Source organism: Bombina bombina, chromosome 1 (genome assembly GCF_027579735.1).
Source record: "Bombina bombina isolate aBomBom1 chromosome 1, aBomBom1.pri, whole genome shotgun sequence".
Taxonomy (NCBI): Eukaryota; Metazoa; Chordata; class Amphibia; order Anura; family Bombinatoridae; genus Bombina; species Bombina bombina.
This window is the reverse complement of record NC_069499.1, coordinates 1,546,622,709-1,546,694,797: the sequence shown is the minus strand read 5'-3', so window position 1 is coordinate 1,546,694,797 and position 72,089 is coordinate 1,546,622,709. Positions and strand designations below refer to the sequence as shown.

General features: G+C 38.9%; 1 protein-coding gene across 1 annotated transcript; it reads right to left on the bottom strand.

Moving 5' to 3' along the window:
• Nucleotides 1–27,786: 27,786 nt before the first annotated feature.
• LOC128643823 (proton channel OTOP2) lies at nt 27,787–58,794 on the bottom strand. The gene is made up of 7 exons (XM_053696641.1): nt 58,013–58,794; nt 55,788–56,157; nt 53,410–53,546; nt 48,678–48,736; nt 37,272–37,399; nt 35,939–36,783; nt 27,787–28,592 (listed from the first exon to the last, which is right to left on the bottom strand). Exons 1-7 carry the CDS (start codon nt 58,103–58,105, stop codon nt 28,422–28,424), a joined length of 1,803 nt encoding a protein of 600 aa, XP_053552616.1. The 5' UTR covers nt 58,106–58,794; the 3' UTR covers nt 27,787–28,421.
• Nucleotides 58,795–72,089: the final 13,295 nt, after the last annotated feature.

The window sequence follows — 72,089 nt, the reverse complement described above, 5'->3', positions numbered from 1 at the left end:
ATTATTGTATCTGTCACAGAAAACCAAAATTAATTAATTAACTAAATGGCCTTTGGTTTTTTTTAAAAAAAGTACAGCTATGCTAATGCCAGTGATTTATAGCGATCACTGGCAAGCTAGGGGTTAAATACTCTTTAAATTAAATTAGCTAAATGGCTCTGAAAGGAGCCTTTGGGTTTTTAAAAAATTACAACAACAAAAATTAACCCCTAAAAAAATGCACAGACAGCAAAAAAGTACAGCTATGCTAATGCCAGTGATTTATAGCGATCACTGGCAAGCTAGGGGTTAAATACTCTTTAAATTAAATTAAATTAACTAAATGGCCTTTGGGTTTTTTTAAAAAAAAGTACAGCTATGCTAATGCCAGTGATTTATAGCGATCACTGGCAAGCTAGGGGTTAAATACTCTTTAAATTAAATTAAATTAGCTAAATGGCTCTGAAAGGAGCCTTTGGGTTTTTAAAAAATTACAACAACAAAAATTAACCCCTAAAAAAATGCACAGACAGCAAAAAAGTATGCTAATGCCAGTGATTTATAGCGATCACTGGCAAGCTAGGGGTTAAATACTCTTTAAATTAAATTAGCTAAATGGCTCTGAAAGGAGCCTTTGGGTTTTTAAAAAATTACAACAACAAAAATTAACCCCTAAAAAAATGCACAGACAGCAAAAAAGTACAGCTATGCTAATGCCAGTGATTTATAGCGATCACTGGCAAGCTAGGGGTTAAATACTATTTAAATTAAATTAAATTAGCTAAATGGCTCTGAAAGGAGCGTTTGGGTTTTTAAAAAATTACAACAACAAAAATTAACCCCTAAAAAATGCACAGACAGCAAAAAAGTACAGCTATGCTAATGCCAGTGATGTATAGCGATCACTGGCAAGCTAGGGGTTAAATAGTCTTTAAATTAAATTAAATTAGCTAAATGGCTCTGAAAGGAGCCTTTGGGTTTTTAAAAAAAAAATACAACAACAAAAATTAACCCCTAAAAAAATGCACAGACAGCAAAAAAAAGTGCAGCTGTGCTACTGCCAGTGATTTATAGTGATCACTGGCAAGCTAGGGGTTAATGGCTCTGAAAAGAGCCTTTGGATTTTAAATTTTTTAACAAATAAAAGAAATAAATCTCTCTCTGCTAAAATACAGGTCTCTCTCTCTCTCCAACAAAATAGCAAGTGAGGAGAGGGAGGGAGATCCACACTGATCAGAGTCAATATTTACAAATATTGACCTGATCAGACAAATGGGAGATTTTATTATTATTTTTTTTTTTTTTGTAAGAAGGCTCAGATTGGGTGACCCTAGCTTGCCCCTATGGTGAGACAGGCTAGGGACACCCCCAGAGGCCCCATGATTCACTGGGCATCGCCATTTTGGAAGCCTCATGGGGGAGGGGGGGGGCTATATGTGGGGGCTATTTTATTTTATATTTTATTTTTTTCCCCCATTTTTTATTTTATTTATACACTAACTAAGTGCCTCGACCCACCGAGGCACTTAGCACACTAGCAGAGCATCGGAAGCGTGTCCGATCGCTTCCGATGCTCTGCTGCACTGCCGGGCTCCACGTGGAGCAAAACCGGAAGTGATCACTCAAGGGGGAGTGATCAATCCGGTCCCGGCACTCCGTAACAGCACTGCAGGGATGCCTAGACATCGAGGCATCCCTGCAGTACTGTAATAGTGCCTGGAAGCGATCTTGATCGCTTCCAGCACTCACTTTAGCCGAGGACGTGCAGGGTACGTCGTCAGGCGTTAACTGCCTTTTTTTTTCAGACGTACCCTGCACGTCCTCGGTCACTAAGGGGTTAACATATCAGAATCTGAATGTTGTTAGAAAATATTAAGACCTTGCTTGCTGCTATTGTTTTAAGTTGTGAAACTCTCCCCATAAATGTTGTGTTTTTTTGTTTTTGTTTATTTTAATATTTTTATTGAGATTCAAAATAGGTAAACACAGCATACATATCTATACAGATTATACAGAGACATTATTTCCATAAACACTACCAAAAAAAACAAGTCAGTATAGACATAGTATGAGTATAAAACATTTTGTGATCTCACATAGTGAATTACAATTTTCTGGTTTTGTAGGGTATCAAACATACTCATTCTTTACATTGCTTTACAAAGATCCGCAAATACATAACTGAGATAAGTGAATGCACACATAATGTTCAATATTGAGGGGTAAGGGGGCAATATTGAAAAGAAAGAAGCATACTATGGTATATATGTAAGGGTAGCAAGTAATGTAGAAGTGAATTCAAGAGTATGTAGTATGAACCTTGTGAATTGCACTTATTAATGACATATAATGAACAAAAAGATTGTCTTGTGGGTTTGTTGAGGGGTAGATGCTATAATGTCTGAGTAAACTGGAGTGAGAATACAAGTACTACTGAGTGATATAACACCTCAACATCCAGGCTGCAGCAACTGTTCAAGGCGTTACTCTGCATATCCGTCTTATAACATCATATCCCCTGATAAAATTAATGTTAGCGTTTGCTTCTAAAGTAGAATATATAGTTTAATAATTTAGGAGGTAGGACATAGGATATATTTTCCTTTGTTTACAAAGTGAACAATATCTTGGCAAGGGGGGCACTAATGGTAAGGGGAGGGAATCTTAATAGGAGAGGAGCAATGAGACAAAATAGAATCTATTACTAAGAGGAATTTCTCTGGCACAAATAAAGATAAAGATATAGCATACCACCTAGCTCCCGTATCTTGAAATAAGTAGTAAGGGAATCAACTATTAAATATATAACTTAGTAGCGCTCATAAGAGGTGTGTAGCTTTTCACCTCAGCATTTAGATGCCTCATCTAGATCGCAGTGGGTCTATGGAGGTTAAGTGGGAGCTGGAGTTTTTATCCAACTATCATAGGAAATGTGCTAAGAGTTTTAGATCCTATGAGAACTGAAGATAAATGAGAGACATAGTCTATGGCCAAGGGTCTCAGGTACAATTATGTATTATGACTGATATACTGAAAAATGATTAGTTTTAAATGTCATTATTTTGAGGAGCCAATCCCAACTTGAGTCTGGAAATGACTGTGCTAGCCACGTCGCTTCGGCAGAAATGATAATATAGCGACCTTCAGCTTATGGAGTGATATGTGGAGGGCTAGTCAGTCATGTGCCCATTCAGTTTTTTAGTATATTATAAAGTTTTTTTTTACTAAATATAATTAAGCATTTTATATCAATCCCAAAGTATTCACTATCTTTTAAATATATTTTGGGCAGGCGTATTATTTTTAATTGTCTATCATATCTGGATCTTATTTGTTTTACTATAGGATAATATAGTGTAATATTATAGTTTGGGATGGAATTATCACTTAGGTTGGTTATTTTATTTGGTAGTAATAATAACTGCATATTAATAAGATTATTCAGTATCAGAATATTCTACCATTTGATCAACTCAGTTGTTTCCATGTGTATTAAAAAGTTACAATAATAGTTGAAATCATATTTTTTTAAACTATGAAACTTGTTCCGGATGAAAATATAGGCATGCTTATTTATGATAGCAAATAAGTATTTAAATGTTTAAAGTGATCTTATAGCATTACTGAACCTTCAGGTCTATGGTCGAGATTACATATGTGGCGTATTTTTCAGCGCAACTGCTGAAACCCACATTGCCCGTAAATTCACCTTGCACATCGGGTAAATCACATAACACGCGCCACCAGATGCTATACTGCCGTAAGTCGGACAAACTTGCGAGGTTCAGAAATGTGCGCAACTACATATTTCTGGCGTCGCCAGTAAATTAAAACTTTAAAACAATAAAAAAATGTTGAATTTCCACGTAAAAATCTAAACCGGACCAAAAAAATTAAACCGACACGACAAAATGCTATTCAAAACCCTAAACCATCATTCCCACACATCGCAATCACTAATAAAAGTTAACCCCTAAACCTCCACATCACAATTACTAATAAAAGTTAACCCCTAAACCACCATTCCCCCACATCACAATCATTAATAAAAGTTAACCCCTAAACCACCATCTCCCCCACATCACAATCACTAATAAAAGTTAACTTCCAAACCGCCACCCTTCACATCGCAAACTACTATATAAACCTATTAACCCCTAAATCGCCACCCCCCACAAAGCAAACACCTCATTAACCTATTAACACCTCAACCGCCAACACCCCACAATGCAAACACCTAATTAACCTATTAACCCCTAAACCACCACCCCCACAACGCAAAGTATCTAATTAAACTATTAACTGCTAAACTGCCACCCCCCACAACGCAAAGTATTAAACTAAAAACTAAGCCCCCTAACCTAACACCCACTAACTTAACCCTAATTAAAATACACTGAAATAAAATTAAAACGACACATACATAAAAAATATTACAGAAAATAACAAAACCCTACCCTTACAAAAAAAAACTAGCATTACAGAAAATAATTAAAAAACTACCATTACAGAAAATAACAAATTAAATTATCCAAAATAAAAAAGTTGCATTCCTATTCTAATACCCCTATTTAAAAACAAAACAAAAAAACACCCAAAATAAAAAAACACCCTAATCTATAAATAAACTACCAATAGCCTTTTGATTCTTCAAAGTCAAATCAGCCAATAGGATGTAAGCAGCTTTCATCCTATTGGCTGATTTGATTTTGTCAGCCAATAGGAATGCAAGGTACCCCTATATAAAAGGGGTACCTTGCATTCAATCTTCAGTGTGCGGTGGAAGATTGCATGAAGAGAACCTCCGTGTCGGATGGACGTTGCCGATGACCGCTCCGTCTCCATGCCACCGGGATTGAAGATTGTGCCGCGATGGATGAAGATGAAGCCGCCTAGATGAACTTCTTTTGCCGCTGGGATGAAAGTGTTTTGCTGGACTAAATCAATGGTTATTACTGATTTTGGGGTTAGTGTTAGGTTTTTTTGTAGTGTTTTTTTTTAAAGATTAGGGCTTTTTTTTTAATGGGCTGAAAAAGAGCTGAATGCCCTTTTAAGGGCAATGCCCATACAAATGCCCTTTTCAGGGCAATGGGTAGATTTTTTATTTTCTTTTATTATGTGGTACTTTGTTTATTTTTTTTTTGCCAAAGAGCTGTTAACTTTAGGGCAATGCCCTACAAAAGACCCTATTATTGGTAGTTTATTTATAGATTATTATTTTTTTTTAATTTTGTGGGTTGTTAGAAATAACTTTTTTATTTTGGATAATTCTGTTTGTTATTTTTTTATTTTGGATAATTCTGTTTGTTATTTTCTGTAACGTTAGTTTTTTTTCTGTAATGTTAGTTTTTTTTTAATGTAAATTAGCGGCTAGATTGTGAGTTTTGCGTTATGAGCTGTGCGGTGCTAACGAGCAGTTTATGCTCACCGCTCACTTACAGACAGCGCTGGTATTACAGGTTTTTACAAACCCGGCGTTAAAAGACAAGAAGTGAGCATTGAGCAAAATTTTGCTCCATATCTCACTTCAATACCAGCGTTGCTTAAGTGAGCGGTGAGCTGGTGTAACATGCTTGTGCATGATTTCCCCATAGGAATCAACGGGGAGAGCCGGCTGAAAAAAAGTCTAACACCTGCAAAAAAGCAGTGTTTAGCTCCTAAAGCAGCCCCATTGATTCCTATGGGGAAATAAAACTTATGTTTTCACCTAACACCCTAACATGAACCCCAAGTCTAAACACCCTAATCTTACACTTATTAACCCCTAATCTGCCACCCCCGACATCGGCGACACCCACATTATATTATTAACCCCTAATCTGCTGCTCCGGACACCACCATCACCTACATTATATTTATTAACCCCTAATCTGCTGCCACCAACATTGCCGCCACCTACATAATATTATTAACCCCTAATCTGCCATCCCTAACATCGCTGACACCTACCTACATTTATTAACACCTAATCTGCCGCCCCCAACGTTGCCGCCACTATACTAAATTTATTAACCCCTAAACCTAAGTCTAACCCTAACACCCCCTAATAACTTAAATATAATTTAAATAAATCTAAATAAATATAACTATCATTAACTAAATTATTCCTATTTAAAAATAAATACCTATAAAATAAACCCTAAGCTAGCTACAATGTAACTAATAGTTACATTGTATCTAGCTTAGGGTTTATTTTTATTTTACAGGCAAGTTTGTATTTATTTTAACTAGGTAGAATAGTTAGTAAATAGTTATTAACTATTTAATAACTTCCTAGTTAAAATAAATACAAAAGTACCTGTAAAATAAATCCTAACCTAAGTTACAAATACACCTAACACTACACTATCAATAAATTAATTAAATAAATTAAATACAATTTTCTACAATAAAATACAATTAAATAAACTAAACTATATTACAAAAAAAACAAAACACTAAATTACAAAAAATAAAAAAATATTACAAGAATTTTAATCTAATTACACCTAATCTAAGCCTACACTACACTACACTATAATTAAATTAATTCCCTAAATTAAATACAATTAAAAACAATTAAATTAAAATTATCTAAAGTACAAAAAAAAACAAACACTAAATTACAGAAAATAATAAACAAATTACAAGATTATTAAACTAATTGCACAAATTTTTTTCCCCCCAAAATAAAAAAAAGCCCTACCCTACAACAAATTACAAGATTTTTAAACTAATTACACAAATTTTTTGCCCCCCCAAAATAAAAAAAAGCCCTACCCTACACTAAATTACAAATAGCCCTTAAAAGGGCCTTTTGCGGGGCATTGCCCCAAAGTAATCAGCTCTTTCACCTGTAAAAAAAAGTACAAATCCCCCCCCAACATTAAAACCCACCGCCCACACAACCAACCCTACTCTAAAACCCACCCAATACCCCCTTAAAAAAACCTAACACTAACCCCTTGAAGATCACCTTACCGGGAGAAGTCTTCATCCAACCGGGCCGAAGTCCTCAATGAATCCGGCAGAAGTGGTCCTCCAGATGGGCAGAAATGGTCCTCCAGATGGGCAGAAGTCTTCATCCAGACGGCATCTTCTATCTTCATCCATCCGGCGCGGAGCGGGTCCATCTTCAAGACATCCTACGCCAAGCATCCTCTTCATCCGACGGCTAAGACTGAATGAATGAATCCAAGAAGCAGTTTCAGGTAAGATGCAGAAAAGGATTTTATTCTTCAGGTACAGACAAAGCTTTAAAATAAAAAAATGGGCATGCAGAAAAGATGCACCAAACGGAGCTGGTCCGGATGGTTACTGAACAGCAAAAGACATACGCGTTTCGTGAGGGACTGCCTCACTTGCTCACTGCTTAAAACAAATGCTGTTCTGTAAGCCTATATAGAGGGGTAATCAGGTTAATTAACCATCTGTGTAGCATTGACTGCTTAATACAATTTTTAACCCTACGACTATATAGGCTGCAAAACAGACAGTGTTAGTACAGGAATACAATACTTTTTAAATACATTACAGTGAAAATGCACAATTTAAATTTTCAGTTTTTAGTAACATATAAATACTATACCCTCAAAGACACACAATAAATATATGAAAAAGGGGGAATACCCCTACCATAAATACAATATATTAGAATAGTAGAAAACATTTTTTTTGTTGGCAATTGGCATAAAGATTTATCAAATATAGAGGCAAGATGTATATTACACAAACAAATTGACATCTGACTCAATATTTAAGCCAAATGGAATCCTAGAATTTACATTAAAAATCCACCTGACCTCTTTTTTGCTGAGCTGATATTCCCTATCCCCCCCCCCCCCTTTTAGAGAAGGGTACATGGTCAACTGCTTGAAAAAAAGCTAGGGAGGAATCTCCCTGATGTTCAAACTTGAAATGTGATGCCACTGAGGTGAATACATCTGGATCATTTATATCTCTTATATGCTCCAATACCCTATCCCTCAACCTTCTTTTCGTTTTTCCTAGGTATTGGATTTGGCAGCCCTTACATGTCATGAGGTACACTATATGTGTTGAATTACAATTAAGATTATACCTAATCATATATTGTTTTCCTGTGCTGTGTGATTGAAAGATGTTCCCTTCTGTAATATGATCACAGGTAATGCACCTAGTGCCTCTGCATTTAAAACAACCGAATCTGGTTGGTAACCAAGTATCTTTTTTGATTTCTGGTAAAAAAGAAGTGGATACATAGTTTTGGATACTCTTTGCCTTTCTAGACACATATTTTACTCCACTAGAGATCACTTTCTCCAGAACAGGGTCAGTTTGCAAAATTGGAAGGCTTTCTCGCACAATATCACAGATCTTTTTATACTCCAAACTATATGGGGTACTAAACACCACTTTATTGGACATACTGCGTTTGTGTAGGGATCTATTACTTCCCTTTTTATATTGCAATAAAGACTCATGTGGCATACAATCCACAGCCTGTTTAGTTTTCGATAATAACTGGTTACTGTAACCCCTATCATGAAGTCTATTACACAAATCCTCACTCTGTTTTTTATATAGTGTTTCACTAGAGCAAATTCTCCTTGCTCTAATGAATTGACCCTTTGGAATGGCTTTGAGTACATGCCGAGGGTGACAGGATCTATAATTAAGAATAGTGTTGCCGCTTATGGGTTTTCTGTATAGATCTGTCACAATTGTGTCACTCTCAACAGATACTACAATATCCAAAAATTCAATCCTCGTTGGGTTCTGACATCCAACAAAGCTCAAATTATAATCATTGCAGTTCAAGTATTCAATAAAGTTAGATGCCGACACCTCATCTCCATCCCACACCAGAAGCATGTCATCAATATAGCGACCAAAATAAATTATATGTTCCTTGAAGGGGTTACCATCTGCATAGACGTGGAGCAGCTCCCACCATCCCATATAGAGATTGGCATAGGAGGGGGCGAACTTCGCCCCCATAGCTGTTCCACGCCTCTGCAGATAGTAAGACCCCTCAATCAAAAAATAATTATGAGTTAATAAAAACTCCAAACTCAAAATTATGAAATTTTTAAGGTCCTCAGAAAAACCAGACATTCTGTCTAAGATATTAGAAATTGACCTTAGGCCTGCCTGGTGTGGGATGGAGGTATATAGTGAGGCCACATCCACTGTGATGAATCTGTATGTAGACTTCCATTTGATAGTTTGTAGAGTACTAAGGACCTGAGTAGAGTCCCTAATATAACTTGTCAATTGTGCCACTAAAGGTTGTAAAAAGGTATCTATCAGTTCTGAAGTGGGCTCCAAAAGGGAGCCCACTCCAGAAATGATAGGCCTACCTGGGGGATGTGTTGCATTCTTATGCAGTTTGGGCAGAAAATAAAAAATGGGCACATTAAGATTCAAAATAAAAAATTGTTCAATTTTTCTTTCTGCTATTACTCCTATCAATTGGCCCTGATGCAAAATTTTCTCAAGCTTAAGTCTAAACTTTGCTGTTGGGTTAGAGTCTAATTTACCATATACCTCTGTGTCCCTCAACTGTCGTTTTGCCTCAAATAGATAATACTCCCTATCCATGACGACAACGTTGCCGCCTTTATCTGATAATTTTATGACAATGTTGTCATTAGTCTGGAGGGATTTTAAAGCTTTATATTGATTGCCATTCAAGTTATTTTTGTGTTTGATAGAGGGATCATTTTTTAGATCATTTTCTATCCTTTGTGCAAGGGATTTCAATTTGTTTTCAATTGTTCTCTGAAACACATCAATATTTTTACCCCTTGCATACACAGGATAGAAAGAGCTTCTGCTGGTTCCAGTCAGTTGGGGACATCTTATTTTATGTGAATCACTCTCACTTTCACCTTCTTGTATAAGACCAACTAATTCATTAATGGCACAATGGTCTTTAAAATCTAAAGAGATGCTCGATATGGCCTCCTCATTGGTTGCCACTTCGAGTCTATCACCTTTATTCTCAAACTCACTTTCCATAAAAAAATGCTTCTTTAATACCAACTTTCTGACAAAGCTATTTATATCCAAAATGGTATCAAACAAATTAAAATGTGTAGTGGGGCAGAAATTTAAAGCTTGTCTACCCCAGGTGCTTGTGTGCATCTCTTCTGTTGTTTGTACCATCGGATTTTAACTTTTTTGAAATAAAAGACTTTATTTAATATTTATCCTGCCGTTCGCTCTCACAGTTATTTATGATGATGAAGGAGAAATTTAAACCCATACTCAAAACCTCCAGCTCGGAGTTACTAAGCTTATGTTGTGAGAGATTTATCACATTTTTTAAACATATTTTCTGACTTGGGTCCGATTGGCCCTCATATGGTATCTCTTTGTTTCCCTGCCTTTTTCTGCCCCTACTGCCTCTCCTTGTTTTTTTCTTTTTTGCTTGGTTCCCTGAACCTGTTTGTTTTTTGAAAGCTCTATGGGATCTGTTCATGGTATATCAAGGGCTGAGGCTGTATCTATCTGATGTATCCCTTCTTCATTAGAATCATTATCAGTTGTGTCTACCTCATACTCTGTTTCTTGGAATCTCACATGTTTTGTGGCCTTGCCCTCATTATTTCTTCTAAAAAAGGGGATCTTTTTATCGCCAGAATTCCTAAATGGTGAGTCCATCTGTACACTCTATTTGCTTCATAGTCCCTTTTGTCACGGGATAACTTAGTTTTTTTAAAGTCCCAAAGTTCTTTTGAGAATTTTATCATATTGGCCTCAAACTTCATATCATACTCCTTAAAGAGTGGGTCTGCCTGTAAAAGTTGTAAGTCAGTCTGTGTGGCCTTAATCAGGTTAATTATTTCCAATCTTTCCTGCTTCTTAAATTCAACAAGTAGCTCAATAAGGGCAAAGAAACAGTCATTGAGAATTTTATTCCATTTAGAAATAAAGACCGGATCATTCACTGTAAAAGATGGAAATTTTCTGATCCTTAAACCTCTTGGAATTCGTTGGTATTTTTTGTACAACAGAAAAGTCTTTATATCCAGGTTCAATTTTATATCTTTTCTACGCAACTCGTCAATGTGAAAAAATAAACTATAAATTGTATTTTCATTGTCACTAGTAATGCTTTCCACATCCTGGTCATATGAGTAAAGATACGCTTCTAAGTCTCGTAAAACAAAACTCTCCTGTACTTCTGTCATAATCTGCAGCCCACAGGAACAAACCAAATAAAGCCAAAATCAAAGCCCTGTACCTTGTAATAGATTCTTTTCAATGTCCCAATTCTGCAATATTTACCAATACAGTATTGATCCAATATTAATCCAATAAAGTGGAGTGTATCTTCAGCACCGCACAATAACCAACGCGGGGATCGCCCTATATGTATAAGCCCTGGCCTTAGAACTGGCCGATACACTGCCCGCTGAGCTACCGCAAAAAGGACACAATGCGTATAGAATATAAACAAGATGAGCGGTGCTTACCCTCAGGCTGTGAATCAATAGCTTTCTTCAACGACCCTCCAGCGCGTCTTCAGCGTGTGCACTAACAACACTCCTACGGATGCAGATAGGAGCCAGATCCAGGCATCTCGGTCCAATGACGTCAGAAAACTCTCCAGCTGTATAGAAAGGAAGCCGGCTAACCATCCGCAAATGAATCCAAGAAGCAGTTTCAGGTAAGATGCAGAAAAGGATTTTATTCTTCAGGTACAGACAAAGCTTTAAAATAAAAAAATGGGCATGCAGAAAAGATGCACCAAAAGGAGCTGGTCCGGATGGTTACTGAACAGCAAAAGACATACGCGTTTCGTGAGGGACTGCCTCACTTGCTCACTGCTTAAAACAAATGCTGTTCTGTAAGCCTATATAGAGGGGTAATCAGGTTAATTAACCATCTGTGTAGCATTGACTGCTTAATACAATTTTTAACCCTACGACTATATAGGCTGCAAAACAGACAGTGTTAGTACAGGAATACAATACTTTTTAAATACATTACAGTGAAAATGCACAATTTAAATTTTCAGTTTTTAGTAACATATCTTTTTCTGCATCTTACCTGAAACTGCTTCTTGGATTCATTTGCGGATGGTTATCCGGCTTCCTTTCTATACAGCTGGAGAGTTTTCTGACGTCATTGGACCGAGACGCCTGGATCTGGCTCCTATCTGCATCCGTAGGAGTGTTGTTAGTGCAGACGCTGAAGACGCACTGGAGGGTCGTTGAAGAAAGCCATTGTTTCACAGCCTGAGGGTAAGCACCGCTCATCTTGTTTATATTCTAAGACTGAATGAAGGTTCCTTTAAATGACGTCATCCAAGATGGCGTCCCTTCAATTCCAATTGGCTGATAGAATTCTATCAGCCAATCGGAATTAAGGTAGGAAAAATCCTATTAGATGATTCAATCAGCCAATAGGATTGATCTGGCATTCTATTGGCTCTTCCAATCAGCCAATAGAATGCCAGCTCAATCCTATTGGCCGATTGCATCAGCCAATAGGATTTTTTCTACCTTAATTCCGATTGGCTGATAGAACATCGGCGATGTTAGGGACGGCAGATTAGGGGTTAATAATATTTAACTAGTGTTTGCGATGCGGGAGTGCGGCGGTTTCGGGGTTAAAATGTTTATTATAGTTGCGGCGGTGTCCGGATCAGCATATTAGGGGTTACATTTTTTTTTTAGTGTTTGCGATGCGGCAGGGCCTCGGTTTAGGGGTTAATAGGTAGTTTATGGATGTTAGTGTACTTTTTAGCACTTTAGTTAAGAGTTTTATGCTACGGCGTTGTAGTGTAAAACTCTTAACTACTGACTTTAAAATGCGGTACTAGTCTTGACAGGAGAGGGTCAACTGCTCACTTTTTGTCAGACTCGTAATACCGGCACTATGCAAGTCCCATTGAAAAAAGAGGATACGCAATTTACGTAAGTGGATTTGCGGTATTTCCAAGTCTGGCCAAAAAGTTACCTCTACCTGTAATACCAGAGGGCGTTAAAAAGCAGCGTTAGGACCGGCTAACGCTGCTTTTTAAGCATAATGCACAACTCGTAATCTAGCCATAGGTTTTTTTATTTTTTGTAATTTATTTTTATTTTTAATGTAATTAGTATCTTTTTAATTTTATTTCAGTGTATTTTAATTGGGGTTAAGTTAGGGGGTGTTAGGATAGGGGGCTTAGTTTTTAGTTTAATACTTTGCGTTGTGGGGGATGGCGGATTAGGGGTTAATAGTTTAAAGGAATAGTCAAAATTAAAGTTTCATGATTCAGATAGAGCAGGCAATTTTAAGCAACTTTCTAATTTACTCCTATTATCAATTTCTCTTCATTCTCTTGATATCTTTATTTGAATGTAAGCTTAGAAGCCAGCCCATTTTTGGTTCAGAAACTGGGTAGCGCTTGCTGATTAGTGGCTACATTTAGATACCAATCTGAAAGTGCTACCCAGGTGCTGAACCAAAAATGGGCCGGCTTCTATGCTTACATTCTTGCCTTTTCAAATAAAGATAACAAGAGAATGAAGAAAAATTGATAATAGGAGTAAATTAGAAAGTTGCTATAAATTGCATGCGAATCATGAAAGTTTAATTTTGACAAGACTATTCTTTTAATAACATACTTTGCGTTGTGGGGGGTTGGCGGTTTAGGGGTTAATAGGTTAATTAGGTGTTTGCGTTCTGGGGGGGTGGCAATTGAGGTGTTAATAGGTTAATTACGTGTTTGCATTGTGGGGGGTTGGAGGTTGAGATGTTAATAGATTGATTAGGTGTTTGCGTTGTGGGGCTGGCAGTTTAGGGGTTAATAGGTTTATATTGTAGTTTGCGATGTGGGGGGATGGCGGTTTAGGGGTTAATTTTTATTAGTAATTGTGATATGGAGGGATGGCGGTTTAGGGGTTGATATTGCACATACGTTAGGTATTTTTAAGGCTTCCAGGGAGTTATGGTGCTTTTTTACTATGCGCAAAGGTTGCTGCGCCTGCCTATTTGTGGCGAGGTGAAAATGGAGTAAAATATCTCCAATCTTCATGCGTAAGTTCTTGCGCTGCATATGTGATACTGACTTGCAACTCCAAATCTTTGCTAATTTATGGGAGTAAAAAATGCGCCTGACGTATAAAATATATGCTTGTAACTTGTCTGCTGCGCCGGGGATGTGATCGCTCGAATAGACTAAAAATTGGCGAAGCTGGGTTTTGCGCACGTCGCCAAATATGTGATCGCGCCCCATGTGTTTCACTTCTTGTAGAGAAATTGAACACATAGTTAAAGTACACAAAATGAAATTGAATTATTAATTGGATGCAGGAATTGATAATATTGGTTTTGTTACAAAATCTGCATTATCAGTTATCAGCTGCTTTGTTTTATCTTTATATTGATCACATATGTTTTGATTCTTTGATGGAGGGCAGAAAAAAAAATCTTAAATTTTTATAATTCGGGTACCTTACATTGTAGTTAACTTTTTACTTTGTTTCAAAATGCATTTGAGTTGTCTTCCATAAGATGGTAAGATATCTCCCCAACATAACTGAGCTTTAATCCCTCCCACCCCTCAGAATAACTTACTAAGTGCTGATCTACAATTCGTTGAAAGAGGTTCTGTAACCCATCTGAAACACAATTTCCCCCTTAGAGTGCCTCCTGGACAGAGTGGATAGTAGGAGGTCAGCCATACTGTGAGGCATCTTCTCCTAGTGTGGAGATGTTACTGGCCTCCCAGATGAAATGTGGACTTGTCCACCAGTCCCCTGGTCTACAGTGTGCTGCTCCTTGATGGGCCTGTCTACCGAAAGCAGTCATTTGCAGCTGAGATGCTGACAGATAAGTTTATTACACCTACACAGCCCACCGGCAATTCGCTTGGACATATACACATAATTTACAGCCTGGGGACTAGTATACATGCTATATAAGCTTTATATGTAATTTTAAGCATTTTTTATTTTTACAACCTATTGTCAGCACTCTCCAGTAGCACCAAAGCCTTTAACGCAGCTGTTATCTCTTCTCCTGCACTAATATTTAGCCTTCATCTCCGGAAAATATCACCTACTGCCTCAACGGTTAAAGGTTAACTTTTTCTCATGTGCGCTAACCCAAAAGGAATATATGAATATTTCACATTCCAATATTCTTCACATAGCAGAATATGTTCTATTTATTCATTAATACTTATATACAGTATATATATATTAATACTTATTTCTACATATATTTTTTTTGCACAAATATATATGTATACCTATATATTTGTATGATTATATAAAGGTATAGATACAGATATATATATATATATATATAAAAATATATATTTAAAAAAACATACAGTAGAAGATAGTATGCTATGTGCAGAACATTGGAATGTGAAATATTTACAGTAAATACACAGTATAACACTTTATTAAAAATAAATAGTGCATAAATATATGTCTATAAATGAGTACATTGTATTTGTGTTTATATGTGTATATATCTGTAAATACATAAATACACATATAAATACATATGTACACACATACAGCCATATATATACATACATATACATGTTTAGAGATGTACAGTATATGTATGTTCCCTATGTTAAAGCCCTTTGCCTGACCCTAAAATAGAAGTGGCCATGTCTACCTTGACCATGCAGTCCCCCCATTCTTTAAGTGGATGGTACATGAACAGGACATTTGAAAGTGTCCATAAGAAGCCTTTTTAGCTGACAGGTTGCGTAGCAGCAGCTGCCTCATTTTGGTTTGGTAAGCTATTGGAAATGGCAAGATATGAAGTATCTTTGGAAGAAATTCAGGATTTTTTAAAGCTTCTCAAAACAGCAAACATATTTATATGTAATTCAGCAGTTGAGATGATTCAGACCAATGCAAAGAATGTTGCTATTGCTGTTTTAGCTAGACAAGCCTTATGGCTTAATTCATGGGGGCCAATTTATCAAGCCCCTTAGGGGCCCCAATGCCTCTGTTTCCGTGCGAGCCTTCAGGTTTGCCAGAAACAGGAGTTAAGAAGCAGTGGTTTTAAGACCGCTGCTCCTTAACTCATTTGCTACCTGTGATGTGACAGATAGCAATCCGCCCGATCGCATATGATAGTTAGATTGCCTGTGAATGTGCAGGGGGCGGCATTGCACAAGCATTTCTAGATGGGCGGTGGATCATGTCCGTCTGCACATAATTTGACCCCTTGGTCTTAAGATCTTTTAGGGTAAGATTCTGTTTCACCCAGGACTGGATGCAATCATTGCTACAGTCACTAGAGATAGTGATAGTTACCTCAGGACAAATGTCAAAGTCAAATTTGTTCCTTTCGTCATTCATACTCCCTAAAGACAAACTCCTTATCAGCTCAGCATTTAGGTCACCCAAGACCTTAGTGAAGCCTAATTGTGCACATTCCAAGCCTAATTAGGTCAAGAATTCCACTTCCACCTTCAAGTCCACATGAAGGTGCAGCCCCACCTCCTGAAGTGATTCTGGTAGGGGCAGATTTAAGCTGTTTCAGAAGGCTTGGGAGAGGTGTGTGGCAGATCCTTGGGTATTAGAGATTATTTCTCAGGGGTATTTAATTAGTTTTTCTTGACTTCCTCATGGGAGATTTTTCCTATCATTAGTTCCACCAGATCCAGTAAAGGCCAATGCCTTCTTGGTGTGCGTAGCATAGCTGGAAGCAAAGGAAGTAATTACGCCAGTTCTCACATGAGACAGACCCTGGCATTCTGCTTCAATCTCTTTATTGTACCAAAGAAAAATGGTGCATTTTGCCCCTTTCTGGATCTGAAGACCCTAAACATTCAAGATGGAGACTAAACACTCTATAATTCCTTTATTGCAAAATACTCCTATTCACACGGAACATGTAAAGTTCCTCAGATTTGTTTTTCTAAACAAGCATTATCAGTGTGTTGCTGTTCCGTTTGGCCTTGCCAGAACATCAAGGATATTTACCAAGATCTTGAGGGCCTTACTGACGGTAGGTACAAGTTCAAGGTATATTGGTAGCACCCTACATGACATTCTGGTAAAGGTGCATTTTCTTCAGCTATCTTTGAAACACACATAGTCATGGTTGGCACATCAATTTGCCAAAGTATTCATTGACACCTCACACTCAATTGTCTTTCCTAGTCTTTCAAAGACTCAGTGGCCTATCTATCAAGCTCTGTACGGAGCTTGACGCCCCGTGTTTCTGGCAAGCCGCTGCTCCATAACCCTGTCCACCTGCTCTGATGAGGCGGACAGGAATCGCCACAATTCAACCCGATCGAGTACGATCGGGTTGATTGACACTCCCTGCTGGCGGTCGATTGGCCGCGAGTCTGCAGGGGGCGGCGTTGCACCAGCAGCTCACAAGAGCTGCTGGTGCAATGCTGAATATGGAGAGCGTATTGCTCTCCGCATTCAGCGATGTCTGTCGAACCTGATCCGCACTGTCGGATCATGTCCGACAGACATATGATAAATAGGCCTCTCAGTGTCTTTGCACCTATGCATGTCTGACAAATACGTCAGTTGCTGAATACATGGAAGTTGTCGGTCTCATGGTGTCTGCTTCAGATGCAGTCCCTTTTTTATGGTTTCATCTCAGACCTCAGCAGTTATCTCTTCTTTGAAAATAAAACAGAGATTAAAAGGACCTGTGTCAAGATCCTATTGGATCAGGAAACAAAACAATCTTTGACATGGTGGCAGACCCACAAATATCTGGTTCAATGTGCCTCCTTCCTTTGAACAGTTTGGACTGTTATCAACACAGACTTCAACCTATGAGGTTAAGTGCAGTCTGTGGGACTCTGAGAGCACAAGGAGTTTGGTTTCCTCGGGAAGCGAGATTATGTCTGTGCAGTCTTCAGAGCTCTACAGAGTAAGCTTGGCCTAAGGAGTCTTACATTGATTCAATTCCAGTCAGACAATGTTACAACAATAGTTGACATAAATCATCAGGGGAGAAATCAGAGTGTTCAACCAGGAAGTGAGACTTTTGTGTTTGCCAGTAGTAGACCTTACAATTTCTCTCCTGAATTATAAGTTTTAACAGTACTGTACCATATTTGGTTTTACTCTGGTGGATAAGATAGATGCCATAATAGTTTCTTGGTCTAATATACATATTTGTTTCCATTTGTGTTGCTATCCAAAGTGATAGCAAGGATAAAGCAAGAATAAACTTTAGTGCTTATGATAGCTTGGGCTTGGCCTAGCAGGACTTGGTACACAGACTTGATTCAGAAGTCCTCTTGGTTGCCTTGGTGGTTCAGAATAGACCTTCTCTCTGAAGGTCCCTTTTATCATCAGGATTGCAAACATCTGTCTTTGACAGTTTGGCAATTGAACATCTAATTTTGTCTAACAGAGGATTATCTGTTAAAAAGAAAAAAAATTGCTCAATTTAGCTTAAAGGGACAGTCAACACTAGAATTTTTTTGTTTAAAAAGAAAGATAATCCCTTTATTACCCATTCCCCAGTTTTGCCTAACCAACACAGTTATAATAATACACGGTTTACTTCTGTAATTACCTTGTAATTAAGCTTCTGCTGATTGCCCCCTTATTTCAGTTCTTTTGACAGACTTGCGTTTTAGCCAATCAGTGCTCACTCCTAGGTCACTTCACGTGCATGAGCTCAATGTTATCTATATGAAACACATGAACTAATGCCCTCTATTAGTCAAAATGCATTCAGATTAGAGGTAGTCTTCAAGGTCTAAGAAATTTGCGTATGAACCTCCTAGTTTTATCTTTCAACTAAGAATACCAAGAAAACAAAAAACAATTGGTGATAAAAGTAAATTGGTTGTTTAAAAAGTTGTTTAAAATTACACGCCCTATTTAAATCATTAAAGTTTTTTTTGGACTTGACTGTCTCTTTAATATTGGCTCTGATTTTAAGTGGATGGTCAGTATAATCACCCAGGTAGTGTGCTTTTTAAAAAGGTCCTGAGGAGAACACTAGGATGTAATTAAATAAAATGTTCTCTTTTGCATCCAAAGTATTATTATCTGAACATCTGTTACATACGGATTTATCATTTCAAAGGCTAGAATTTTATTTGGATGAGATTGTTATTTGGTATGGCAGTATTATTTAGGATGGGGAATTTTAGCCTTTAATATAATAATTTAGGTTTTAGTTTATTTTGGATGGGACAAAGTTAGGACAGCTGTTTCTTTAATTAATTATACAGTTGCAGTATTTGAGCAGTAAATCTGTGTTTCGCTACAGAATGTGGCGGTGCTATACAAATAAATGTTAACAATAATAATGTTTGTAAATGGATTTGGTGTTTTACAAAGATTTATTTCCTTATTAATGATCTTTAAACAAGAAATGACAAAAGCCTCTGAGCTACCTGATATTTATATAATCAGTAATATTTGCAGTTCACACCCTTCCTGGGGCTGAGGTGAGAACAGGAAAGGAGCCAGTTTATAGTTTGCAATTTTGTTACAAAACCTGGAACACAAGATACAGTCACTTGCTCTGATGATGTTTTCGCTGGTATTTCCTGTGTCCACATTTGGCTCACTCCTAGTATCAGTGTTAAAGGGACATTAAACAACGGGACCATTGCAGGATGGTCTTTGGTTTTACTTTGTGAAACTGGGACTTGTAAAGGGAAGAGAGAACAGCAGGGACAGATCAGCAGAACAGAGATAACAAAAGCGGGCTCATCCAGTAGAATGCAGTACAGGACTCTGCTGTATTGATAATGATTGCCTAATATGACTGAATGCAGTTTTCTATCCAGGGCCGGACAGGGAAATCAGACCAGCCCTGCAAATTTGTATAGACCGGCCCAGCCCTGCCCTGCCCCCTCCAGCCCAGCCATGCCCCCTCCAGCCCAGCCCCTCTCCTTCCAGGCCAGCCCTGCCCCCTCCAGCCCAGCCCCGCTCCCTCCAGCCCAGCCCCGCTCCCTCCAGCCAAGCCTCGCCCCCTCCAGCCCAGCCATGCCCCCTCCAGCCCAGCCCCTCTCCCTCCAGGCCAGCCCCGCCCCCTCCAGCCCAGCCCAGCTCCCTCCAGCCCCGCTCCCTCCAGCCAAGCCTCGCCCCCTCCAGCCCAGTCCATACAAATTCTCAAACTTGCAAGAAATAATGCTTCATGGGAAATTAATAAGAATGTAGATCACATTAATATGCTGTACAGGATCATGTGCCATATGGGATCTATATATCATGATGCCATAAAGGGGCATTATGCATTCTATATCACATACAGTACCTACATGTCTGCCCATTATTAGTGTCCACACTGTCCGGTGATCTCATCTGATCTGTCTGTATATAAATAATGCATACAAACACAAACCTCCTTACTTTATTCTAAAGTCTGCCTGTTGTTGCCCTTCATTACATTAGATTCACTTATATATATATATATATCGTGGTTTTTTTTTTTTTATGAAATAAATGGCTAGTCAAACAGCAATAGTATCTAACCTAAGAAAGCCAAAACATTACAGTTAATAAACTATTTTAAAACAGCCCTTGAACAGGGTAATTATTAATTACATACCAAGTTATTGCTTATGCACGAGCTGGTGGTGCTACTGTTGTTCACATCAGACTTCTCTCCCTCTGCGTTGCTTGCCAGGTGGCCATGTCCTGTGACCGTCGTCTTCCGTCCCTCCCACACGTGGCCCCACGTGGCCTGCAACTCAACTAGGCTTGGCTCGCTGACACTCCCAGGCTCCCTCTACTATGTCACGTGGTGTATGAGACTATGAAACGAAAGACATCCAATTCAGTGTGATGTAAGCCGGGCTGGCCCGGCCCACCCCTGCATTGCTCCCTGGCTTCATCCAGTGACAGACTGAGCTGAGCCTGTGAGTGACAGACACAGACTCAGTCTGATTGGCTAAGTTGCGGTAGGTTAACTTCCGTTGCGGGCCCGGCCGGAGGGGGTTATTTATTATATTAGACAGTCACAGTCTAGTATGGTAGTAGCGTGCCTCTTAGCCTAAGAGTAACTATTAGTATTACCAGCCGCAATATATAATATCGGCGTCACATCAAAATATTTGCTAAATGCTAATTAATTGCTGCACTCTACTGCAGCAGCTGAGCCAGGGATTTTTTCCAGTATCCCGGCTGCCCAATCCGGCCCTGTTTCTATCATGGTGAACACCCAACATATTAAAGCTTTTAATCCCTCCCACTCCCGTGTACAACTCAGTAATTTATCTGCTTCCATCATGGAGTGAAGTAAATTTAGAAGTGCTGATCTACACGTCATTGAGAGGTATTATTAGGGTTGCAATCTTTTTTAACCCCTGGAATGATTTGGCCCTCATTGTAGTCTCTCTTTTATAGCCCTAAACACATCTCAGGAGGGGTTTCAGGATGTGATAAAGTTGTGACCTTCCTCCTCATGCTCTGAGGATGAATAAATAAATATTGACTGCCCAGAATCAGTGTACAGATGTTTTATTGTAGGAGAGATCTGCCACACTCTGCCTACTCTGGTAGGATTTACAGCAATTTCATTATGTTTGCATAAAACACTTAGGGCCAGATTACAAGTGGAGCGCAAAATATTGCTTTAATGAAAGCGATATTAGCGCTCCACTGTGTAATACCAGCACACGCTCATGAGTGTGCTTCCATAGGCACTTATAGGTACCTCGCTCTGATGCTGTCACAGACAGGGGTAAGTAGCACGGTGATGGCAGTATTTTTAAATATATGTATATGATTTTACACATATATATATATATTTATGTGTATATACACATATTAACACATTAATATATATGTATATAAGCATATACATATATATTTAAAAATACTGCCATAACTGCGCTACTTAACCCTATCTGTGACGACATCAGAGCGAGGTACCTATAAGTGCCTATGGAAGCACACTCATGAGAGTCTACAAGCCATCACATGGAATTAACTGAAAATATACATTTTGGTATGAGTTCAGGGTGCCTCTCTGCTCGCTATACTGGTTAAATAACTCCCAATTTAACCTTTCAGATATACAAACAATAAACATATTGACATGGGTGCCAACAGGCTAGGCAAAATACCTTATTGTATATGAAACTATACACATGTAGTTCTAAAATCAGACATTTATTGAAAACACAATAAAAGATTAAATCAATAATTGAAGCGATTCAGTATGAAAATGTCTCTACTCTAAAGAGGGTCCTCAGGATGATATTTATAAAAAGTTTAAGTTCAAAAACCATGGTTTTGCTAAGTGAAATAAACACAGAGGTTCCCAGTCTTTACAAGATTAAATATAGTGTGTGCAATTCAGTCTGAGGTGGATGTAAAATACCTGATGGTTCTTTGATCCAAATTGCTTTAAAGGGACAGTCAACTCCAAAAATTGTATTGTTTAACCCCTTAATGACCGGACCATTTTTCAATTTTCTTACCCTTAATGACAATGGCTATTTTTACATTTCTGCAGTGTTTGCGTTTAGCTGTAATTTTCCTCTTACCCGTTTACTGTACCCACACATATTATATACCGTTTTTCTCGTCATTAAATGGACTTTCTAAAGATACCATTATTTTCATCATATCTTATAATTTACTAAAAAAAAAAAGATAAAATATGAGGAAAAAATGGAAAAAAACACACTTTTTCTAACTTTTACCCCCAAAATCTGTTACACATCTACAACCACCAAAAAACACCCATGCTAAATAGTTTCTAAATTTTGTCCCAAGTTTAGAAATACCCAATGTTTACATGTTCTTTGCTTTTTTTGCAAGTTATAGGGCCATAAATACAAGTAGCACTTTGCTATTTCCAAACCACTTTTTTTCAAAATTAGCGTTAGTTACATTGGGACACTGATATCTTTCAGGAATCCCTGAATATCCCTTGACATGTATATATTTATATTTAGAAGACATCCCAAAGCATTGATCTAGACCCATTTTGGTATATTTCATGCCACCATTTCACCGCCAATTGCGATCAAATAAAAAAAATTGTTGACTTTTTCACAATTTTTTTCACTAACTTTAGGTTTCTCGCTGAATTTATTTACAAACAACTTGTGCAATTATGGCATAAATGCTTGTAAATACTTCTCTGGGATCCCATTTGTTCAGAAATAGTAGACCTATATGGATTTGGCGTTGCTTTTTGGTAATTAGAAGGCCGCTAAATGCCGCTGCACACCACACGTGTATTATGCCCAGCCGTGAAGGGGTTAATTAGGGAGCTTGTAGGAAGCTTTTAGGTTTAATTTTAGCTTTAGTGTAGTGTAGTAGACAACCCAAATTATTGATATAGGCCCATTTTGGTATATTTCATGCCACCATTTCACCGCCAAATACGATCAAATAAAAAAAAAAACTTAAATTTTTCAAAATTTTAGGTTTCTCACTGAAATTATTTACAAACAGCTTGTGCAATTATGGCACAAATGGTTGTAAATGCTTCTCTGGGATCCCCTTTGTTCAGAAATAGCAGACATATGGCTTTGGTGTTGCTTTTTGGTAATAATAAGGCCGTTAAATACTGCTGCGCACCACACTTGTAATATGCCCAGCAGTTAAGGGGTTAATTAGGTAGCTTGTTAATTAGGTAGCTTGTCACCGCCATCTTAAGTACTGGCAGAAAGTCTGCCAGTACTGAAATAAAAATATTTTTTTTATTTTTTTTATTTTTTGGCATAAAGTCTGCAGTGATAGATCCCCCCTTACCCCACAACCTCCCTGATCCCCCCTTACATCTTTCTAACCCTCCCCCTCTGTCTATATGCCACCATCTTGGGTACTGGCAGCTGTCTGCCAGTACCCAATTTGCCCCCCAAAATAGTTTTTTTTAAAGTTTTTTAATATAAAATATATGTTTGCTGTAGTGTAGCTGGCCCCCCTAAATAATATTCAACCCTCCCCCTCCCAGATCCCTTATTAAAGAACAAAGATGCCACTGCATTTAGATCGATCTTTTTTTTTTTTATTTTAGTGGGCTTCCAGCACTTCACACAACAGAGGACGTACCAGGTACGTCAACTGTCATTAAGGGAAGTTTTTTCTATGACGTACCTGGTACGTCCTCTGTCTTTAAGGGGTTAAAAGATAATCCCTTTCTTACTCATACATGATTGAACATATTTCTGTAAAAATGTATCTACATACCTTGAAAGGTTGGATGTCAGGGAATTTTTACCAGATATTGGTTCAGATGATTAGTGATTTGCGAATGTTATGCAACATTCCAAAAATGAAACAAATTTTAATACATTTGTTAATTTGTTTAGAATATTTGTACAACATTCTAACATTTGTTTAATGTAATACTGTAGTATTTCTAATGCTTTCTTTAAATGTAATATTTAAAATAGAAACATTGGAATTGATATATGTGTATCTATTATGTATCAATTTACTAAATTCGCTACCACGTGAACTATTGAACTTCTGAATAGTATTTGTTGAATCGAATGTTACTTTCAAAATTTTGAATGTGGATATTTGATCTAATTATGAACATTCAAAAACAAAAGCAACATTAGAAAACCGGAAAAAAAAATTGATTATCGAATTTTAATGGATTTTCTTTCTTATGAACATTCGAATGTCCAAAAGGAATGTTCATAGGACTATTCATTCTACCAAACGAATTACACTTTCAGCACATTTGCCCATCCCTACAGATAATATAGTCAAAGGCTCAGGTGATGCACTCCCTAATTGGCTCTAATAAACAATCTCTGCTTTTTAATTAAAGGCGTTACATAAAACAGTCCTCAAAAAAGATTACCTAACTGCTGGCCGGAAAAGATTGGAGTGTTTTAAGGCGAATAACTTATTGCCATCTTGTAAGTGCAATTTTGTAGGTCATATATATGTGTGTTAAATAAACGGATGCTTTGAGTCGCGGTTGCGCCTGTCCCCTCTTTTTTCTTTCAGTGTCCCTTTAATGCTATTTCCAGGTAAACATATTATAATACACTCATAGATTCGTATAAACGTGAAATACAATAATACATTTAGGTTTGTAATGTTTTTATTTATTTTATTTACACATACTGAGGTTGAATATTTGAACATTTTTAAGAGCTTGTTACAAAATATCTATTTGTATGTCCAAATACTATGTTAATTTCAATAATTTGTTACATTGTAATCAAAATCACAAATAAAATAAGCTGTTTACTTACATCCTTCAATTATTAGATACATTTCAGTATACAAGTGTTTTATTTCTTAAATTAAAATTTCTCAATAACCTAAATCAAAACCAGTCACGTAAACTGTTATCATATATTATAATGTATGTACAGCAAAAAGGGCTGTGCTCACAATTCTGGAATATCTATTGTTTTAGGAGTCATGTTGGAATTTATGTTTCACTCTTTATATTATTAAACAAAGTATGAAACAAAAAAATATTATTCTATGTAAACAAACATTAAATAAGATAAGTGCTAACAACCTACATACAAATCAGAAGTATATACATTTGATCTACACAGTACAGGAGAGAGTATATGGCAGAGCACTGTGTGTGTTGTAAATGAAAAGAGGTAGAGGTTGGTTTGGGGAGATGCAACTACAAAGTATTGTCGGGCTGCATTTTTTTGGCTCCTGAGGCTTAGGCTGAAGTGACGAACAACATTTTCATTTAGGATTAGGTTTTGTGTACCTGCATTTCAATCCTGGGGCTAAATCTGGTTGCTAGGTAGATGCTGAGTGATAAATCACAGGAAACTTAAAAAGTAATAGTTCCTTTAGGGCATGGATGGGGAATCTTGGCCCTGCAGATGTTTTAGAATTACAATTCCCATGATGCTCAACTGGACTTCAGAGTGTCTAAGCATCATGGGTAATGTAGTTCTGAAACATCAGGAGGGCCAAGGTTCCTCATCCCTGCGTTATGGCATAAAGGGACCTTGAGCAACTCCCACAACTTGAAATAAACAGTTTTTTTTAATAACATACATATAATAATGACAAAAACATGCAATAGCAATTAGTCTGAAATTCAAATAAATAGTAATTATTTCTGTTCCCCCTCCAGCTGTATCATATGACAGCCATCAGCCAATCTCAAATGCATATATGTATATGCTGCAAACTCTTGCACATGCTCAGTAGGAGCTGGTACCTCAGAATGTGTGCATATAAAAAAGACTGTGCACATTTTGATAATGGAAGTACATTACAAAGTTGTTTAAAATATCCTTCACTTTCTAAATTATGAAAGTTTCATTTTTACTTTAGTGTCCCTTTAAGAACTCTGGCATGTTATACAGGTGTACGTCACTTTATTGAACTTTCACTTTATTGTACTTCACAAATATTATGTTTTTGAAGGTTTGTTGCAACCCTGAGTCGAACAAGTCTATTGTCACTATTTTTCCAACATATATACACATAAACACATAAATACACAAGTATACACATATATACACATATACTGTATACCTGTATACACACACACACATATATACACATAAACACATAAATACACAAGTATACACATATATACACATATACTGTATACCTGTATACACACACACACATATATACACATAAACACATAAATACACAAGTATACACATATATACACATATACTGTATACCTGTATACACACACACACACACACACACACACACACACACACACATATACACATAAACACATACATACACAAGTATACACATATATACACATATACTGTATACCTGTATACACACACATATATACACATAAACACATAAATACGCAAGTATACACATATATACACATATACTGTATACCTGTATACACACACACACATATATACACATAAACACATACATACACAAGTATACACATATATACACATATACTGTATACCTGTATACACACACACACATATATACACATAAACACATAAATTGACAAGTATACACATATATACACATATACTGTATACCTGTACACACACACACACACACACACACACACACACACACACACACACATATACACATAAACACATAAATACACAAGTATACACATATATACACATATACTGTATACCTGTATACACACACACACACACATATACACATAAACACATACATACACAAGTATACACATATATACACATATACTGTATACCTGTATACACACACACACATATATACACATAAACACATAAATACACAAGTATACACATATATACACATATACTGTATACCTGTATACACACACACACATATATACACATAAACACATAAATACACAAGTATACACATATATACACATATACTGTATACCTGTATACACACACACACACACACACACATATATATATATATATATATATATATATATATATATATATATATATATATATATATATATATATATATATATACACACACACACACACATATCCACCAGCATAGAGCTTATGGGGCCGAAAACAGTAGTGGCTACATAACTTGTCCGCTGCCTCTGAGGCTGCTGTCTTCAATCCGCCCGATCCTATACAATCGGGCTGATTGACACCCCCTGCTAGCGGTCGATTGGCCGCGAATCTGCAGGGGGCGGCATTGCACAAGCAGTACAGAACTGCTAGCTTGTGCAATGATAAAAGCTGACAGCATATGCTGTCAGCATTTATCGATGTGCGGCGGACATGACTCACTGAAGGCTCAGATGATGGACAGCATTTTTTTTAGCAATAAAGTATTTTTAATTAAGGTATGTACATTTATGTTTTTTAGACATAATACTATTGCACACCTAATAGACTACAGTACAGTGTAAACATAACTTTTATATGCACTGGGAAACAAAAGAATAGTGTGACTCACTTTATTGTGATATTCTCTTTATTGCTGTGGTCTGGAACTGAATATCTGTATTTGCTAAACCCTCTCTTATAGATCAAACAGATAGCCTCCATGTTGCAACGCATGTTACAATATTGCACGGCAGTTATGTCATATGCGCATCATCAAATGCTTCAATTCATGCATCAAGCTCACCCACAGAGCTGCAAACACGCGGTGCGGCTTTAAGACTCAAGTAGTTTCGCACAGAGAAGGCAGAACATTGCAGGAAAATGTGAGAACTGAACATTGAATCACAATCATATTACAAATATAACAGATAAAAAAGTAATACAAATAATGCTTACTCTAATTCTTGTGTGTGTCATTTTTTATTGATCTTGAATGTGATAGATGTTTATGAATCCCACTATTAAACACATGATAAAGTGAGTTCTCGTCTTGCACAGGTGTTTATGGTGACACAGCATCCAAGATTATCTCCAGCCCCTTTATCTTTCTCAAGAATGAAATGTAAAATTTGAAAGCTGTGAAAATGAGGTACACTTTGCTTTTGGTCCATTTTGAATTGCTTTGTTCAACTTTTTCTTGAGATTAGTATTTAATGCCCTAAATGTATCTATACCCATTTTGTACAATGTCTCATTGATATAATCTCACCTTATACTTATGTTTTATTATTTATTTTGCTGCCATTATAATGTTACTGTGTTAGGACATAAGATAGACCTCCACAAGGCTGGCGACCGCGTGCATCCTGTAGAAGATCCCAAACGGGAGGCCTATGTTGACGATGGCTGTCCATATGGTTGGACCATAGAAATTTACCCCCAAGGGGTTATCGAACTCTGGACGGGCACCAAATGCTGGCATGATCCAGAACTGGAGACAGAAAAGCAGTGAAAAAAATGTTAAAGAGAAGAAGGTGTGGAGTACTGAAAATATTAAATAATAGATAAAAGGGAAAGAAGTTAAATTATATCATGCAAATTAAGGTTGAGGTTTTTTTTTTTTAATTTGTTTACTTGGATGAAAAAGGTTGTTATGCTGTTGGCCCCTTTAAGCTCAGAATTAGATCTACCAAAAAATATTTATAAACAATAATGAAAGAACAATGTTTTATACTTTATTTATTGTTCATGCTTTTCCCGTTATTTACTATTTATGATTTCAACTATCCAAGAGGCAGCATACTTAAATATGTCCCAGTGTACCCAACCCTTCTATATTGCATAAATTAGCACACCTAATTGATTGGTCACTCTAAGAAGAAAGGAAATGGTACAAAAAAATGAATGGTCCGATAAAGAGCATTATAGTGACAGTAAGCACCTTGAGATTTTTATATAAAATGTTGTGTAACGAAACAACTTTGCAATATATTTCCATGATTTGTTTTGCCCCCTTTTCATGTAATTTAGCTCTGAGAATCGAGGATTTGTCTAACTGCACTCTGCTGACTTATCATGGCTAACACTGCTTCATATCTGTCCCTAAATGGCTGTAAGTGATAACAATTGCAAAACAATGCAATTTATACTAACATAATGACTGTGGTTAGCCTTGTTGTCTGCAGAGTAAAGCCCAGATTGGTTCCTCCAAATAAGGCAAACAGTGGGTGGAGTTTGGCTATTAAAAACAATTGCATTAACAAGGGTTTTAAAAATATTTAAATCTGGCTGATGTGTTATTCTATAGCAGCACAACAGAAAACTGTCAAACCTTAACCCCTTAACGACCGAGGACGTGCAGGGTACGTCCTCAAAAAAAAGGCAGTTAACGCCTGAGGACGTACCCTGCACGTCCTCGGTGGGGAAAGCAGCTGGAAGCGATCCTGCTCGCTTCCAGCTGCTTTCCGGTTATTGCAGTGATGCCTCGATATTGAGGCATCCTGCAATAACCATTTTTAGCCATCCGATGTAGAGAGAGCCACTCTGTGGCCCTCTCTGCACCGGACATTAACGGCTAAGTTCGTTGGTGGGTGGGAGCGCCGGTGTGGGAGGCGTGTGGCGGCCATCGATGGCCCTGGATGATGCGGAGGTGGGCGGGATCGGGGGCGGGGATGCCCGGGGGCACGCACGGACGCGCGCACGTGCACGGGGAGGCGGTGGCGGGCGCGTGCACGGGGAGGGAGCGGGTGGGAACCGCTGCACTACAGAAATATTTGAATTTGAAGTGGGGAAAAAGGGGGATATTATCTTTAATTTAGCTAGATCGGTATGGCTGGTGGGATGTTAGTCTGTGGGGGGGAAGCTACACTACAGAAAAAAATAAAAATAAAATAATAAAACACTTTTTTTATGCAAACTGGGTACTGGCAGACAATTGTGGGGTGGGGGACGGAAGGGAGCTGTTTGGGAGGGATCAGGGGGTGTGATGTGTCAGATGGGAGGCTGATCTCTACACTAAAGCTAAAATTAACCCTGCAAACTCCCTACAAACTACCTAATTAACCCCTTCACTGCTGGGCATAATACACGTGTGGTGCGCAGCAGCATTTAGCGGCCTTCTAATTACCAAAAAGCAACGCCAAAGCCATACATGTCTGCTATTTCTAAAGAAAGGGGGTCCCAGAGAAGCATTTACAACCATTTGTGCCATAATTGCACAAGCTGTTTGTAAATAATTTCAGTGAGAAACCTAAAATTGTGAAAAATGTAACGTTTTTTTTTATTTGATCGCATTTGGCGGTGAAATGGTATCATGAAATATACCAAAATGATCAATACTTGGGGTGGTCTACTACACTATACTACAGCTAAAATTAACCCTAGAAGCTCCCTACATACTCCCTAATTAACCCATTCTCTGCTGGGCATAATACACATGTGGTGCGCAGTGGCATTTAGCAGCCTTCTAATTACCAAAAAGCAACGCCAAAGCCATACATGTCTGCTATTTCTAAAGAAAGGGGACCCCAGAGAAGCATTTAAAACCATTTGTGCAATAATTGCATAAGTTGTTTGTAAATAATTTCAGTGAGAAACCTAAAGTTTGTGAAAAAATTTGTGAAAAAGTGAACAATTTTTTTTATTTGATCGCATTTGGCGGTGAAATGGTGGCATGAAATATGCCAAAATGGGTCTAGATCAATACTTTGGGATGTCTTCTAAATAAATATATATACATGTCAATGGATATTCAGGGATTCCAGACAGATATCAGTGTCCCAATGTAACTAACACTAATTTTGAAAAAAAGTGGTTTGGAAAAGAACATAAAAACATTGGATATTTCTAAACTCAGGACAAAATTTAGAAACTATTTAGCATGGGTGTTTTTTGGTGGTTGTAGATGTGTAACATATTTTGGGGGTTAAAGTTAGAAAAAGTGTGTTTTTTTCCATTTTTTCATCATATTTTGTATTTTTTTTTATAGCAAATTATAAGATATGATGAAAACAATGGTAGATTTTGAAAGTCCATTTAATGGCGAGAAAAATGGTATATAATATGTGGGGGTACAGTAAATGAGTAAGAGGAAAATTACAGCTAAACACAAACACCACAAAAATGTAAAAATAGCCTTGGTCCCAAACAGACAGAAAATGGAAAAGTACTGTGGTCATTAAGGGGTTAAAGGGACACTGAACCCAATTTTTTTATTTCATGATTCAGATGGAGCATGCACTTTTAAGCAACTTTCTAATTTACTTCTATTATCAATTATTCTTCCTTCTCTTGCTATCTTTATTTGAAAAAGAAGGCATCTAAGCTAAGGAGCCAGCAAATGTTTGGGTTCAGAACCATGGACAGCACTGGTTTATTAGTGCTGTCCAATCAGCAAGGACAACCCAGGTTGTTCACCAAAAATGGGCTGGCATCTAAACTTACATTCTTGCTTTTCAAATAAACATACCAAGAGAATGAAGAAAAATTGATAAAAGGAGTAAATTAGAAAGTTGCTTAAAATTGCATGCTCTATCTGAATCACAAAAGAAAAAATTTGGGTACAGTGTCCCTTTAAACAAAGGAAAAGAGAAGACATGGGGCGGATTTATCAAGGGGTGAATGGCCCCTGATGACCCTGTTTCCGAAACAGCAGTTAAGAAGCAGCGGTTTTAAGACCGCGGCTCCTTAACTGGTCCACAGCCTCTGAGGCTGCGGACATCAATCTGCCCGATCGGGTTGATTGACACCCCCTGCTAGTGTCCGATTGGCCGCACATCTGCAGGGGGCGGCATTGCGCGAGCAGTTCACCAGAACTGCTTGTGCAATGTTAAATGCCAACAGTGTATGATAAATCAGCCCCATGGTTTGCTATATAACAGCAAAGTAAAGGAAACACAAGAAAATACACCACCTAAAAACAAAGCTTTCCCAAATTCAAGAGTCTATAATTCCTTCTGGAGATTGTTAAAAAAAAAAAAAAAGGACTTCAAAAGCCAGTTCTGATATCCCAATCCAGGACAGTAACTTGTGGACAGGGAATTTTCTGACGCTTGATACCTGATATTAGCAGCTAGCAGCAGAGTGAGAGCTGTAGAAATACATATGTGTGTGCTATTGGCTAGTTACTAGTTGAAAGTAAGCGCGTTCATGTGAGCGCAATTGAATTTAACGTGTGTCGTGATAGCGCAACTTCAGAGTTCTAGTTAACTGCTACATTTAAAACTACAGTTATATTCAAAATAACAGTAAATTATTTAAAAATTTTTTTGCATAAAACAATTATAAGGGCTCAAAGATATGAGGTCTCAGGTGTAAGGGAAAAAAGGCTGCAAAAGGCTTTAACATTAAAGGGACAGTGAAACCAAAAAAAAATTATTTTGTGATTCAGATAGAGCATGCAACAACGTAGATTTGCATAATCAACAAATGCAAGATAACAAGACAATGTAATAGCACTTAGTCTGAACTTCAAATGAGTAGTAGATTTTTTTTCTGACAATTTTAAGTTATGTCTTTTTCCACTACCACTGTACCATGTGACAGCCATCAGCCAATCACAAATGCATACACGTACCATGTGACAGCCATCAGCCATTCAAAAATGCATACACACTTATTCTTGCACATGCTCAGTAGGAGCTGGTGACTCAAAATGTTTAAATATAAAAAGACTGTGCACATTTTGTTAATGGAAGTAAATTGGAAAGTTGTTCAAAATGGCATGCTCTATCTGAATAATGAAAGTTTAATTTTATTGAGTGTCCCTTTAAGCAACTTTCTTCGTTCTCTTGCTATCTTTATTTGAAAAATAAGGCATCTAAGCTAAGGAGCCAGCACATTTTTGACTCACAGCACTTGTTTATTGGTGCTATCCAATCATCAAGGACAACCCAAATTGTTCACCAAAAATGGGCCGGCATCTAAACTTACATTCTTGCTTTTCAAATAAACATTCCAAGAGAATGAAGAAAATTTGATAATAGGAGTAAAGTAGAAAGTTGCTTAAAATTGCATGCTCTATCTGAATCACGAAAGAAAAAAAAATTGGGTGCAGTGACCCTTTAAGATATATGCATATACATGTCTAAATATGTATGTATGTATATATATATGTATATATGTGAACATATGTATATACATTTGTATATATGTATTTACAGACACATATATATATATATATATATATATATATATATATATATATAGACATTATATACATATAAGAGTATTGGAGCCCTTTGCAGTCAAGTTGCTGAAAACATGAAAAAGCATATTTACACAATATTCATATTTAATAAAGTGTTTAACTGTGTATTTACTGTAAATATTTCACATTCCAATGTTCTGCACAAAAGGGAATATGTTCTAAGTATTTTTAAATAGATATTCCTATATACAGTATATTTGTATAAACCTATATTATAAATAATCATATAGATATGTAGGTATATATATATATATATATATATATATATTTCACCGGTTTGCGCGCGAGTAAGGGTGTTAGGTTTCCCTCCCCACTTTTTGCACTTCATTGAAGTCTATGGAGGATTACATTAACACGGTCATGATATTCGAAGTTCAGGGTTTTGTGTGCGTCGAGTTAGCGCTCATGCAGAAACGTATTACTTTCAAGTTGTAATATGCTCACTACCCGATGCGCACAAAAAGCCATCTAGCAAGGTTAACGCAAAAAGGAGAGATAAATTGAGATCCACTTGTAATCTAGCCCCCCCCCCAAATATGTATACGATGCTGGTCGTTATGCCCTGTACGACGCTGGTCGTTATGCCCTTAAGAACCCTGTACGTCACTGCAGTCCTGGGCTTCTCTCTGCCACGAGTGGGGCACTGCAGAAATAGATTTGCAGAGTTACTGATGTGGCCCTCTCTGTGGCCCTTTCTGCATCGGATAGCGGTGGTGCCGATTGTTAGTGGGTAGGAGGGTAAGGAGGGAGGCGGGTGGGTGGTCCATTGCTGTAGGGGCGGGAGGAGGGCAGGAGTGGGTGGGACCGCTACGCCATGCTACAGGGAATGGAAAAAAAAATAAGTAAGTAATTGAGTGGGAAGGTGGGAGGAGGGGCAATGAGCGGGATCCTATGTGGGATCCATTAACGGTAAGGGATCTGGGAGGGGGGGTAGGGTATTGAGGGGGGGGGGGCTTTTTATTAGCATTTTAAATCTTGCAAAACAGGCAGACAGTGCTAGTTCATGTGTGCCATATAGACAATATTGTGCTCAATCATGTTGAAAATGATAATAGTTATACAAGAACCAGCACTGATTGGCTAAAATGCAAGATTGCATTTCAATTGCAAGATGCACTGAGATAAGGGGCAGTCTGTAGGGGCTTAGATACAGGACCACATCTTTACCCTGTGAGTCTTAGAACCACAGATCACATCTTTACCCTGTGAGTCTTCACTAGCTTAAGTGAGAAGATCTTCACAAAATGTATCTGCATGTTTTCTGGCCTCTACATAACATTGCTGCAGAATGGAATTGATGGGAAGACATAGGACATAAAAAAGACCATAGGGTGGGTCAGCACGAGCAGCAGAGCAAGCTAGAGCGTTGTAAGTCTTTGGCAAAAAGGTACAAACTAACTGTGTACCTCACTAATGTCACCAACCCAAAGCACAGACGTGTTTATTAAATAGAAATGAAACCCCCCAAAAATATTGTATGATTCAGACAGAGCAGCCATTTTAAACAACTTTCTAAAATACTTCTATTATCAATTTTTCTTTGTTCTCTTGGTTTCTTTTGTTGAAAAGCAGGGACATATACTTAGGAGCCGGCCCATTTATGGAGCTCTATATGGTAGCAGTTTTACAATAATGTTATCAATTTGCAAGAACACTAGACATGTAGTGCTCCAGATGTCTACCTAGGTATCTCTTCAACGGGGAGTTTCATTGGAATGAAGCAAATGTCATAATATAAGTACATTAGAAACTTTTTTAAATGCTAAGCTCATATCCCTTTGATATCAGATATCAGTCACAATGTGTGTGTAGTGTGTCACAGCAGAGACACAGAGAAGTGACTTGCACAAATGATAGATTTCCCACAGATGTCTAAACAAGAAAAACTATGTACCCTTCTTGGAAAAAAAAAAACAAAGCCACTATGATAGTGATACTGCCAAAATATGTAACAGACTGTCACAAGAATCCACAATAAGAAATAAGTGGCATTAGAAAAAGAGACACCTTCATCCCATCTATGGTCCTATCTAAATAGTTGTTATTGCTTTATCTTTTGTTGTAAAATATGGCTTAGTATTTTTGACTTGGTTTCAATGGATTTTGGTAAGTACAGACAAATAAAGAGGAAAGGTGTGTACATAAAATAATAGACAATACTCTCACCCCATACTTCCTTCCTACTCAAATTACAATAGGGTTTACTATCTTGAATTTGATACCGTAAAACAAAATAGATAGATATATCTTGTATACAACTAATAGTTTACTGTCTTGAATTTGATGCTGGATCACTATATATATAGCATGAAACGCGTCTGATAATGAGGGGCTTGGTTACCCCACTACAGTCTTGTTCTTATACACAGATGTATCTATGTGTTGGATACCTGCATGTTTTTAACCAGTGGATTGAATACATTTTGTATACTTTTATTCCTTTCGTTTGGATGTGTGCTCTCTTCAGAAGTGCCAGGAACGTTGAGCTTTTATTTATATATATATATATATCTTGTATAGAACTAATATACTCAGCATGTAATTATGGTAGTTTGAGAAACCCACATAGTGGAACCACAAGAGACACTGAGTGTGTGACCTCCATTCTGCTTGCAAAATGTTCTACTTACTATTATGTTTGAGAAAAGCAGGAACTGTGAGATCTCTCTTAGGCTACTCCTCTTCCAGTTAGCACCTGAATCACTTGAAATTATATGGGCTGGAATTCCCTGATGGTTTGAGTCTATTTCCATCACCTGGTCAGTTCCAGAATGGTTGATATGGGATGTGGCAGCATCATGATTAATGAAAACATTGTTGTACAAATCTTTCTCATGTCTCATTGAAGGACCATCATGTAGAGGTTGCCGGTGCAAACCCTCAATGATGAAAATGTTTTGGACTGTGTGCTGCACAAGCATAAGTAGCGAGTAAACCAAGTTTAAAGCATTGTGCAAATCACTAGGTGTTTTGGCCACTACGGCTACTATAGAATAAAAAGAGATGAAGTACTGACCCAATGCAGCACCAACTAGTAAACCAACATCCAGAGTGCGAGTGGGGTTCTTATGGTTATCCATGTCCCTCTTGTCAAATCTATAGATGATGGAACCAGCTATAGAGCACAAGGACATGAGACTGAGAGCCACAATATTAAATATGTAGAACATATTGAGAGCTTTTGGAAAACCTGTTTTTGCATTCATTTCAACTTCATAGACAATAAAGACACCAAGTCCAGCCAGGAGCACTCCAATCCCGAAGACTATTCCAACAAACAGACTGCGTACTTTAAAGGTATGGTGTGTGTGGTGGGAGTGCTGATTTATTATACGCCCCACATTCTTCCACATCACATAGGCCATTGTTGTGGCAAAAAGACTGTACTCAATATTAAAGGGGTACAGGTAGTAATAGCCAGTCTCCATGATTTTACACAAGTCAGTGGTACATTTACAGCCATCGGAGCCACCAGCTGGAATGGAAACAGAGAACACATCTTGTGACAAGAACTTTCATAAAAACAGAGACCTTTGACATTTAGTCTCCCCTCCCAATAATTTATGTCATACATCTTTTGTATATGCTGTGGCATTCCCTTTGTTTTAACCATCTGACTACGTACCCCTGTTACTATATATCACAAGTGGAGTTAGAAGTCCATTGTGATGGAACTAAAGGTTAAAAAGGAAAGAGCTGTTGATCTTTGTTGAGTATAGTTTTATTATTATTATTATTATGAATACATTATCCACCATCCAAAATTAACTAACAACTCTAGATGAAAGTGACTATTAGTTTAGAAATTGTTTCTTGGTCATTTTTTCTCAATTTAATAAATATTTTTCATACTATGGCAGCAATGTTATTTCCTTCTCCCAGTGCTATGTGTATGGGGAATCCTTGCTTTTTCTTGACTCAATTATAATGTACAAATGACAGCTCATTGGTGCCTCTTCTTACCTCTCGCTTGCTGACTTTTGTTGCTAATGTGGTCTTCGTTTAATAAATGTGTCTGGTGGTTGGACTCCTCTGTCACAGCAGCCATCCAAATAGCCAGGTTAGTGCTGAGGGTCAGCATAAGACCACATCTGTGGGATATGGGATATAACCACAACCATTAGTAAGCAGTTGCCAGTCTTCAAAGAAACTTCCTAGTTAGTTAATAAAAACAGTAAAGTGGGAAACACTTGACGATTCACATATGATAAAGTTTTACTGACGTTTTCAAAAGCAGAAGTGGTCAAAGGGAAAGTCAAGTCCAAAAAAAACTTTCATGTTTCAAATAGGGCATGTAATTTTAAACAACTTTCCAATTTAATTTTATCACCAATTTTGCTTTGTTCTCTTGGTATTCTTAGTCGAAAGCTAAACCTAGGAGGTTCATATGCTAATTGAAGGCCGCCTCTAATCTAAATGCATTTTGATAGTTTTTCACCACAAGAGGGCATTAGTTCACGTGTTTCATATAGATAACATTGAGCTCTTGCACGTGACTTTACCATGGAGACTGCTCTGATTGGCTAAAATGCAAGTCTGTCAAAAGCACTGAAATGAGGGGGCAGTCTGCTAAGGCTTAGATACAAGGTAATTACAGAGGTAAAACTTGTATAATTATAACTGTTGGTTATGCAAAACTGGGGAATTGGTAATTAAGGGATTATCTATCTTTTAAAACAACAAAAATTCTGGTGTTGACTGTCCCTTTAAGTCGTAGTGCCTGATATTTAAAACCTTGCCGCTCAGGAGAAATGGCCTAAGAAGTCTCATCGGTACTAGGGATGGGCGAATGTGGTGAAAGTGCAATTTGCTTTGGAGAACGAATAGTCCTGTGGACATTCGTTTTGGACAATCGAATGTTGATAAGAACAAAATTCCATTAAAATTCCGTATTCAAATGTTACTTTTGTTTGTGAATGTTCATAATTAGATCGAATATCCACATTTGAAATTTTGAATGTAACATTCGATTTAACAAATACAATCAAAAGTTTAATAGTTCATGTGGTAGGGAGTTTAGTAAATTGATACATAATAGATACATATATATAGATTTGAATTTTTCTATTTTGAATATTGCAAAATTCGAATATTACATTTAAAGAGAGCAGTAGAAATACTATTACAAATTTTGCTATTCAAATCATACAATATTCTAATTAGAAAAAAATCGAATATCATATTTAAAGATAGCATTAGAAATACTATTCTGTTAAACAAATGTTGTACAAACATTTGAAATTCAAAAATGAACAAAAGAATGTGTTAAAATTTGTTTCATTTTTCGAATGTTGCAAAACATTCGCCCATCCCTTGTCAGTACGGCGAGGAACCTAGAAAAAAATTAGAGACACAAATTTCCTCTTGAGAAATGTTTTTTTTGCTAAATAGTCTTCTTTATGTGAAACAGAGACTGCAACATTACAATACAAGATCTTAAAAAATACCAAACGTTTTTGTGTGATTTCGCTCCATGCCGGTGAGGTTTTGAATATCATGCCCAGAATGTCAACTAGCAACTATAACTAATTATTATTGACAGGAGTAGCTAATGCAGTAAACTTCATAGAAAGGCACTAGGGAAGATTTGGAAAGTCCAGGCCTGTAGGTGTTTATATTCTATTTAGAAAAATAACATAGCACTTTTAATAGAAGCAACGTGGTCAGACAGTGGCAACATCATATCAGAAACAATGTTCCAATCTGCTTCTACTGTCTAATTTGCTTTGTTCTCTTGGAATCCTTTGTTCAAAAGCATACCTAAATAGACTCAGCAGCTGGGATCTAGCCGCTGATTGGTAATCATACATTTATACCTGATATACAAGATAAACTATACTGGCTGCATTCCATAGAATGAATCTGAATGTGTGCCCCCATAGAGGTCTATTATGTGAGGGATGTGACACAGCAGGACTATTTGATATGCAGATGTTAGTGCTAAGGTTGCTAACTGCTAGCTGTATTTTCCTGGGCAGTTTTGAGCTACGCATGCTGCAAAGAGGAATTGTCCAGCAACATTATTCATATGCTGTCCAGAGCCCCAAAGCATGTTCCTCCCTGCACACCCAGCACATGTGTAACTCATAACTGTCCATAAAACATGGCTGAGGTAGCAACTCTTGTTTGTGCGCATTAAACTATTGCTTGAACGATAACAAATAACTTTGGCAATATGAGAGTAAAAATGGATGAAGTATGGATTGCTCAAGCAATGTAAACTCACAATAACGCTAATATTTTTGTGCTTCACTTGTTATGAATGCCTTAGTTTTTACACTTGGCAGCCCCTCAACAGCATGTGACCCTTACAGGTCAGCACATAATGCCCTACCCATGCATGTCTATGCCAGCATAACAATTTCAGGCTCTATTACAGCCCTGGTATACATTTATTTAAAGGGACATGAAAACCAAACTTTTTCTTTCATGATTCAGATAGAGCAGCAATTTTAAAGGGACAGTCTACACCGGATTTTTTATTGTTTTAAAAGATAGATAATCCCTTTATTACCCATTTCCCAGTTTTGCATAACTAACACATTTATAATAATATACTTTTAAACTCTGTGATTATCTTGTATCTAAGCCTCTGCAAACTGCCCCTTTTTTCAGTTCTTTTGACAGACTTGCAGACTAGCCAATCAGTGCCTGCTCCCAGATAACTTCTCGTGCACGAGCACAGTGTTATCTATATGAAATACGTGAACTAACACCCTCTAGTGGTGAAAAACTATTAAAATGCAATCTGAAAGAGGTGGGCTTCAAGGTCTAAGCAATTAGCATATGAACCTCCTAGGTTAAGCTTTCAACTAAGAACACCAAGAGAACAAAGCAAAATTGGTGATAAAAGTAAATTGGAAAATTGTTTAAAATTACATGCTCTATCTGAATCATGAAAGTTTATTTTGGCCTAGACTGTCCCTTTAGACAACTTTCCAATTTACTTCCATTAAAAAAAATGTGCACAGTCTTTTTAGATTTACACTTTTTTAGTCACCAGCTCCTACTAAGCATGTGCAAGAATTAATAGAATATACGTATATGCGTTTATGATTGGCTGATGGCTATCACATGATACAGGAGGAGTGGAAAAAGACAACTTTAAAATTTGTCAGAAATTTTTTTACTACTCACTTGTAGTTCAGACATAGGGGTAGATTTATCAAGCAGCGCATGCTGCAATCTACCCCCGGTGTTTCAGGTCCGCCTCTGAGGTGGCGGACAGCAATCATCCCGATCAGATTGGCCGCAAATGTGCAGGGGGCGGAATTGCACAAGCATTTCACAAGAAATGCTTGTGCAATGAGAAATGCCGACAGCGTATGCTGTCGGCATTTAGCTATGTCAGGCGGACATGATCTGCTACAGCCAGACATTTCATAAATCGGCCCCTAAGTGCCATTGCGTTGTCTTCTTATCATGCATTTGCCGATTATGCAAATCTACTGTATTTGCTGCTCCTTTAAGAAATATCTAGATAGGTAACATGCACAAATATAGTGGGGCCATTTAGTGCTCTTGCTAATGTATAACATTGTTGCAAAACAGCTACCATTTAGTGCTGTGCACGTGCACACTCCTGAACTTACCGTCCTGCTTTTCTACAAAGGATAACAAGTAAATGAAGAAAATTTGAAAATAGAAGTACATTGGAAAGTTGTTTAAAATAGTTTGTTCTACCTGAATCATGAAAGAAAGATGATGGGTTTAATGTCCCTTTAAGACATTGGTTTTAGATTGAATAAAACTGTGAAACTAATATCTTACTGAAAACACTTGCTGCAACATTACAACATCTGTACCTGCCCCTTAGCACAGCTATGGGTTTTTGATTGTTAAAAAAAGGATATTTCTAAGTTTCTAATAGAGGCTGGGTCACAAAGTAAATGCACACTCACACTCACACTCACACTGAGCTCACCTTGTGAGATTAATATGTATCTGCACACTCACACTCACACTGAGCTCACCTGGTGAGATTAATATAAATCTGCACACTCACACTGAGCTCCCCTTGTGAGACTAATATGTATCTGCACACTCACACTCACACTGAGCTCACCTTGTGAGATTAATATTTATCTGCATACTCACACTCACACTGAGCTCACCTTGTGAGATTAATATGTATCTGCACACTCACACTCACACTCAGCTCACCTTGTGAGATTAATATGTATCTGCACACTCACACTCACACTGAGCTCACCTTGTGAGATTAATATGTATCTGCACACTCACACACACACTGAGCTCACCTTGTGAGATTAATATGTATCTGAACACTCACACTCACACTGAGCTCACCTTGTGAGATTAATATGTATCTACACACTCACACTCACACTGAGCTCACCTTGTGAGATTAATATGTATCTGCACACTCACACTCACACTGAGCTCACCTTGTGAGATTAATATGTATCTGCACACTCACACTCACACTGAACTCACCTTGTGAGATTAATATGTATCTGCACACTCACACTCACACTGAGCTCACCTTGTGAGATTAATATGTATCTGCACACTCACATACACACTGAGCTCACCTGGTGAGATTAATTTGTATCTTCACACTCACACTGAACTCACCTTGTGAGATTAATATGTATCTGCACACTCACACTGAGCTCACCTTGTGAGATTAATATGTATCTGCACACTCACACTCACACTGAGCTCACCTTGTGAGATTAATATGTATCTGCACACTCACACTCACACTGAGCTCACCTTGTGAGATTAATATGTATCTGCACACTCACACTGAGCTCCCCTTGTGAGATTAATATGTATCTGCACACTCACACACACACGCACACTCACACTCACATTCACACTCACACTGAGCTCCCCTTGTGAGACTAATATGTATCTGCACACTCACACTCACACACACACTGAGTTTACCTGGTGAGATTAATATGTATCTGCACACTCACACACACACTGAGCTCACCTGGTGAGATTAATATGTATCTGCACACTCACACTGAGCTCACCTGGTGAGATTAAAATGTATCTGCACACTCACACTCACACTGAGCTCACCTTGTGAGATTAATATGTATCTGCACACTCACACACACACTGAGCTCACCTGGTGAGATTAATATGTATCTGCACACTCACACTGAGCTCACCTGGTGAGATTAATATGTATCTGCACACTCACACTCACACTGAGCTCACCTCGTGAGATTAATATGTATCTGCACACTCACACACACACTGAGCTCACCTGGTGAGATTAATATGTATCTGCACACTCACACACACACTGAGCTTACCTTGTGAGATTAATATGTATCTGCACACTCACACACACACTGAGCTCACCTGGTGAGGTTAATATGTATCTGCACACTCACACTCACACTGAGCTCACCTGGTGAGATTAATATGTATCTGCACACTCACATACACACTGAGCTCACCTGGTGAGATTAATATGTATCTGCACACTCACACTCACACACACACTGAGTTTACCTGGTGAGATTAATATGTATCTGCACACTCACACACACACTGAGCTCACCTGGTGAGATTAATATGTATCTGCACACTCACACTTACACTGAGCTTACCTGGTGAGATTAATATGTATCTGCACACTCACACACACACATACACTGAGCTCACCTGGTGAGATTAATATGTATCTGCACACTCACACACACACTGAGCTTACCTTGTGAGATTAATATGTATCTGCACACTCACACACACACTGAGCTCACCTGGTGAGGTTAATATGTATCTGCACACTCACACTCACACTGAGCTCACCTGGTGAGATTAATATGTATCTGCACACTCACATACACACTGAGCTCACCTGGTGAGATTAATATGTATCTGCACACTCACACTCACACACACACTGAGTTTACCTGGTGAGATTAATATGTATCTGCACACTCACACACACACTGAGCTCACCTGGTGAGATTAATATGTATCTGCACACTCACACTTACACTGAGCTTACCTGGTGAGATTAATATGTATCTGCACACTCACACACACACATACACTGAGCTCACCTGGTGAGATTAATATGTATCTGCACACTCACACTCACACTGATCTCACCTGGTGAGATTAATATGTATCTGCACACTCACACTGATCTCACCTGGTGAGATTAATATGTATCTGCACACTCACACTGAGCTCACCTTGTGAGATTAATATGTATCTGCGCACTCACATACACACTGAGCTCACCTGGTGAGATTAATATTTATCTGCACACTCACACTCACACTGAGCTCATCTTGTGAGATTAATATGTATCTGCACACTCACATACACACTGAGCTCACCTGGTGAGATTAATATGTATATGCACACTCACACTCACACTGAGCTCACCTTGTGAGATTAATATGTATCTTCAAACTCACACTGAGCTCACCTTGTGAGATTAATATGTATCTGCACACTCACACACACACACTGAGCTCACCTTGTGAGATTAATATGTATCTGCACACTCACACACACACACTGAGCTTACCTGGTGAGATTAATATGTATCTGCACACTCACATACACACTGAGCTCACCTGGTGAGATTAATATGTATCTGCACACTCACACTCACACTGAGCTCACCTTGTGAGATTAATATGTATCTGCACACTCACACACACACTGAGCTCACCTGGTGAGATTAATATGTATCTGCACACTCACACACACTGAGCTCACCTTGTGAGGTTAATATGTATATGCACACTCACACTCACACTGAGCTCACCTTGTGAGATTAATATGTATCTGCACACTCACACTTACACTCACACTGAGCTCACCTTGTGAGATTAATATGTATCTGCACACTCACACACACACTGAGCTTACCTTGTGAGATTAATATGTATCTGCACACTCACACACACACTGAGCTCACCTGGTGAGATTAATATGTATCTGCACACTCACACTGAGCTCACCTGGTGAGATTAATATGTATCTGCACACTCACACTCACACTGAGCTCACCTTGTGAGATTAATATGTATCTGCACACTCACACTGATCTCACCTGGTGAGATTAATATGTATCTGCACACTCACACTGAGCTCACCTTGTGAGATTAATATGTATCTGCGCACTCACATACACACTGAGCTCACCTGGTGAGATTAATATGTATCTGCACACTCACACTCACATTGAGCTCATCTTGTGAGATTAATATGTATCTGCACACTCACATACACACTGAGCTCACCTGGTGAGATTAATATGTATATGCACACTCACACTCACACTGAGCTCACCTTGTGAGATTAATATGTATCTTCAAACTCACACTGAGCTCACCTTGTGAGATTAATATGTATCTGCACACTCACACACACACACTGAGCTCACCTTGTGAGATTAATATGTATCTGCACACTCACACACACACACTGAGCTTACCTGGTGAGATTAATATGTATCTGCACACTCACATACACACTGAGCTCACCTGGTGAGATTAATATGTATCTGCACACTCACACTCACACTGAGCTCACCTTGTGAGATTAATATGTATCTGCACACTCACACACACACTGAGCTCACCTGGTGAGATTAATATGTATCTGCACACTCACACACACTGAGCTCACCTTGTGAGGTTAATATGTATATGAACACTCACACTCACACTGAGCTCACCTTGTGAGATTAATATGTATCTGCACACTCACACTCACACTGAGCTCACCTTGTGAGATTAATATGTATCTGCACACTCACACACACACTGATCTTACCTTGTGAGATTAATATGTATCTGCACACTCACACACACACTGAGCTCACCTGGTGAGATTAATATGTATCTGCACACTCACACTGAGCTCACCTGGTGAGATTAATATGTATCTGCACACTCACACTCACACTCACACTGAGCTCACCTTGTGAGATTAATATGTATCTGCACACTCACACACACACTGAGCTCACCTGGTGAGATTAATATGTATCTGCACACTCACACTCACACTGAGCTCACCTGGTGAGATTAATATGTATCTGCACACTCACACTCACACTGAGCTCACCTCGTGAGATTAATATGTATCTGCACACTCACACACACACTGAGCTCACCTGGTGAGATTAATATGTATCTGCACACTCACACACACACTGAGTTTACCTTGTGAGATTAATATGTATCTACACACTGAGCTCACCTGGTGAGGTTAATATGTATCTGCACACTCACACTCACACTGAGCTCACCTGGTGAGATTAATATGTATCTGCACACTCACATACACACTGAGCTCACCTGGTGAGATTAATATGTATCTGCACACTCACACTCACACACACACTGAGTTTACCTGGTGAGATTAATATGTATCTGCACACTCACACACACACTGAGCTCACCTGGTGAGATTAATATGTATCTGCACACTCACACTCACACTGAGCTCACCTTGTGAGATTAATATTTATCTGCACACTCACACTTACACTGAGCTTACCTGGTGAGATTAATATGTATCTGCACACTCACACACACACATACACTGAGCTCACCTGGTGAGATTAATATGTATTTGCACACTCACACTCACACTGAGCTCACCTGGTGAGATTAATATGTATCTGTACACTCACACTGATCTCACCTGGTGAGATTAATATGTATCTGCACACTCACACTCACACTGATCTCACCTTGTGAGATTAATATGTATCTGCACACTCACACTCACACATACACTGAGCTCACCTTGTGAGATTAATATGTATCTGCACACTCACACTCACACTGAGCTCACCTGGTGAGATTAATATGTATCTGCACACTCACACTGATCTCACCTGGTGAGATTAATATGTATCTGCACACTCATATACACACTGAGCTCACCTGGTGAGATTAATATGTATCTGCACACTCACACTGAGCTCACCTGGTGAGATTAATATGTATCTGCACACTCACACTCACACTGAGCTCACCTTGTGAGATTAATATGTATCTGCACACTCACACACACACTGAGCTCACCTGGTGAGATTAATATGTATCTGCACACTCACACTCACACTGAGCTCACCTGGTGAGATTAATATGTATCTGCACACTCACACTCACACTGAGCTCACCTCGTGAGATTAATATGTATCTGCACACTCACACACACACTGAGCTCACCTGGTGAGATTAATATGTATCTGCACACTCACACACACACTGAGCTCACCTGGTGAGATTAATATGTATCTACACACTGAGCTCACCTGGTGAGGTTAATATGTATCTGCACACTCACACTCACACTGAGCTCACCTGGTGAGATTAATATGTATCTGCACACTCACATACACACTGAGCTCACCTGGTGAGATTAATATGTATCTGCACACTCACACTCACACACACACTGAGTTTACCTGGTGAGATTAATATGTATCTGCACACTCACACACACACTGAGCTCACCTGGTGAGATTAATATGTATCTGCACACTCACACTCACACTGAGCTCACCTTGTGAGATTAATATTTATCTGCACACTCACACTTACACTGAGCTTACCTGGTGAGATTAATATGTATCTGCACACTCACACACACACATACACTGAGCTCACCTGGTGAGATTAATATGTATTTGCACACTCACACTCACACTGAGCTCACCTGGTGAGATTAATATGTATCTGTACACTCACACTGATCTCACCTGGTGAGATTAATATGTATCTGCACACTCACACTCACACTGATCTCACCTTGTGAGATTAATATGTATCTGCACACTCACACTCACACATACACTGAGCTCACCTTGTGAGATTAATATGTATCTGCACACTCACACTGAGCTCACCTGGTGAGATTAATATGTATCTGCACACTCACACTGATCTCACCTGGTGAGATTAATATGTATCTGCACACTCATATACACACTGAGCTCACCTGGTGAGATTAATATGTATCTGCACACTCACACACACACTGAGCTCACCTTGTGAGATTAATATGTATCTACACACTCACACACACACTGAGCTCCCCTTGTGAGATTAATTTGTATCCGCACACTCACACTCACACACACACTGAGCTCACCTTGTGAGATTAATATGTATCTGCACACTCACACTCACACTGAGCTCACCTTGTGAGATTAATATGTATCTGCACACTCACACTCACACACACACTGAGCTCACCTTGTGAGATTAATATGTATCTGCACACTCACACTCACACTGAGCTCACCTTGTGAGATTAATATGTATCTGCACACTCACACACACACTGAGCTCCCCTTGTGAGATTAATTTGTATCTGCACACTCACACTGAGCTCACCTTGTGAGATTAATATGTATCTGCACACTCACACTCACACTGAGCTCACCTTGTGAGATTAATATGTATCTGCACACTCACACTCACACTGAGCTCACCTGGTGAGATTAATATGTATCTGCACACTCACACACACACTGAGCTCCCCTTGTGAGATTAATTTGTATCTGCACACTCACACTGAGCTCACCTTGTGAGATTAATATGTATCTGCACACTCACACTGAGCTCACCTTGTGAGATTAATATGTATCTGCACACTCACACTCACACTGAGCTCACCTTGTGAGATTAATATGTATCTGCACACTCACACTGAGCTCACCTGGTGAGATTAATATGTATCTGCACACTCACACTCACACTGAGCTCACCTTGTGAGATTAATATGTATCTGCACACTCACACACACACTGAGCTCCCCTTGTGAGATTAATTTGTATCTGCACACTCACACTGAGCTCACCTTGTGAGATTAATATGTATCTGCACACTCACACTCACACTGAGCTCACCTTGTGAGATTAATATGTATCTGCACACTCACACTCACACTGAGCTCACCTGGTGAGATTAATATGTATCTGCACACTCACACTCACACTGAGCTCACCTGGTGAGATTAATATGTATCTGCACACTCACACTGACACTCACACTGAGCTCACCTTGTGAGATTAATATGTATCTGCAGACTCACACTCACACTGAGCTCACCTTGTGAGATTAATATGTATCTGCAGACTCACACTCACACTGAGCTCACCTTGTGAGATTAATATATATATCTGCACACTCACACTGAGCTCACCTTGTGAGATTAATATGTATCTGCACACTCACACTCACACTGAGCTCACCTTGTGAGATTAATATGTATCTGCAGACTCACACTCACACTGAGCTCACCTTGTGAGATTAATATATATATCTGCACACTCACACTGAGCTCACCTTGTGAGATTAATATGTATCTGCACACTCACACTCACACTGAGCTCACCTTGTGAGATTAATATGTATCTGCACACAGTTCTGACAGGAGACCCATAGAAAATATGTCTGCATAGAAAAAAACATCAATTAGACTTAAAAGTAGGGGAGCTCTATAGATTTAAAAGGACATTTGGTCAAAATATAAACACACATAGATGAATTACATCTTTGAATAGAAACATATTTGTAATATACAGTACATGTACTGGCAACAATGCTTCTAGTAAACGTTATCACTGTTTTAGCATTAACATTTTTATCTGCACGTGCATGTGAAGTATAGCTGGATATACTCAGTGCACCAGCATTTTAAATACTGCAGCTGCTCAGGTGTCAGTGGGGCTTGCATCATGCCCTAAATTAACAGATTGAGTCATTACCATATGGTACAGGCACCTTAGGCTCACTGAGCAAGTACTGTGTTTAAAATGCTGGTGCATGGTGCATATTTAAATACACTTTTGAAACAGCTATATTAAAAACTGAAATGCATCCATGTGGATTCCAATTTTGTCTGGAATGTCCCTTTAAAGACCCTTAAGGTTGTTTTCTTCTTCACACTGCACTATTAAAGTGAATGTAAAGTTTAATGAATAATACTCTTAAAAACAGGGGCACTTTTATTGATTAAACTTTACATAGACGCCTTAGGGTCCTCACAACGATTGCTGTACTAAGTACAGAGGAGCTGCGGGCGGAGGATCGCCAGTCTGTTTTCCATAAAGAAAAAGGTATTTTAAAAAACGGTTCAAAAAAGGTTAATGATGAAAGTGCCACTGTTTTTGGAGTATTTTTAAAAAAAACGGCACTTATTCATTAAACTTTACATTCACTTTAAAGCCTATGGTACTTTTTGGAGATATGTTATTTAATAAACTTTTCAAAGTATTAAAATATTCCCCATATATAATATATATATAGTAGTACTTACACACAAAGGGAGCAAGGAAACATGACACAAAGAGAACAGGGGCAGACTCGCAGGGCACAGGGAGAAAAGGGGCAGACTCGCAGGGCACAGGGAGAAAAGGGGCAGACTCGCAGGGCACAGGGAGAAAAGGGGCAGACTCGCAGGGCACAGGGAGAAAAGGGGCAGACTTGCAGGGCACAGGGAGAAAAGGGGCAGACTTGCATGGCACAGGGAGAAAAGGGGCAGACTCGCAGAGCACAGGGAGAAAAGGGGCAGACTTGCATGGCACAGGGAGAAAAGGGGCAGACTTGCAGGGCACAGGGAGAAAAGGGGCAGACTCGCAGGGCAAAGGGAGAAAAAGGGGCAGACTTGCATGGCACAGGGAGAAAAGGGGCAGACTCGCAGGGCACAGGGAGAAAAAGGGCAGACTCACAGGGCACAGGGAGAAAAGGGGCAGACTTGCATGGCACAGGGAGAAAAGGGGCAGACTCGCAGGGCACAGGGAGAAAAGGGGCAGACTCGCAGGGCATAGGGAGAAAAGGGGCAGACTTGCATGGCACAAGGAGAAAAGGGGCAGACTCGCAGGGCACAGGGAGAAAAGGGGCAGACTCGCAGGGCACAGGGAGAAAAGGGGCAGACTCGCAGAGCACAGGGAGAAAAGGGGCAGACTTGCATGGCACAGGGAGAAAAGGGGCAGACTCGCAGGGCAAAGGGAGAAAAAGGGGCAGACTTGCATGGCACAGGGAGAAAAGGGGCAGACTCGCAGGGCACAGGGAGAAAAAGGGCAGACTCACAGGGCACAGGGAGAAAAGGGGCAGACTTGCATGGCACAGGGAGAAAAGGGGCAGACTCGCAGGGCACAGGGAGAAAAGGGGCAGACTCGCAGGGCATAGGGAGAAAAGGGGCAGACTTGCATGGCACAAGGAGAAAAGGGGCAGACTCGCAGGGCACAGGGAGAAAAGGGGCAGACTCACAGGGCACAGGGAGAAAAGGGGCAGACTTGCATGGCACAGGGAGAAAAGGGGCAGACTCGCAGGGCACAGGGAGAAAAGGGGCAGACTCGCAGGGCACAGGGAGAAAAGGGGCAGACTTGCATGGCACAGGGAGAAAAGGGGCAGACTTACATGGCACAGGGAGAAAAGGGGCAGACTCGCAGGGCACAGGGAGAAAAGGGGCAGACTTGAATGGCACAGGGAGAAAAAGGGCAGACTTGCATGGCACAGGGAGAAAAGGGGCAGACTCGCAGGGCACAGGGAGAAAAGGGGCAGACTTGCATGGCACAGGGAGAAAAGGGGCAGACTCGCAGGGCACAGGGAGAAAAGGGGCAGACTCACAGGGCACAGGGAGAAAAGGGGCAGACTTGCATGGCACAGGGAGAAAAGGGGCAGACTCGCAGGGCACAGGGAGAAAAGGGGCAGACTCGCAGGGCACAGGGAGAAAAGGGGCAGACTTGCATGGCACAGGGAGAAAAGGGGCAGACTTACATGGCACAGGGAGAAAAGGGGCAGACTCGCAGGGCACAGGGAGAAAAGGGGCAGACTTGAATGGCACAGGGAGAAAAAGGGCAGACTTGCATGGCACAGGGAGAAAAGGGGCAGACTCGCAGGGCACAGGGAGAAAAGGGGCAGACTTGCATGGCACAGGGAGAAAAGGGGCAGACTCGCAGGGCACAGGGAGAAAAGGGGCAGACTCACAGGGCACAGGGAGAAAAGGGGCAGACTCGCAGGGCACCAGGAGAAAAGGGGCAGACTCGCAGGGCACAGGGAGAAAAGGGGCGGACTCGCAGGGCACAGGGAGAAAAGGGGCAGACTCACAGGGCACAGGGAGAAAAGGGGCAGACTTGCATGGCACAGGGAGAAAAGGGGCAGACTCGCAGGGCAAAGGGAGAAAAGGGGCAGACTTGCATGGCACAGGGAGAGCATGGCACAGGGAGAAAAGGGGCAGAGCACAGGGAGAAAAGGGGCAGACTCACAGGGCACAGGGAGAAAAGGGGCAGACTTGCATGGCACAGGGAGAAAAGGGGCAGACTTGCAGGGCACAGGGAGAAAAGGGGCAGACTCGCAGGGCACAGGGAGAAAAGGGGCAGACTTGCATGGCACAGGGAGAAAATGGGCAGACTCGCAGGGCACAGGGAGAAAAGGGGCAGACTCGCAGGGCAAAGGGAGAAAATGGGCAGACTTGCATGGCACAGGGAGAAAAGGGGCAACCTCGCAGGGCACAGGGAGAAAAGGGGCAGCCTCACAGGGCACAGGGAGAAAAGGGGCAGACTCACATGGCACAGGGAGAAAAGGGGCAGCCTCGCAGGGCACAGGGAGAAAAGGGGCAGACTTGCAGGGCACAGGGAGAAAAGGGGCAGACTTACATGGCACAGGGAGAAAAGGGGCAGCCTTGCAGGGCACAGGGAGAAAAGGGGCAGACTCACATGGCACAGAGAGAAAAGGGGCCGACTTGCAGGGCACAGGGAGAAAAGGGGCAGACTTGCATGGCACAGGGAGAAAAGGGGCAGACTCACATGGCACAAGGAGAAAAGGGGCAGACTTGCATGGCACAGGGAGAAAAGGGGCAACCTCACAAGGCACAGGGAGAAAAGGGGCAGCCTTGCAGGGCACAGGGAGAAAAGAGGCAGACTCACATGGCACAGGGAGAAAAGGGGCAGCCTTGCAGGGCACAGGGAGAAAAGGGGCAACCTCGCAGGGCACAGGGAGAAAAGGGGCAGCCTTGCAGGGCTCAGGGAGAAAAGGGGCAGACTCACATGGCACAGGGAGAAAAGGGGCATCCTCGCAGGGCAAAGGGAGAAAAGGGGCAGACTTGCATGGCACAGGGAGAAAATGGGCAACCTCGCAGGGCACAGGGAGAAAAGGGGCAGCCTCACAGGGCACAGGGAGAAAAGGGGCAGACTAACATGGCACAGGGAGAAAAGAGGCAGCCTCGCAGGGCACAGGGAGAAAAGGGGCAGACTTGCAGGGAACAGGGAGAAAAGGGGCAGGCTTGCATGGCACAGGGAGAAAAGGGGCAGACTTGCAGGGCACAGGGAGAAAAGGGGCAGACTCACATGGCACAGGGAGAAAAGGGGCCTACTTGCAGGGCACAGGGAGAAAAGGGGCTGACTTGCAGGGCACAGGGAGAAAAGGGGCAGACTTGCATGGCACAGGGAGAAAAGGGGCAGCCTCGCAGGGCACAGGGAGAAAAGGGGCAGACTCACATGGCACAGGGAGAAAAGGGGCAGCCTCGCAGGGCACAGGGAGAAAAGGGGCAGACTCACATGGCACAGGGAGAAAAGGGGCAGCCTCGCAGGGCACAGGGAGAAAAGGGGCATAATTGCATGGCACAGGGAGAAAAGGGCCAGACTTTCAGGGCACAGGGAGAAAAGGAGCAGACTTGCAGGGCACAAGGAGAAAAAGGGCAGACTTGCATGGCACAGGGAGAAAAGGGGCAGACTTTCAGGGCACAGGGAGAAAAGGAGCAGACTTGCAGGGCACAAGGAGAAAATGGGCAGACTTGCAGGGCACAAGGAGAAAAAGGGCAGACTTGCATGGCACAGGGAGAAAAGGGGCAGACTTTCAGGGCACAGGGAGAAAAGGAGCAGACTTGCAGGGCACAAGGAGAAAATGGGCAGACTTGCAGGGCACAAGGAGAAAAAGGGCAGACTTGCATGGCACAGGGAGAAAAGGGGCAGACTTTCAGGGCACAGGGAGAAAATGGGCAGATAAACACAACACAAGAGGAGCCGGGAGGCAGAGAGAGCATGGTGCACAGAAACACAGCAGAATAAGGATTACAATCATAGACATACATAACAAAATATTATGGATTGTTTTCCTGTTCTTACCTGTATTACCACAAATACGCACTGAATTACAGGGTGGACTATACTGAGGGGGGATGCACAGCTGCCCAGATTGACAGTCTTTCCAATCTTTAGAACATCCAAAACAAGAGTACATACACCAAACAGTGCAAGGCCCACTGTAACAAAGACAAAAAAGTGCACGAGTGAAGAATACCCCATGAGGGTGAAGTAAAACAGGGGTGTATTTAGACACAGTCTGGGTAGTTGTGTGGTTAGGAAGGATACATTTAAGAGGGTTTAATAGTATGCTACCTTGCCAGCCGCAGACTCACTACATTAGAGATTAAATGGTAACTTGCTCAATCTGCTTGCAGCCTTGATACTGTTGACCAAATGTCCTTTTCAGGGCAATGGGGAGCTTAGGTTTTTTTAGTTAGGATTTTATTTGGGGGGTTTGGTTGGGTGGGTGGTGGGTTTTACTGTTGGGGGGTTGTTTGTATTTTTTTACAGGTAAAAGAGCTGATTTCTTTGGGGCAATGCCCCGCAAAAGGCCCTTTTAAGGACTATTGGTAGTTTAGTTTAGGCTAGGGTTTTTGTTTTGTTTTTTTTTGGGGGGGGGCTTTTTTATTTTGATAGGGCTATTAGATTAGGTGTATTTAGTTTAAATATCTGATAATTTCTTTTTTTATTTTGTGTAATTTAGTGTTTTTTGTTGTAATTTAGGTAATTGTATTTAATTTAGGTAATTTATTTAATTGTAGTGTAGTGTTAGGTGTTAGTGTAACTTAGGTTAGGTTTTATTTTACAGGTAAATTTGAATTTATTTTAGCTAGGTAGTTAGTAAATACTTAATAACTATTTAGTAACTATTCTACCTAGGTAAAATAAATACAAACTTGCCTGTAAAATAAAAATAAACCCTAAGCTAGCTACAATGTAACTATTAGTTATATTGTAGCTAGCTTAGGGTTTATTTTATAGGTAAGTATTTAGTTTTAAATATGAATAATTTAGGTAATGATAGTAGGTTTTATTTAGAATTATTTTAATTATATTTAAGTTAGGGGGTTTTAGGGTTAGGGTTAGACTTAGGTTTAGGGGTTAATAAATTTAGTATAGTGGCGGCGACGTTGGGGGCAGCAGATTAGGGGTTAATAAGTGTAGGTAGGTGGCGGCGATGTTAGGGGCAGCAGATTAGAGGTTAATAATATTTAACTAGTGTTTGCGAGGTGGGAGTGCGGCGGTTTAGGGGTTAATATGTTTATTATAGTGGGGGCGATGTCCGGAGCAGCAGATTAGGGGTTAATAAGTATAATGTAGGTGTCAACGATGTCGGGGGCGGCAGATTAGTGGCTAATAAGTGTAAGATTAGGGGTGTTTAGACCGGGGTTTATGTTAGGGTGTTAGGTATAAACATAAATTTTGTTTCCCCATAGTAATCAATGGGGCTGCGTTACGGAGCGTTACGCTGCTTTTTTTGCAGGTGTTAGACTTTTTTTCAGCCGGCTCTCCCCATTGATGTCTATGGGGAAATCGTGCACGAGCATGTAAAACCAGCTCACCGCGACTTTCAGCAGCGCTGGTATTGGAGTGCGGTATGCAGCTCAATTTTGCTCTACACTCACTTTTTGCCTGCTAACGCCGGGTTTTTGTAAACCTTTAATACCAGCGCTGTAGGGAAGTGAGCGGTGACAATAACGTGCAAGCTAGCACCGCACCGCTCATAACGCAAAACTTGTAATCTAGCTGTTTGTTATTTCGGGGGAATCTTCTTATAACATTTTTTCAATGTAAACAGTAAATTCTCTTGTGTTTGGTGAAAGATCTTCCTTACTATTATTCTTCCATAAATCCCTGAATACTGAGGAAAGCTTCTTTACACCTTAAATTCCTCCATATACAGGTATAATCTTTTTATATGACATTATTCTATGTATTCACAAAATGCATATGTATTTGAATGAAAAGAGAGACAATAAAACAGAAAATTAAAATAAAAGTCTGGAACCTGAGGACAAGTGGAATTTCCAACATTAAAGGGATATGAAACTCAACTTTTTTCTTTCATGATTCAAATAGAGCAGCAATTTTAAGTAGCTTTCTAATTTACTCCTATTATCAATTTGTCTTCATTCTCTTGGTATCTTTATTTTAAAAAGCAAGAATGTGATGCGGTCTATTTTTGGTTTAGCACCCTGTATAGCTGCTACCCAGGTGCTGAACCAAAAATGGGTTGGCTCCTAATCTTTCATTTCTGCTTTTCAAATAAAGATACCAAGAGAACAAATACAAATTGATAATAGGAGTAAATTAGAAAGCTGCTTAAATTTGCTGTTCTATTTGAATCTTGAAAGAAAAACATTGGGTTTCATATCCCTTTAACAAAGACATCATATTGTGATGTATATCGCTCTTACCTCTCAGCCATATTGGTCCAGCATGTGAGTCCTTGAGGTCTGGGTGTCTGTAAGTCCACAAGAGGTAGAGTACCATCCAGCATCCGCTGAGACCCATTAGGACACTGAGGAAGGACAGAACCTCTCTCTCTGCCACATTCACATCACTAAAAGCCCCACTGCTCACCAGTGCACATGCCAACAGCAGCACATTTAGTGCAAGCAGTGCAGACAGGAGGCGGCCTCCCTTCTTCCACACTTCAGGGGGTCCATCAGATATGAGAGATGATTGTCCCAGACTTATCTTGTCATGTGTGTAGGTGGGTGCTGTGGATATGGTACTAATAGCAGTGGGGGTTTCATCCTTGGTGTCAGGACTCATGCTCACGTGCTGAGGGGGAAAGCTTGTTAATATATTATTATTAATTGCCTCTATTTGTTATTTATTCAGTCTAATTATACCATGAATGGTAAGATTATATACACAAAATATTCTCCACAGGATATTTTACCAGCTCGGCGGCATTATGAAGAAGCCGGGTGGGGCGCAGTTTAATACTTTGTGATATTATAACATTTTCTGTTATTTATAAATGTTACTTAAAGGGACATGAAACCCAAATTTTTTCTTTCACGATTTAGAAAGAGCATACAATTATAAACAACTTTCTAATTTACTTCTATTATCTATTTTGCTTCATTCTCTTGATATTCTTTGCTGAAAAGCATATCTAGATATGCTTAGTAGCTGCTGATTAGTAGCTGCACATAGATGCCTCCTGTGATTGGTTCACCGTGTGCATTGCTATTTCTTCATTAAAGTATATCTAAAGAATGAAGCAAATTAGGTAATAGAAGTAAGTTGGAATGTTGTATGCAGAGTATGAAGAAGACGGTATAGAAAGAGCATTAAAGGGACACTCAACCCAAATTTTTCTGTTCATGATTCAGATAGAGCACACAATTTTTAAGCAACTTTCTAATTTACACCTATTATCAACTTTTCTTCATTCTCTCGCTATCTTTATTTAAAAAGCAGGAATGTGAAGCTTAGGAGCGGGCTCATTTTAGGTTCAGCACCCTGGATAGCGCTTGCTTATTGGTGGCTACATTTAGCAAACTAATATGCAAGTATAACCCAGGTTCTGAACCAAAAATGGGCCGGCTCCTAGGCTTTATATTCCTGCTTTTAAATAAAGATAGCAAGAGAACAAAGAAAAAATGATAACAGTAGTATATTAGAAAGTTGCTTAAAATTGCATGCTCTATCTGAATCATTTAAAGGGACAGTCTAAACCAGAATTTTTGTTGTTTAAAAAGATAGATAATCCCTTTATTACCCATCCCCCAGTTTTACATAACCAACACAGTTATATTAATACACATTTTACCTCTGTGATTAGCCTGTATCTAATCCTCTGCAAACTGCCCCCTTATTTCAGTTCTTTTGACAGACATCCATGTTAGCGAATCAGAGCTGGCTCACCTGAACTCCACGTGCGTGAGCACAATGTTACCTATATGACACACATGAACTAACACCCTCTAGTGGTGAAAAACTGTCAAAATGCCCTGAGAGAAGAGGCGGTCTTCAAAGGCTTAGAAATTTGCATATGAACCTCCTAGGTTTAACTTTCAACTAAGAGTACTAAGAGAACAAAGCAAAATTGGTGATAAAAGTAAATTTGAAAATAATTTAAAATTACATTCTCTATCTGAATCATGAAAGTGTATTTTGGACTAGACTGTCCCTTTAAGAAAAAAATTGGGTTTAGTATCCTTTTAAGTATATAAAGCAGGGTATGCACAATGTTGGGAATACAGAATGTGCATGTTGATAACAAAATGCATACAAAGATAAATGCCCATACAGTGTATACATTTTTTGGTGTAGAATTGCATCTGCAGAGCATTGTATGTTAAAAGGATTATGTGCACAAGGTAATGCATGTGCAAAACCAGGTCGGTGTAGAGGAATTCATGTCTGTGTTTTGTGTGTGCACAACATTGTACAAGTGGACAAGTTGCAGAGCAAATTAACACAGATTGTATGCAAGGTAACCCATGTGTGTGTGCGAAGGTGATTTAGGCAGAGTAGTGCATGTGTATACAGAGTAGGGTGAGCAGATTTGTGTGATTGGTGGAGCAATGTCTGTGTGGAATATAGTATAAGCCTATTGTTTTGTGTGTAGTAATGTGTACAATGTAATAAACAGCATATGTGCAGGTTGTTAGCAGCAGATTACCTGTAATTTGTGCAGGGCTTGGCATATTCCAGAAGCCAGGTCTCCTAAAGTTCTAGTTCTGACTCCTAAGATTTTGGATTCTTTTATATGCATCCCTGTCCAAAATCATTCCCATGCAGTGTGCATGTAAGTGATTAGCAATAGATCACCTATGACAAGTGTGGAAGTCTGAATGTGTAGGTTGTGAGTAGGCTCCCTTTGAGTATTGTGTGAGCAGAGTGTATAAAAGCAGTGAGAAGTATTTGCCAGTTACTTGTGAGCAGTGCTCATGTAAGCTATGGGTGAGTGTATAAGTGTGTAAGTAGTGAGTAGTTTATCTTTAAGTGTGTGCAATAAGTGAATGTTGTGTGCAAGTAGGTGCATGGTTAGATGTGAGCAGTGTGTGTGTTAATAGTGAATATTGTACGTGCAAATTATTACATGCAAATAGTGTATGAATGTGGGGAGCAAAGCAAGTGCAATGTATTATCAATAGGCTAGTTGTGAACAGTAAGATGTATGTTTAAGTTGCTATCTGTAAGTTAGCTATAGGTTACCCATAAGTAAGTGCAAGTGAGAAGTGAGTGTGAGTTAAAAGCTGTGACTACTTTGTTTGTGAAAATTGTAGTAAAGTAGTGGTGAGCAGTGTACAAGCAAATTGTTTGCAGAAAGCTAGCAGTGAGCAGTGTGTGAAAGCATGTGTACAAGCTGTGAGCAGTGGGTAATGTGTGCAGGTTATTAGCAGGTGCATGGGAATAGAGTGTGAAAGCAGTGAGCAGTGGGTAATGTGTGCAGGTTATTAGCAGGTGCATGGGAATAGAGTGTGAAAGCAGTGAGCAGTGAATGAGCAAATTATATTATTTGTGAGCAATACATAACCCCTGTAGAGATGACTGGTTGAATATTGGCAGGGGTTAGGTGGTGTGTCACAGTGACATGGTGTGCCAGGAACTTTTTCCTGAAATGTGTAACCTGTAATTTTGCAATTCTGGAAGCTTTACAGGGTCAGACCCCGGGAGACTGCCAGACAAGGAGTTTCTATTTATATTTGCAGTATATAATTTAAATCTTACCTGAATCCCGAGAGCTACTTTGGCAGAAGGTTTTTGATCCTTAAATTGAAAGTTTCAGCAGCTGGAGTCTTTTGATGAATGCTCTGGATATTGGTATATCTGGTGCTGGGTATTTCTGGAACTTGGTATTTCTGGAATTGAGCACCTCTGAAGCTTGATATTCTAGAGCTTGGTATTTCTGGAATTGAGCTCCTCTGAAGCTTGATATTCTAGATCTTGGTATTTCTGGAATTGAGCTCCTCTGAAGCTTGATATTCTAGACCTTGGTATTTCTTGGGTCTGGTATCTCTAGTGATTTTGGTGAGTTTGGTGTCTATGGTTTGAGCAGATTCTTATTCAATGCTTACAATATTTTAATGAAACTGCATTTTGGAGAGGGCTTCTCTTGGTTCAATCTCTCTTGATGAACATCTTTTAGGATTCTGTGTTTTTGGTCCCTGGAATCTAAGTGAGCACCTATTCTGTTTGTAGATCCTCACCTGTAGGTAACCCCGATCTGTATGTCTGCAGCCCCAAGCTTATCTTTTCTAGTCTTTAATCTGTCTGCAATCCCTGTCTATGACTATGAGTTCCTCTTTCTCCCAGCAGGCCAGATTTATATTCTATCGACTGATTGATTTACACCACATTCATAATAAAACTTATAAACTTCACTCGGAGCTCATCATGTCTAAGATTTAAAGCCCCTAATATAAAAGGTATAATTGGGCGGGGGTGAAACACCAGTAAGTGCATTGCATGCTGGGTAGGAGAGGAGATGTACCAGCATTTCCACCAATTCCAATGTTCTCCATTATGATTCTTTCTCTGATTAAAGGGACACTGAACCCAAATTTTTTCTTTCATGATTTAGATAGAACATGAAATTTTTATAAACTTTCTTTTTTACTCCTATTATCAATTTTTCTTCGTTCTCTTGCTATCTTTATTTTAAAAGCAGGAATGTAAATCTTAGCAGCCAGCCCATTTTAGGTCCAGCACCAAGGATAGCGCTTGCTTATTGGATGCTGACATTTACCCACCAATAAGCAAGCATAACCCAGGTTCTAAACCAAAAATGGGCCAGCTCCTATGCATCACATTCCTGCTTTTTAAATAAAGATAGCAAGAGCATGAAGAAAAAATGATAATAGTAGTAAATTAGAAAGTTGTTTAAAATTGCATTATCTATCTGAATCACGATAGATAGGTATAGATAGGTTGCAAGGGAAAAAACACAACTATTTTCAAAAGATTATTTTTTAGTGTAAAATCTAAATATGGAGACCCCTGACTGGCTTTATCTAATAGTAATGTGTTTTTCTTTAGGATCTGGGTTGCTTTGTCTTTATAAGAGCTGCAGTCGCTAAGGGTCTGATTACATTTCAGGTTGTTATGCTCTATAAACCAACTTTTTTTTAACCTATGGATTAAACAAAATGGCAACCCATAGGATTGCAGTTACAAGGAGTGAAAGATGAGTTCAGCATCCAGGATAACATATTTCTGCAAGAACTGGGATAGATTAACCCCTTAATGACCACAGCACTTTTCCATTTTCTGTCCGTTTGGGACCAAGGCTATTTTTACATTTTTGTGGTGTTTGTGTTTAGCTGTAATTTTCCTCTTACTCATTTACTGTACCCACACATATTATATACCGTTTTTCTTGCCATTAAATGGACTTTCAAAATATACCATTATTTTCATCATATCTTATAATTTACTATAAAAAATATTATAAAATATGAGGAAAAAATGGAAAAAAACACACTTTTTCTAACTTTGACCCCCAAAATCTGTTACACATCTACAACCACCAAAAAACACCCATGCTAAATAGTTTCTAAATTTTGTCCTGAGTTTAGAAATACCCAATGTTTACATGTTCTTTACTTTTTTTGCAAGTTATAGGGCTATAAGTACAAGTAGCACTTTGCCATTTCCAAACCACTTTTTTTCAAAATTAGCGCTAGTTACATTGGGACACTAATATCTTTCAGGAATCTCTGAATATCCATTGACATGTATATATTTTTTTTTAGAAGACATCCCAAAGTATTGATCTAGGCCCATTTTGGTATATTTCATGGCACCATTTCACCGCCGAATGCGATCAAATAAAAAAATTATTTTACTTTTTCACAAATTTTTTCACAAACTTTAGGTTTCTCACTGAAATTATTTACAAACAACTCATGAAATTATGGAATAAATGGTTGTAAATGCTTCTCTGGGATCCCCTTTGTTCATAAATAGCAGACATATATGGCTTTGGCTTTGCTTTTTGGTAATTAGAAGGCTGCTAAATGCCACTGCGCACCAACCGTGTATTATGCCCAGCAGTGAATGGGTTAATTAGGGAGCATGTAGGGAGCTTCTAGGGTTAATTTTAGCTCTAGTGTAGTGTAGTAGACAACCCCAAGTATTGATCTAGGCCCATTTTGGTATATTTCATGCCACCATTTCACCGCCAAAAGCAATCAAATAAAAAAAAATTGTTCACTTTTTCAAACTTTAGGTTTTTCACTAAAATTATTTACAAACAGCTTGTGCAATTATGGCACAAATGGTTTTAAATGCTTCTCTGGGATCCCCTTTGTTCATAAATAGCAGACATATATGGCTTTGGCGTTGCTTTTTGGTAATTATAAGGCCGCTAAATGCTGCTGCGCATCACATGTGTATTATGGCCAGCAGTGAAGGGGTTAATTAGGTAGTTTGTAGGGAGCTTGCAGGGTTAATTTTAGCTTTAGTGTAGAGATCAGACTCCCACCTGACACATCCCACCCCCTGATCCCTCCCAAACAGCACTCTTCCCTCCCCCACCCCACAATTGTCCCCGCCATCTTAAGTACTGGCAGAAAGTCTGCCAGTACTAAAATAAAAGGTATAAAAAAAAAAAAAAATTTTTTTTTTAAGCATATTTACATATGCTGCTATGTAGGGTCCCCCCTTAGCCCCCAACCTCCCTGATCCCCCCAAAATAGCTCCCTAACCCTCCCCCTCTGCCTTATTGGGGCCATCTTGGGTACTGGCAGCTGTCTGCCAGTACCCAGTTTGCAAATAAAAATGTTTTATTTTTTATGTTTTACTTTTTGTTTCTGTAGTGTAGCTTCCCCCCCACAGTCCAATACCCCACCAGCCAAACCGATCACCAAAAAAACCATATTAACCCCTTTGATCCCCACTTCTAACATAAACATTTTCTGTAGGTAGTGGTTCCCACCCGCTCCCTCCCCGTGCACGCGCCCCCCCCGGCCCCCCCGTGCACGCGGCGCGCGTCCGTGCGCGTCCCCCCGGTCGTCCCCGCCCCCGATCCCGCCCCCCTCCGCATCACAAAGGCCATCGATGGCCGCCACCCACCTCCCATACCGGCTCCCACCCACCAACGAACGTAGCCGTTAATGTCCGGTGCAGAGAGGGCCACAGAGTGGCTCTCTCTGCACCGGATGGCTACAAATGGTTATTGCAGTGATGCCTCGATATCGAGGCATCACTGCAATAACCGGAAAGCAGCTGGAAGCGAGCAGGATCGCTTCCAGCTGCTTTCCAAACCGAGGACGTGCAGGGTACGTCCTCAGGCGTTAACTGCCTTTTTTTTGAGGACGTACCCTGCACGTCCTCGGTCATTAAGGGGTTAAAGTGTGGTCCTTCATGGGTTTTAATAAAGACATAAATATACAACAATATTTATCATGTTTGCAGTTGCTGAAATTTCACATTGCACAAGAGCTTGCTTGTACCATGCCGGCCCTTGCTCAAATGTCAATCACCCTCAATGAGCGAGTTTTCTGGTGACTGATCATGCAAATGCAGTTCAGTACATTTACCCCTATGTATCATAAAGGGCTGTTCCTTACATAGGTGGATAGAAAGACTAATGGCTTATATTTCAGTACTGTGAGCTGTTTACTTTTGACTTCACTGTCTGTTTTTGTGTCTTACTGTGTATTTAGGAACACAGTATGTTTTGTAAAATTGATCTTCTAGTTCCAGTGAAGTTAACAGATAAAGATAGCCAGTGAAATTAACAGATAAAAATATCCAGTGAAGTTAACACATAGAGGCCTATTTATCATATGTCTGTCGGACCTGATCCGACAGTGCGGATCAGGTCCGACAGACATCGCTGAATGCGGAGAGCAATGCGCTCTCCGTATTCAGCATTGCATCAGCAGCTCTTGTGAGCTGCTGGTGCAACGCCGCCCCCAGCAGACTCACGGCCAATCGGCCACCAGCAGGGGGCTGTCAATAAACCCGATCGTACTCGATCGGGTTGAATTCCGCCGATGTCTGTCCACCTGCTCAGAGCAGACGGACAGAGTTATGGAGCAGCGGTCTTTAAACCGCTGCTTCATAACTGCTGTTTCTGGCGAGCCTGCGCGGGGCATCAAGCTCCATTCGGAGCTTGATAGATATGCCCCATAAAGATATCCAGTTAAGTTAACAGCTAAAGATATCCAGTGAAGTTAACAGCTAAAGATATCCAGTGAAGTTAACAGATAAAGATATCCAGTAGAGTTAACAGATAAAGATATCCAGTGAAGTTAACACATAAAGATATCCAGTGAAGTTAACAGATAAAGATATCCAGTGAAGTTAACAGATAAAGATATCCAGTGAAGTTAACAGATAAAGATATCCAGTAGAGTTAACAGATAAAGATATCCAGTGAAGTTAACACATAAAGATATCCAGTGAAGTTAACACATAAAGATATCCAGTGAAGTTAACAGATAAAGATATCCAGTGAAGTTAACAGATAAAGATATCCAGTAGAGTTAACAGATAAAGATATCCAGTGAAGTTAACACATAAAGATATCCAGTTAAGTTAACAGCTAAAGATATCCAGTGAAGTTAACACATAAAGATATCCAGTGAAGTTAACAGATAAAGATATCCAGTGAAGTTAACAGATAAAGATATCCAGTAGAGTTAACAGATAAAGATATCCAGTGAAGTTAACAGATAAAGATATCCAGTGAAGTTAAAAGATAAAGATATCCAGTGAAGTTAACACATAAAGATATCCAGTGAAGTTAACAGATAAAGATATCCAGTGAAGTTAACAGATAAATATATCCAGTGAAGTTAACACATAAAGATATCCAGTGAAGTTAACAGATAAAGATATCCAGTGAAGTTAACACATAAAGATATCCAGTCAAGTTAACAGATAAAGATATCCAGTCAAGTTAACTCATAAAGATATCAGTTTGCTATGTTTGAGATTTTCATTAAAGGACATTAAAGTCCTTTTTCATTATGTGTCTCTCAAAAAGATGGAGTTTATCATTTATTAAATTTTTGGAACGTTAATTTTGTCTGTGCTATTTGTCTTTATCCTTGTAGAGGTGTCTCCATGTTTATCAAAAAAGCTGAGTTAGTTGTATGCATGGTAGAATATTTTGAGTTTTAGTTCCTTTTATTGCCTTAAAGGGACCGTGTACTCTAGCAAGCAACTGATAAGAGATTGTTGTTTTTAAAGCTAATGCAGGGAACATTGTTGTCTCCCTCCCACCCCCCACTGGGGGGATGATTTCTTCTGATGTTTTTTGTTTAAAGGGACAGTCAGCACCAGAATGTTTGTTGTTTAAAAAGATAGATAATCCCTTTATTACCCATTCCTCAGTTTTGCAAAACCAACACAATTATATTAATATACTTTTTACTTCTGTGACTAACTTGTATCTAAGCATCTTCTGACCACCCCTAATCACATGACTTTTAGTTATTATCTATTGACTTGCATTTTAGCCAATTAGTGCAGTGTCTGCCACTAGCCACGAGCGTGATCACAATGCTATCTATATGGCCTACATGAGCTTGCTCTCCCCTGCTGTGAAAAGTAAATAAAATAGAGGCGGCCTTCAAGGGCTTAGAAATTATCATATGAGCCTCCCTAGGTTTGCTTTCAACTAGAATACCCAAAGAACAAAGCAAAATTGTTGAGAAAAGTAAATTGGAAAGTTGTTTAAAATTACATGCCCTATTTGAAAAATGTTTTTTTTGGACTTGACTGTCCCTTTAAAGGGACATTCAACACTAACATTGTTATTGTTTAAGAAGATAGATAATCCCTTTACTACCCATTCTCCAGCATTGTACAACCAACATTGTTAGATTAATATACTTTATAACTTTAAACCTCTAAATGTCTGCCTGTTTCTAAGCCACTAAAAACAGCCTCTTATCACATGCTATTTTATTTGCTTTTCACAACAAGAGACTGCTAATTCATGTGGGCCATAAAGATAACAGTGTGTTCTCTCCTGTGGAGTTGTGCATGACACTGCACTAATTGGCTAAAATGCAAGTAAATAGATAATAAATAAAAATTCATAAGATCAAGGGGCTGTCAGAAGAGGCTTAGATACCAGGTAATCACAGAGGTAAAAAGTATATTAATATAACTATGTTGCCTGTACAAAACTGGGGAATGGGTAATAAAGGGATTATCTATCTTTTTAAACAATAAGAATTTTGGAGTTGACTGTAGCCTTTTCTCCTGTACTGACATTTTTAGCATAGGGGGAGGTTTCAAGAGGAAAAACTGTTGCTTCACATGACAAGATAAATGTAAAGGAGCTATATGTAAACACTTTAATATTCTCCAACAGGTATTGGTAACAGGACTTTTCAGTACACTACCCCTTTAAGGATCAGAGGTAGTTCCCATGTTAAAGGAACATGAAAACCTCATTTTTTTCTTTCATGATTTAGATAGAGCATACAATTTTATACAACTTTGCAATTGACTTATTTAATCTAATTTGCTTCATTCTATTTGTATCCTTTGTTTAAAAGCATACCTAGGTAGGCTCAGGAGATGGAAGCTAGCTACTGATTGGTGGCTGCACATATATACATCTTTTAATTGGCTTACAGATGTGTTCAGGTAGCTTCCATTACTGGATTCCTGCTCCTTCAAGAAAGAATACCAAGAGAATAAAGCAAAATTGCTAAAAGTAAATTGTTAAGCTCTATCTGAATCATGAAATAAGTTTGGGTTTCATGTCCCTTTAAGGATCAAATAAGTTTTTACGTTTTACATTTTGATTAAATTCTACTTGTATTTCATGTATCCCCAAACGTATAGAGTAAAACATACTGTATTCTTTAACAAAGGATATCAAAAGAACAAAATAAACATTTTTTTTAATTGCATGCTCTATCAAGTTTAATTTTGAGTGTTGTGCACCTTTAACACTGGTTGAGCAGACAAGACAGGTAAACTGATTCATCTGTTATCTGCAATTCAGCAGATGATTTTGGAAATACATTTTTCAATAAAATAGAATACAACCATAACATTTACCTTTAAATGAATAGTTGTGTTGTCACTTATGGGTTAAGGACACTTTTTTATGTTTAGTTTTAAATCAAGTAGTACATAATGTTTTATAACATTCTTGGATAAAGTATGTGGGAATGTAGAATAAGGAAGTAACAGTTATCTCATGTGAACTTCGTGCAATGCAATGTTACCAATGTCACCAGATCATTCTCTTGCTTATAAGGAAAAAAATCAAAATAGTAGTTCCCCCCCACCACCTCCAGCCTAAAACCACATTACATCACATTGCTAAGCTGCGTACCTAGTGGGTTACTCACACATACTGGGGGATGGATCAACAAAAACTTCTGTGTTACAGAAGATAAATATGCAGGAAATTAAAACCTTATCTGTTGAGAAGCAGGTTTGTAAACAAACCTGAAGTGAAGAGCAATGAAAGATAAAATCCAGAAAATTGATTTATCGTGAAAACCCTGTATAAAATGCTTTAAAAAGTAACAAAGAGTTTCTCTATTTGAGCTCTATTAATACATAGCACCTCTTTCTTATCAGACTCATTTTCATATGCTTTAACTTCTGCAGGTAACTATCAAAAGGTCCCATCACAAAGGGTCCATGTTTTAGCTGAATAATGTTTTGTTTTTTTTAGAACCTCACAGGGTAAAAAAGAATGCCAGTTTGCATTATGGGTAAGGCATGGGCACAAATACTTACATCTGCTTGGATAGTTCTGCAAGTTTTTACGTTGAAAAAACTGACATTTAACCCTCAGCAGCCTGAAATGCTCAACAATGGTCCAACCATACTTCCTTACTGTGCATGGGTTAATGCAAAAACACAGAAAATCCAAAGTGATTAGACCAGAAACTTTGTGTGGAAGAACACATTTCAACAAGGGAAACTTTATTACCAATAAATACATAATTTAAACAAAGTTCGTAACAAGAACTCCATCTCATGGAAGTGTAGCTATTCAGGAAATAGCCACCATGTTTTGATCGCCATAGCCAGGGATGGACTGGGAATTAAAAGAAACCCTGGAAAATTTGGAGACCAGCCCTATTTTCTGTTCACTCAGTTTAATGCACACACCCTATTACTGAGGATTACTGGGATACTTCTTCCCCCAATATTTCCCCCCCCCCCAAATTATATTATATTAGTTTGTATTAAAAAAAAAGTTCTAGATTGCTGTTATATGCACTTTAAAGCCCAATTGTATCTATTAATTACCCCTTTAAATTGTAGCTTCCCAGCCCCAGCTGCTGAAGCCCACCGGAAAATCTCCTGGTATCCTGGTAGGCCAATCCGGCCTTGGCCATAGCCCTCCTGGAAGAGATGTACCAGTAAATCTAACATACCTCTGTGCTGCCTAGGCCCACCCTACTAGTCACATCCCCTTCCTCTGAGACTACTGAAATCTCTCCATGCTGAACCTGTGAGGAGAAAGCATATATATATATATATATATATATATATATATATATATATATATATATATATATATATATATATATATATATATATATATATATATATATATATATAATATCCAAGTATCTTCACTGACCAGAGTGAACAGCTCACCAGAAAGTGCATGCTGCATATCCTAGACTAGTTTGCTTCTAAGGAGGACTTAAAGGGCATGAAACCCAAACTTTTCCTTTCATGATTGAGAGAGAGCATACCATTTTAAATAACTTTTCAATTTACTTTTATTATCTATTTTGCTTTGTTCTTTTTGTATTCGTTGTTGAAAAGCATACCTAGGTAGGCTCAGGAGCTAGAAGTTAACTTCTAATTGGTGACTCCACATACATGACTTTTGTGAACTTGTTTACAAATGTATCCTCTATCTGAATCATGTAATAAAATGTGTTTGTGATTATGGTGAAGTCTTCTGTGAAAGCACATGGGGAGGTTTATATTTTTCAAAGTATATTTGTAGACTTGCAAGACAGCAGGTCCCTCAAGGGCATTGTGTAGGTACTATAATTAGGGATACATTGTACATTTAAGATCTTTAACAATTCTTTGAGGGGTGTATGGTCTATTACAGCCCCCTTTGCTTTATGAGTTTGCCTGACTACTTCATATTCATTGTTCTAGATACCTATATGATATTTGCCCTTAGCTAATCAAGAAGCAAATGTCAGCCGAACACCACCTGGGTTTGACTTATTACATATGCCTGTTTAGCTCAGTAAGGATGGGTGGCACATTTACAATATTTTTTTGGCATACATGATTTCCTTTTTATTACTAAGTTGACCTTGTCCCATATTTTGTATTTAAAAGGAATTATGCTTTTTACCTAACATCTGTGTTCTATAAAATTTAGATATTTTGTATCCCAATGCATCTTATATAATGAGATTAAAATTGCATTACATAAAATTACTTGCATAATAGTGAGGTTATCAACTTATATAAAAGAAACAAATGTAAATAGCTATTTAGGAAAAAATATAAGTAACAAATTTGGCAAAATATACAAAAATATATTCCACGTAAATAGTGATACTTGTTACCAAAAATCCACTGTGCACAATATTTCACAAAATATTGCAGTTGTAATCAGTTCTGAAGGGGAGGGAGGAGTGATAGTTCTGCAGTAGTTATCAGATCTGCCTTAAATAAAACACATAAAAAGTCCATAACTTATACCATTATGGTAATATAAAATGGATTTCTTGGTAAAGATACTCACATATGGTTGAGCTACTATAGCTCTAAGATAAGCACTCAAGGAGTTACCCAGGTATAACAAGGGGTTCCACTTTATTTAAAAGCAAGTTAAAAAAGTATTACAAATACATTCGCTCTGGGGTTACATGACACTTTATCAGCTTAAGACTATATACACCAAATACAGCTATTGCTACACTTCAGGAACACAATCCCACAGCACAAACTTTAGCCCAGTGTTTAGTCTATGTGCCAAAAAGTCCACCCCTCCTCATGACGTGAGGATGTAATCCAAGGATCTCCGACGTACGTTTCGCTATTACAGCTTTGTCAAGGATGATGATACATTTAAAATCCTCTTCTTCTTGTAGCCTGGGCTCTTTGCTGATTGGTTATTTAAACACCTGTAGAACTTTTAAGTAAGGTATTGAAGTTAATATCAGTATATTGATTCGTAAGTATATATATATATATATATATATATATATATATCCACAAATGACACATAAATCATTCCACATATGCATCCGAAATTAAAAAAATTTAATAATTGAAAATATAATATAAAATAGTGTAAGAATTCTATCAATAAATGTATTCAACAGTTTTAATCTAGGCTGGGTTACGGATCTACCTCTTAGGTGTCCGGTCATCCTCTTGTGGGTGTGCTGAAGTGTCCCAGAGAGTTTTCTTCCATACAGCGTTTCCCTTACTTCCACGTATCATGGTCACGTGGTATGTATGAGCCAATCGGGTGTGTCGTTCCTACGCTGTCAGCAAAGTGGAGAGTTTTTGCAGAGATAAAAACAGAGCGCTCTGATGAAATAAGCCTATAATCAAAATCAATGAGTAGCAATCATCTACGTGTTTCAGCCTTCACAGTGGCCTTTATCAAGATGATAGATTTGTTTCCTGTTCTGCCTATTAAGGCATTTGAAATTACCTGCTGTCTAATCAAGCCTTTACATAGATTTAAAGTGAAAGTAAATTTGGTCCCATTTGAACAAAGTACTGCATTGCCTAACTGTATAATAAGCAAATCGCTTTTTCTTCTTCTAATAAATGTATAGATTTATGCCTTTTTTTTAATACATTCTTTTTATACCGATATCCTGCTGACTCCTCCCATCTACTTCTTCCTACTTTTTACATTGTTTGCGTATAGAGCGGTCCCACCCGCTCTATATGTATTAGAGAAGCGCATTCACATGGACAATTTATTGTGCGCATTCAACAGGGCGATCAAAGCGCATGCGTGTATTTCGTTCACAACATAGTAATGAATGAATAACAATATTGTATTCATTCATTACTATGCGTTTTTAAAAAGAGACAAGCAGCATCGTTTTCATACCTTTCAAGCAGCTTGAGTTTCTTCTCAGTCCGTCCCGAATGGTCTGCGCATGCGCGTAAAGGGCACGCGCATTGAAGAAAAAAGTAGATAGTTGATTTTACCGCATGCGCAGATGCCACAAGAGACCGATGACGTCGCTTCACGGTCGCCTAATGGCCAGTATTTCAGTTGGCCCAAATAAGAACGTGACCAGGAAGCAATATGCAGCCAAAAAATTGGGTTGCATTTATCGGCAATAAAATTCAGTATTTATTTCAGGAAAAACTTGATTTGCAAACAAGTTATAAAAATTTGATGAATGAAAGTCCCTTTCATTTAATACATAATATGTTATAACGGTGAGCAACAGAAGAAACTTTACTTTCACTTTAAAGTGACATGTCCTTACAGAGTCCAATCTTTTCATAATACATTAAAAATGTAAGTGGGTAGAAGTAAAAAGTATAGTTACAAGTATAACAATCAGTAGGAATGGATACATTATAAATTAATTTTCAAATAATGCCCACTATCACATAGAAAATTTGAACCCCATATTATTTAAACTTATTTGGAAAAAAAAAGATGGACAATATAAATCTAAAACTAATGCGAACACATATCTAAAAGATCCTTTATTACCCATCACTCTTACTTCAAATAATCATTATCTGTCAATCTATAAAACAACCACTAGAAAAGTTAAAGTGAATGTAAATTTTGATGCTAAAGTGCCCGGTTTTTAAAAATTCAATTAAAAACAGGGGCACTTTAATTCATCAAAATTTACATTTCACTCCTGTTGTGAAAAAACTTACCTTTAAATCTTCACAGTAGCTCCAGCTTCCTCCACCCGTCGCAAATCCTCTTCCTAGGTCTAAAATGAGGAATCAGGCTTCCTCCAATCACGGCGTTGAATCAGACACGGATTCCCCTGGGGGGAAGCCTTGATTGGAGAATGAACTATCCATCATTTCTGACATCAGAAATGGCTTGCAACGACCGGAGGAAGCTGGAGCTGTTATCAAGTTTAATAGGTAAGTTTTTTTTCACAGCATGAGTGAAAGTGCCCCTGTTTTTAATCGAATTTTTAAAAACCAGGCACTTTAGCATCAAAATTTGCATTCACTTTAAATGGGAAACTATCAAATCTAGCGTATATGGAAATAAATAAGTTACTGGACTAATTTAAAAAAGTGTTAAGGTCTAATTCTACATTAAGTCCCTCAGGAGCAATTGATCCAAAGTTATAAATTTGTTCGGCTTCATTATAAAGTATTACATTTTCAAAATATGGGCTTCCTTAAAGTGTTTTCATACATAATGCCCTTCAAAACCGTGTTTAACGTTGTTCAAATTTTCTTTGAGTCTATCCCTCAATATTGTTTGGGTTTGTCCCAAATATTGCTTGTTACAAGGACATTGGATAATGTAGATTACACCCTTATCACTACATCTTATAAGATCTTTTATAGGTGTAGTCCTAGTGGTAGAGCTGATACTATTAATTTTGGTGCTATATTTACATGCTCTGCAGCTGTAACACGGGAAGTAGCCTGCTATTCTTTTCCCTGATAGATTTCTGTCAATCATACTTATGCTTTTATTAAAATCACTAGCTGCTACACAATATTTTATATTTATATTTTTAGCTTCAGTAAAAATTAGTTCAAGATGTTTTTTGACATGGTCCCCAAGTATATGATCTTTTTGTATCAAATGC

Coding starts and splice junctions, on each gene's coding strand:
- LOC128643823 (XM_053696641.1), bottom strand. CDS start 58,105: ATGCATATAAAAGAATCCAAAATCTTAGGAGTCAGAACTAGAACTTTA. Junction 56,158..58,012: donor AAGCCCTGCACAAATTACAG/GTAATCTGCTGC, acceptor TTTCCCCCTCAG/CACGTGAGCATGAGTCCTGA. Junction 37,400..48,677: donor ATACATATTAATCTCACAAG/GTGAGCTCAGTG, acceptor CATATCCCACAG/ATGTGGTCTTATGCTGACCC.